The 72089-nt window shown below is 41.3% G+C and overlaps 2 protein-coding genes across 2 annotated transcripts; one reads left to right on the forward strand and one right to left on the reverse strand.

The window, feature by feature from the left end:
* The first annotated feature begins 5172 nt into the window (after nt 1-5172).
* On the forward strand, nt 5173-43060 carry cds1 (CDP-diacylglycerol synthase (phosphatidate cytidylyltransferase) 1). Its single transcript, XM_085785875.1, has 13 exons — nt 5173-5548; nt 21646-21803; nt 28907-29003; nt 29120-29217; nt 31074-31213; nt 34100-34158; nt 35426-35508; nt 36319-36406; nt 36742-36810; nt 38325-38477; nt 39320-39439; nt 40236-40339; nt 42396-43060. Exons 1-13 carry the CDS (start codon nt 5474-5476, stop codon nt 42550-42552), a joined length of 1401 nt encoding a protein of 466 aa, XP_085642001.1. The 5' UTR covers nt 5173-5473; the 3' UTR covers nt 42553-43060.
* Nucleotides 43061-47099: 4039 nt separating this feature from the next.
* Nucleotides 47100-56641, reverse strand: tmem175 (transmembrane protein 175). The gene is made up of 10 exons (XM_085785877.1): nt 56219-56641; nt 53779-53817; nt 53556-53653; nt 53416-53467; nt 52438-52473; nt 51987-52070; nt 50787-50951; nt 50617-50695; nt 50392-50527; nt 47100-49159 (listed from the first exon to the last, which is right to left on the reverse strand). Exons 1-10 carry the CDS (start codon nt 56471-56473, stop codon nt 48487-48489), a joined length of 1617 nt encoding a protein of 538 aa, XP_085642003.1. The 5' UTR covers nt 56474-56641; the 3' UTR covers nt 47100-48486.
* Between the last annotated feature and the right edge of the window lie 15448 nt (nt 56642-72089).

The following is a 72089-nucleotide window of genomic DNA, read 5'->3' on the forward strand; positions in this document are numbered from 1 at the left end:
TCAGAAGCTGTGGAGACGGTTCTGATCTGGTTCTGACCCGGTGTGTTGTCCTGACAGGTGTGTTCTGTTCTAACATTTTGAGGACCGTTCCAGTGCATTTCCTATGTGACAAAAAAATCTGAAAAAGCTTAGTATTCGAAAAAAAAGTATAAAGAGTATTAAAAAAAATAACTTCCAGAAGAAGCTGCACAATTTGATGTTTTAATTGTTGAAGTATAGCAGAAAGTTTACAGGACTAGTCGGACTGCAAAAAATGCCGGAAGATGTGAGAATTACTAGAAAGAGCATTTCCATAAGGAAAATGCGTGTGAATGCTGAAAGCCATAGCTGAAGCCATGCTGAATTAGCAGAAGAAATTGACAAAGAGAGGAAATGTAGGAATGAGGGTCAGCGTGCTGTGGAAGCTGTGGAGGTTCTACAGTTGGAGTAACCGTAGTAACGCTGTCCAAGAAACACGCAGCAGCCGAGTCTCCGGTTACTTCTCAGCCTCTGTGATATTTAAAGGGCAGTGACCTCCTGGATACTTCAGACTGACACTTGGCACTTCAATGTGTTTTTACATTATTTCATTATTCCAAGCATGTCTATGGATATTCTCATTCATCCAGGTTCATCGTTCTTTTCTGGGCAAATTGAATCGTAGGCAACTGGACTTGTATTTGTCTGGGAAGACGTTTCGCCTCTTATCCAAGGGGCTTCATCAGTTCATACACAAACAAGTCTCACTAGTCCGCACTAGCCAGACAAAGACAGTGGAGTAAGACCCAGGTATTTAACCTCTGTGGGAGTGGTGGTCACCACCAGAGTACCTGTGACCATAGACAGCTGAGACTGCTCAGGACAGATGGTTTGAAAGAGGAGTAAAAGAAGCCAGATGTAAAAGTGGAGAAACCATCCCTGAACAGAGGAGGAGGTCTGAGACACGCGGCCCTTTCATCTGTACCCAGGAGAATAAACAACTCAACCTCTAACGACTCTCAACGATCGTCGTTCACCAAGGTTTCTCCTGACTGTCGTTCCCCACTGTCACTTGGGACCCCAACAACGGTCAAGTGAAACCAGGACCTTTGTAAACACACCCACAGGTACTCTGGTGAACACTCCCACAGAGGTTAAATACCTGGGTCTTACTCAAGGGGGGAGTTGTGGGTCCTACAAGTGAAGACCACTTCTGCGTTCAAAAAACTGCAATCCCCTCGGCTTCCTCTGGGGGCTGGCTCCAGAAGGGAGCAACTCCAGTTGAGCCCCATGTTAAAAAAACATATTTACAGCCTGGTACATTTTATTTTTTTGGTCTCTACCGATAGTTTCCACCTCCATGAACACTGTGGGGTGAATTTTTTTGTACCACAACCGTTTTAGTGTTGTTTACGCTTCAAATTCGTGCATAAATTACGTTGAGTGACACGTTCACAGAGAGTTTACCGGACGTTAATTGGTTGCTCCGAGTTCAGTGGGCGGGTTCTCGGCCAGCAAACCGCCGCACCTCTCCAAATATGGCAAGTAGACTCCACCTAAAATCCAAGATGGCGCAGTTCAAATCCCCAAAGTAGAGGCACAAAACAGACTCCCTCAAACCAATGGGTGACTAGGTCCATTCTTTTTACAGTCTATTAAAGCAGAAGTAAGCGATCTGGTCGTTTTGGCTAACTTCCTGTCAGCCGATGGAGTTAGCAGTCCCCGCCCTCGTCCCTACGTCACCACATTCACGCGCATCCCTTGGCTGCACACACAGAGAGGACCGCCCCTTTATGCCGTTCTCTCTCCTCATTGGATAAAGGTTGTAGGATACAAGGAAAGTTTTCTCCTCGGCTTACAGCAGAGCAGAGTGACTGACAGACCCGTGTTTCAGACCAAACACTCTATGTAAGTGATTGCTGTCGGAAGATATAACTATTTAAGACTTATATTAACACAAATATTCTGCTTACTTCTGCTTTAATTCTAGTGAGACTTGTTGCGCACAAACTGATAAAGCCCCTTGGATAAGAGGCGAAACGTCTTCCCAAACAAATACAAGTCCAGTTGCCTACGATTCAATTTGCCCAGAAAAGATTATTCCAAGCAGAATTCAGAGCCTAGAATAAATAATTCAAGTCCAACTAAACTGTATTTGTCAAATCATCGCTTTCAATATACCAATATGATCAATTTAACATTAAAATGATTGTTTGTTTCTACATCCAGGTGTCGTTCTGTCTTAACAGTCGATTCCTCAGGATGAAACCACACAGGGGAGCAGTAACCGTTGAGGAAAAGATCAATACCCCCCAGGGTTGTGTTATTGATCACAAACATCACACAGAGTTTGAATGGAGAGAGGAGAGAAGTTGCTGCTCATTCATAACCACATTTCCAGGTGAAGTTGTTCTAAATTCAGATTTATAATGTTAAATATTCAAATGTTGTATTGCAGGTTGATGCTTCAGGAAGTTGCAACTTAAATTTTGTTATACTTCTCTCCGACGCTCAGTGTAATGACAACAAAGCTACTGCAATAACTATTACATTTATTATTAGTTTATTATGTTGATGTTATTTTAATTCATATAATGTAATGTTGGTTGTATATAAAAAGTAATTAGCCTAGTAGTATTGATTTGTTAGCTTTAGCAAGCAAATAAAACAATGTAAAAGAAGTATTGAGTGTTAACAATGACCATTCTTAACCCATTGTTATTGAGTTATTGTTATCTGATACGTAACTTTAAATTTGTCAAGATAAAATACAACTTTTTTTATAAACTCATGTTAATTTAGTGTTTAATGAATCAAAAACAAGCAGACTGTCAGAGTAAAGTCTGTTTCATCAAAGAATCAGATAGGTTCCATTGGTTTGGACAGATAAAAACACTGAAGTCTGTGATGTGGTCCTTGAATGCAACACTGTTTACAACATTAAAGACAACAACAACAACAAAAAAACATTTAATATACTTAAAATGTAATTAAAATACACACCTGGATGTGTATCTGTGTGTGTGACGTCTTGTCTTTCCATCTTTGTGAGGACGAGCAGCGTGAACTTTGCACCTTAAAAAGACGTGGACATGTTAGTTTATCTGATCTTCGTTGTATTAAACAGCTGTTTCAATGTTTGAACTGTAATTTTAAAGTTTATTTTAGATTTAGATCAATAGCTGTGTGTGTGTGTGTGTGTGTCTGTCTGTCTGTGTGTGTGTGTGTGTGTGTGTGTGTGTGTGTGTGTGTGTGTGTGTGTGTGTGTGTGTGTCTGCAGTTCAGGGTGCGGCTGGGGGACAGGAATTACATGTGATGTTGGTCAGGGTCCCCACAAGTACAGCAGTGTGTGTGTGTTTGTGTGTGTGTGTGTGTGTGTGTGTGTGTGTTTGTGTGTGTGTTTGTGTGTGTGTGTGTGTGTGTGTGTGTGTGTGTGTGTGTGTGTGTGTGTGTGTGTGTTTGTGTTTGTGTGTGTGTGTGTGTGTGTGTGTGTGTGTGTTTGTGTTTGTGTGTGTGTGTGTGTGTGTCTAAGTTGGGACATTATTACCGGTGGTTGCACCGCAGCAGCATGAGGCAGAGCCGGTCAACCAAGTATGAGGTGACTGGAGAGAGAGAGAGAGTGTGTGTGTGTGTGTGTGTCTCCACCGCAGCAGCAGCAGCTTCTGCCTCTGATGTGTGTAAAGTTTGACAAAGAAACATAGACCAGGACCGGAAGTCATGTGGTTTGTCTTTCAAAATAAACCTTTCATTCAAAAAAATAATGTAAAGATGAAGACACTGACTGGTCGTAGTATTTGGGTGAATGAAATTTATGAATGAAAGTTTGTCCTTTAAGCCATGAGGGACCTGGATGCTTTTCAGTAAAGTTGTGTAACACGTAAACTTCTGTTTGCTCCATCTGGTGGGAAGTTTAACTCTACTTCCTGTGCACAAATCTGATGTTAGGTAAAGGCTATTTTCATTTTTACTCTGATGTTTTCACATCTGATTTTTGAATATATCTTAATATTCTACCATACCATATAAATAATAAACCAACCATGCAGCGAATGCCAAGGTGCCAGAAAACCACAAAAAGTGCTTGTCTTAAAATACTGAAACTTGCATTATCCAAATGTCCAGATATATATTATTATATTTTTTTTTTACAATTGAAGTAAAATTGAAAAGCAGACATTTCTCCCCAAATACAGCAAGTAACACAAACAATTATATAACTTCAGCTGTCAAATGATGAAGGATGTGGGTATTAGACCTATACAAACAAATTACAAACTTACACTGTATGTTTGTATGCATGGAGATGTACATGTGGATGTTTATGTGGACATGTAGGAATGTGCATGTGAATGCAATGCCTGCGTATATGGGTAGGTTACTTATGTATGTGTTTGTGTATGTAGGCTATATGTATGTGTGTACATATTCTGTATTAGGTGTATATGTAAATTATATTCATGTTTTTGTAAAATTAGACAGGTTTAGGTAGTTATTCATTATTTAAGGAGAGGGGGTGGGAGTCTATAAGTTTTACTCCTTTTCAAATATGAATAAATGAATGTTTTATTTTCGTGTCATGCCACCACTGTGGCCCATCCCATATGAGATTACAAGACACAATAACAAATACAAAAACAAAGACTAGACAGTCCTTCCTGTTGGTGTTACCTGCCACACAGGTGCGACAAAATAAACAACTTAAGATCACTTTCAGTACTCAACTATATATCGCTCTTCGTTTCATTGCCCAGGCCTTTTCAAGAAATAAAGAAAATGCAAAAATATTCAAATGAAAAAGAAGTTTTAGCTTCTCAGCATTGTCTAACCACACAAATTCGTTATTTGGATCTACTTTACTAAACAATTTTTGTCTTATAGAATCATAGAAAGGACAGTAGAACACAAAATGTATGACAAAACAACAACAAAATGTAATATGATATAATATAATATATTTTGTTTTGTCTTATTGTCGTTTTTAATAATAGGCTGAAATAAACATTTCAATCAATCAATCAATTTATTATTGTTTTTTTTTTATTATGTAGGCCTATGTTATTTATAATAGACATAATAAATCAAAGTAAATTTGGAAAAGGCAGAGGAACAATGTTTACTAAATGCTCAAGGCTTTTACTGTGGAGGTTGCTAGCGGAAGCAGTGGGCCGGTGTGGCGGTGGGAGGAGGGAGCAGAGACGGTCAGTTCAGTCAGTCACTGCGGTGATAAACAAACGCACGCAGGCACGCAGGCAGCGGAGCCGCTAGTACCGAGAGGAGCTCCGCGGCAGCAGCGGCGGACTGACAGCACCGGCTTCCCCCGGGGAAGTCCACCACCTCCTCCACGGCCCCGAGAGATTTGTTTTTATCTTTGTGTCAAACACCCAGAAGGATTGTATTCGTCCTCTCTCCCCCCTCTCTCCCTCCCCCCTCGGTCGGCGGCGGCGGCGGCGGCTTATGTGACACATTATTAACGTTGCGGCGGCGGCGACGGCGGCGGCGAAACGACGAGCGAAACATGACGGAGCTGAGGAAGCGAGGCGGCGGCGGAGGAGGAGGAGACCCCGACAGCACCGAGAACATCAGCGACAAGGTGAGAGAGAAGGAGGGAGGGGGGAGGTGGGGAAAGGGGGGTAACACACAGACAGACAGACAGACCTCGCCCTCTGTGTGAACAAGTTGTGCAGGTTGTTGTGTGTATGTGTATGTGTGAGAGTCGCCGCGGCAGCTACAGCTACAGCTCAGCTATGTTCGCGTCGCTCGCATGTAGCCTATGCTGCGTTCAAGACAACTCGGAAGTCGGGGGGAAAAAAACGAGCTCCGAGTTGTAAAAAAAAAAAAAAAATGAATTGAACAGCGTCGAACTGGGAAATTACAGGTCGGAAACTCGGGGTATCATAGCTATCAGAGCTCCCGACTTTCCGACTTGGCGTCACGACAAAAACATCAAAACATGGCATTTTAAACGTCTTAAACGGTTAGAATTGAGACATTTTAAGTTCTTTGTTGAGGTTTTAATGCATGATTTTTGTGTATTATTGCAGTAGCCGATATGAAATACGTTTATATTTAGCTGTGATTGTTGTATGGTGTGAAATTGTGGTCCTTGTATGTGCACTCATCTGCGGCGTCTCCTCTCCTCCAAAATAAACACAATTTACTGCTGCATTTATTTTTCGTATTCAGCTATGAGCTGTCACAATATGCCAAACTTCCTTCAGGTATCCATGTTTTTTTTTTTTCTTCTTATCTTCCGAGTTCCTGCAGCGTGAACGCAATGATGTCGGGGGTTGGGAATTACGGACCTTTGAGTTGTATTGAACGCAGCATTTTAGATTACATTGGGCCGCGTCGCCAAGGCGATTGATACCACCTTCGCCGCCGCTAAGCATTCTGGGATACCTGAGCGCGCGACCGAATGGAATCCCGATGAGAGCGACGCGGCGTTCGATTCGGCGATGTCGTCGTCCTCGTGTAGAGTTCGGCTTCGGCTTCGGCTTCGGTTTGTTTAGCCGCTGTTTATCCCGCAACAACGACAACCGCCGCAGTAAAAGCAGCAGCAACGGACACAGTCACCGACACCGAGTTGTTCTTTGTTTTTGTGTTATTGTTGTAGATGTGACGTTCACGGCCTCCTCCTGCTCCTCCTCCTCCTCCTCCTCCTCCGTAGCCGACGGTGTCACTGCGTTTTCATGCTGTCATCATGAAACACCACCACCACCACAGTGTGTGTGTGTGTGTCTGTGTGTGTCTCTCTCTGTGTGTGTCCAGCCTCGAAGTTGGATTTGTGTAATTGAATTAGAATAAATAAACATGGTGAAAGGAAAGGAGGCGCGGGAGGCCTCGTGGCTACTGGTGCAAAACATGGAGAGATGGATGGAGAGATGGGAGGAAAAAGAAGTTAGTTAACTAGCTACTGTAGCTTAATTAGCCTCATTAGATTCTGTTTTATGATCATTTTTGCCATTGATCTGCACCAGTCTTCTTATCAACATGATCCCCAAACACTGACCAGAGGAGGACAAACACAAAGACACCTGCATGTTACTAATAGAATTGAAGAAAAATAGGCTACATGAAATCATTTTGTTTTGGTTGAGATTTCCTCAACAAGGAGATTCAGTCCTGCACAAAGCTGTAGCCTACTGAAACTGTCATTTATTATTATTATTATTTACTGCTGCTAAAACAAACAAACAAAAAAGCAGCAAAGCAATAACACTGATGCAAGAAAAAATGTGTTTTTATAGAACAAAAACATGTCTTCAAATTGGCTTTAAATGGATTCACTGTAGCCTACATGTTGAACCTGGTCTTGGTGTCTGTAATGATTGATTAGTTACTGAGGCCAATAATTGTCTAAAAAGCTGGAAACATTGGCTTTGCCCAGTTTATGTCATTTATCAGTAAAAATGTAATATCTTTGGGTAAACAAAGACATGTGGACATGTGTGTCCTTTGGCTTTAGAGTTTGGACAATCTGTGAACTCAATGATACATCTATTAATCAATGAAATCACAGTGTGTACACCAAGACAGGAAACTGTCAAGACTGGAGGTGACGGCCTTTCACAATAAGAGTATTTGATGTGTAACTTCAGACTCTGATAAGACATGATGATAGTCTCTCTTGTTTTACAGTTTATTGATATTTAATTGAAGAAGTAATTGGACTAATTATATACTCCAGGTACTTGTGTTGCATTTCAGTTCCCTCGGAAATCAGAATTTGGTCCCAGTTTGACCACGTTTCAGTTACGAGGCGGTAACAAGCAACGTAACAACACATCTACAGGTAGAAAAATACACAATACTGTCGGTACCAACAGTTTAATGTCACAAATACAAAACTAAGTGTCTAATAAACAGAGTAACGTTCAGCTTTTTGCTCACTGTTGATGCACGGAGCGGCCATCTTGTATTCTGTTGTGTGTGTGAAGAACAGTGTTGTTGACGTTTATGGAGCAGCAAGAGTCCAAAGATAAATGATAGGAGCCTCAACCTGAACACACCACGCTGCAGCTCCACCTGCTCCCACACCGGCCGCCGTCCAACCAAGTCGCTCGCTCGCCAGGTCTTTTGCATCATAATGATAATAATAATAATAGTGTGTGTGTGTGTGTGTGTGTGTGTGTGTGAAACGGTGCCAAGGAGCTCAGACAGCGGCCCAGAAACGCTGCAGATGGCCACTATAGTGCCAGTGCATCATATATAGTAGTAGCCTACGTGTGCTACTGTACTGTGTCTGCTTCACACAAGGGCACCTCGCTGGGAAAGTGTGTCATCGCTGTGTCTGTCATTTCCATACGACCTTGATGAAAACCAGTGAAGGAGAGTTTATGAGCTCAGTGCGTTCGCTTGTCATCGTTTTGATAATTAAAGAAGAGGTGATGCTACAAACACAAGCCGGTTGTGAATATGTGAATGTCTTAGTGGGTTACTTTGGGACTTGTTGTTGTCACTCTGCAGCCTTAATGATGGACTTTATCATCATTAATCATGGTTTGTCATCCGCTGCAGCTCGTTGTGTCATCATCATCATCACTCCCCCTCCAGCTGTGCGTCAGCGTGGATGCAGCTGTGAAGTCTTTGTTTCTTTCTGTGATGATGCATTCTGTGGTGTGTCTTTTAGTGCAAACTGCTCAGTCCTCAGACGTCGCTGCTGCTGCTGCTTTTAATACCAAAATACATCATACAACATTTCCATGTGGTTAGTAGTGTGTTTTGCATCTGTTGTGTTTGAGGACTGAGAAGTAAAACGATGTTAAATCCAGACAAATGCACTTAAAGAACTTGATTTCGCTCAGACAATAGAAAGAAGGTCTTTGATGACAACCAATCAGAGGCAGCTTCTTTATTGTGACCTTTAAATTTGGACACACTTTGACTCAAGGAAGGAATGAATGAATGAATGAACGATCAAAGGTCAAGGTCACAGCGACCTCACTAAACATGTGTTTGGCCTCACACAAGATCTTCTGGACATGACAGACAGAAATTATTTGTTGTAATGTTTTGATTGGTGAATTGATTCATACCAGTATTGGTTAGTTTAGCTATGTCGTCATTGGTTGGTTCGCAGCTTCATCCTGATTGGTTGGGTTGTGGCTTAATGATGAGTTTGAAGTCACGGTCGCTCCGTAGTTTACTAAATCGTTTCCTAATTGATTAGATTTTGTTGGTCAAAGGTCAAAGGTCAAGGTCACAGTGATTAGTACATTTTCATCCATAACTCATGATTTCAAACTGCAGTTCTGACAAAAAAATGAATTACAAGTTCTTTAAAAAAATGTTTTATCCTCATTTACCTCATCTTTTTTCATTTTCTCTTTTTTCTAACAATGGCATTAAGGGTATTTAATGAAGTGGGACAAGTAATCGATCTATTTATGATTTGTGGAAAAGGGCTGCACAGCTTCTTCTTACTCCTTTTCAATGATTATGCTTAAATTGCTTTTGTTTTACACGTTTGAAATAAATATGAATACATATATAGGCTATATATCACGCTAGTGGTTGATGTTTTATGTCAACAGGAAACTGATCTTAGTGACAGATGCAAACAACAGTAGAAGCAGTAATTGTAGTTTGTGTTGTACCTCCATGTGTCAGTTGTCATGTTGTAGCTACATCACGGTGGAGCTGAATGAAGGAGGTCTCTCCAGTTTAATTCCCTCTGGAGCTGCTGGCGCTAAAAACAGCTTCACTTGTGCAACTCGGACACATCAATCACATGTTGTACACGTCTATACGTGCTCGTTGCCTGGCTGGATGTGTGTGTGTTTACAGCTCAGTCCTTTTGGCCCACACACACACACACACACAGAAACACACACATACACACACACAATCGGCCACTTCAATGTCCCAACATGTTTGTCCTCATGTCCGTCACAGTCCATTTTTGGCGAGCCTCGAGGAAAACCCTCCTCCGTCATCTGAGAAGCATGACTTGACAAATTCAGGCAGGGGGGAGTGGTGCTAGCTCTCCCCATGTTTACACTCACAGGAGTCAGAATAAGCTGTGTTTTTATAGGAAGAATCAAAATGAAAAGAAATGATCCGACAGATGAAAAGTGAATCAATAAACAGGCAAAGATTTGATGGTTGTCAGGTGTTGAGACGCTGCTGTTCTGTGGCTTTGTAATGTTTCATTCATGTTGTGCTGTTTAAAGTCTCCTCTTATCTGCAGGAGAGACGGCGCTTCATAAATACAGTTCATATCCTCCCTTCTGGATTGGGTTTGTTTGTTTTTGTAATATATTAGAAGGATTATTTAGGTCAGTATCAATGTATGCGAGTTAAAAACCTTTCAAGATGCACTGTGTTTTTTTTACCTGTGACAAGACAAACATTCAAAATGGATCCCTCAGATTTGCTTATAAAAGAAAACCAAGAAGACCAAGATTTATTCTTTTTGGTTTGGTTTTTCTGGCTCCATTCATGTTGTATAAATACCTCAACATTTCAGACTCGGGCAGGAATGTGCTGTTGTTGTTCATTTTGGAGTGAAAATAGTCGAGTCATCTGAGGATCCAGAGACAGATAGAGGTTAGATCATGGACAATATAACTCATCACAGTGGTTCCTCTACCCCGAACAGCCAATTAACAAATAATTATATGTACATAACAGCATCAAAATCACATGACCGGGAATCAAAGTATCAAAGGGATGAAGCTCGTGTTTTGATTTTTACAGGCTTGTTTTGACTCCTGCTGCCAAAATTGCTTATAAGACCCCGACAACCAAGACGATGATGACGATGATGGTTATCAAACCTCAGCTTGGTTTCTTAGTGACCGGTGCGTCCAATATGTGACGTCTGTTTACCAGCCCTGATTGGGCTTGAAGTTTAGCTCCAGTGACACTGCAGCGAAATGATTTTCTCTACTATAATTCATATCAGGAGGAAGAAGCTGCAGGCCAGATCCACCCCGAAAAGAGACGGAGAGAAAGAAAACCAGCGTTGGGAAACACAGTGTTGTAACTCTGGCTGTGTCCTCCCGTTGTGTTTAAAGACCTGCTGACTGTCACAGAGAGAAAATTCAACTCATTGGTCAGTTTATTGTTTATAAAAACACTGGTTTCCTGGCTTCGTTGGCCAGATTGGGTGTTTTTTTTGTTTTGTTTTGTTGGTTTAACAAGAAGCAGGTTCACAGAGCTGAGCTGACAGTTGGAGAGAGGAATGAGTCAGCCCTGTGGGTTTAATTTTGGAGGCTGGTCACATAGTTGTGTCACACACCCTGCAGCAACACACAAACACACACTCCTGTCCTGTTAATCATGTTAGTTTATATTACGTCATAAAATGTTTAAAAAAAAAGGAAAAGAAAAGGCAGCTACCAGTCAATTTTTTATCCAGAAACAGGAAATCTTATTGAAGTTATTCCTTGGAAAACAACCAGAATCATTAATTAATAATCTGGAATCGTGCCATTGTTTTTACTTTCAGCCTGAAGTTGGTGTTTTGTGGGCTAGCTAGCACATAGTCATACGTACAGGGCTGTTGTATAGGGGAGAAAGGTGAAGATAATTCTAGGGGCCCAGCGACCAGTATAGCCCACAAAAAACCCAGTAGTCTAATCTTTGTATGACTGAATTATTCTGCATTAGACCCTGACTAATACTAATAGTAATGCTGCATTAGCATCAAAACTAAATAAAAGGCTAAATAAAAAATGATAATACGTATGTAGTCTAATAAAAAAAGTGGAAAGGGGGGCAGGGGCCCACTTTAGTATTCTTTCAGGGGGCCCAGAATTCCTAGCAATGGCCCTGCATACGTAAACACATTAATTGGTATTAGCTTGTTGCTTAAACCCTGTGTCTCAATGCTGATACTTCTGTTAGTACACTTTCATGTAGAATACTACTTACTTCCATAGTGTGCGAATGTCGACAGGATCGTGTTGTCTCAAATCAAGTGCGATCGCTGTGCACTTACCACAAATCGCAACATTTGCTCATTGAAGTTACTGCTATCTACTGATGAACCATAGCTGCTACATTTAGCGTGTTATGGCGCATGTTTGTTGTTTATGCACATTACACTGTCTTAAACTGTAGGATTTTAGATGTGTGGTCGAAGGCTTTACAAGTTGTTGCCTAAATATTCTCAAAAATGCAGCAGCTAGCGTTAGCTCAGTGGATATCGTTAAGCCTGCGATAGTCCACACGGACACCACACCATATCGACAGACGGCTAAATTTACCTAATAATAGCTTCTGTCCGACACATTAGTACAATATGGTGTAGTCCATAACCGCGGTTACAGGCAATGCTAGTCCCTCCTGTACCGCTATGTAGCCAAATTGGCGATGAGAAGTGTCTAGCGTTCCACATTCAACTTTTTGACCGTTATGAGTTCACCATCTGGGTAATAGTACACCACATTTCGCCATAATGTTCTTCAGTCAAACATACTTACACACTCAAAATAGTGAGTGTAAGTACGAAGGGAATTCGACACACAGCTTAATTCACACATGTTGCTAACTAGTTAGCTAACTAGCCTGCTAACCTGTGGTGTCGGGGTTTTCAGTCATCTCGACCTCCTGAGCTTGTAGATTTTAAAGGGGAACTAAATCACCGGGTCGGAGGCTCTGATCTTACAAGGTTGGTTTTCAGCCAAGAGACGTGAGGTGGAAGCTCCATTCTCCCTGGAACTAGTTACAAGTCATTGATTAAACCAGCACTAGCTAGGACTCTGGAGCTGTTGAAGGTGAATATGTAGCAGAGTTGAGGTGAAAATCCTGCATAGTTACTTTTTAAATCTCCTGTCAGTTTGGGTGTTTGTCTTGATCACAGCTGTGACTCCCGCCCCACTCTCTACATTTTTAGATTTTAAATTTTTCAGTTCCACTTTCTATTTGTGATTGACACAGAGTGACATTTAACCTGCAAATCAGAGCAGTTTATTGTATTAAACACCACACAGAGTCGAGCTGTATTTGTTTTTTTTCTCCCTCCTTCCCCCTGAGCCCTATGGGCACTTTGCCTTGTTTGTGAAGTTTACACATTAAAACCTTTGTGCCATCTCCAAGGCCAATGTTTACTTTCATTAATTAGCAAACCCAGCAGTGCGTCGCTGCTCGCTTCACACTGCTGCTCTCCACTCACGGTACAAATACTGTCGCTGGGACAGTTAGCGGCCGCTCCAGTCTCCACAGGACAGTTGACCTTGGTGGGCCGTCTGCTGGCCGGGCGGACGCCTCGTAACCGAGCCTCCATCACAGCAGCAGCAGCAGCAGCAGCAGCAGCAGCAGCAGCAGCAGCAGCAGCAGCAGCGCTGGTGGTGGTGGTGGTGGTGGTGGTAGCAGCAGGAGGTTTAACGCTCTGATGGTCACAGCTTCACTCTGCACAGGCCTGGTCTGAAATGACTGTGGACAGCAGAGGAGTTTGTGCTACTGTTTTATATTCAGACGTGATCCCTCGACCTTTAAGAGGTGGAAATTTACTTACTTTTAAAGGTCCAGTGCGTAATAATTGTCAAGGTTTATTGGCAAAATCTGAATATACTACCCAAAATAAAGTTTGGTTGGTTTTTGTAGCCTTATAATTCTTCTTTTATAGCCTACATATAGCAAGGGTCTTGCTTTAGAGAGTGTCGTCGCCATCTTGCACCGCCATGTTTGTAGGCCTACGGCAGCCCAAACGGAAAATCCAGCCAGTCAGAGAGCGCATTCAAGGCAGAAGGAAAGAAGAAGGAGGAGGAAACAGCAAACATATTGTAAAATGGTTTAGATCCGCACCTCATTGCTCCATGCTTCTGAAATATTTGCCGATGGGAGGGGTGAGTGCAAGCGAGTGAGTAAACGCGCTGTCAACTAGAATCTGAACGCCCCATTTTACACACTGGACCTTTAAGACTCATGATGAGAAACTATCAGTTTTTGTTTTTGTTTGGTTGCAGAATAATGACGAAGGTTTATTTCAACAACCTGCCTGGATCTGACACACCTGCTGCCTTTTTGTTTCTTTCCTTTAGCTATTGCTATGGTAGCATTTTATTGCAATAAAATATCATTGTGTTAGCATGATGCTAATTTGCTAAATTTGCCAAAATAAAAGGCATTTTAGCAACAAGGTTAAATTGTCACTCGGCTAATATAAATGTGCTACGTCCAACTGGCCTAAGCTGTTGCCAAGCTAATGTGCTAATATTAGCATTCAGGTCAAACCATAGCAGAGTTACAGCACAACTCGGGCTCACGCAGTTGAATGACCTGTGTGTGTGTGTGTGTAGTGCTACAACAGAAACACACCATCCTAGTATATAAAGGGGTTTTTGTGTAGCAGGATGATGCAGTGACTCTCTCTCTCTCTCTCTGGTGCTAGACACCAGACCGCTGCAGGTGTCGGGCTCGTACACAGCAAAAATAACATGGCTGCTGCTGCTGCTGCTGCTGCTGCTGCTGCAGCACACGTTTGGTGCAGCTGGAGCTCCAGTGCTACTTCAGGTCAATGTTTGTTGCTGATTAGCCTAATTCCTTACAGCATGAGTGAACCCATGTGGGCTTGAGCTTATTCATTGATCTGATCCCCTCCTCCCCCCGATAAACCATAGGCTGTTGCTGCTGTCTGCTGGTCTGGGCCTCCCAGGTGTGGAGGAGACCTTTGCTGCTTGTATTATGCTGTTTTTCAACCATTTCACATGGATCTAAGTTGTCCAACCATATTATATTTGTAGTGTATTGTCCCCAAATCAATCTGCACCTCTAAATCTCAGCAATCTAAAAGTGTCTCTCCTGAGAACGAGCCGTTTCTTTGTCTGCACCTTGAAATGCAAATAAGATGTGTAAACCACGTCCACTCCACAGCCGTCACGGGGAGAAGGTGTGGTTTTCACTACAGGTACATGATGTGCCAATGTTGACATTGGGGATGGGTTGGGCATTGATTTCTGAATAATCAAATACTAGATGCTCAGTTAAGGCAAGGCCATTTTATTTGTATAGCCCGTTTTTACAAACAGTTTGTCTCAAGGGGCTTTACATGGCATCACAACAACATCCTCTGTCCTTAGACCCTCACATCGACTGAGGAAAAACTCCATGGAAACCCTTTAACAGGGAAAAATAGGAGAAACCTCAGGGTGAGCAACAGAGGAGGAGGACAGACGTGCAATAGATGTTGTTACAGACTAGAAAACAGTTTATAACACAGAATATGGGAAACATGGAAATGTTAACAACAGCTGAAGAAGGAAGCTTCAAAAAAAAAAAAAAAAGTTTCATCATAGAAAGGCCACAGGAACATAGCACCGCTACAAAACCAGTAGCCTATTAAGTGGATTTTGCATAATATGGGCCCTATAAAGGGAAGAAGCGAGCCTCCATTCTCACTCGTAACAAGTCATGTAGTTAACTATCACAACTATTACAAGTATTCCGGAGCTTTTTAATTAAAGCAGATATCAGTGGCACGGCCGTTTCGGCTAATGCTGTGTTCAAGGCAGGCTTTTGAAACCGTAAGTTACAGCTTCAAGTCACAACTACGACTTGGTAGCGTTCCAGGTAACCCGTAGCTCGTGTTTTTACCGTCCTGTTGTCTGTGAAAGTTCCCTATAACGGCCACTCGTAACTTCCGACCCGTGAACTCGTACCAGATCGAACTGGTATGACTTCACAGGAAGGAAAAACACAAAGTACGAGTTTCCTTGAACGCACCATGAGTTAGCAGCCCCCGCCCTTGGCAGGCATCAATTGGTCCTCGTGCTACGTCACCACATTCACGCGCATCCCTTGGCTGCACACACAGCCCTTCATGCCGTTCTCTCCCCTCATTGGATAACACTTGTATCCCACAAGGAAAATTTTCTCCTCGGGTTACAGCAGAGCAGAGTGACGGAGAGACTCGTGTTTAGGCTGAAATACTTCATGTAAGTGATTGCTGACGGAAAATAGGACTATTTAGGACTTATATTAACAAAAACATTCCACTGATATCTGCTTTAAGAAAAAAATGTAGCATTAGCCACGAGAGAAATCCTGCTTAGTTCCTCTTTAGCAGCTTCTCACTGAGCCCGTCCACACGGACACAGGTTGCAGTCGTGCCCTGAAAGGCCGTGAAAGAAGTCACCTCACCTCCATAAAAGGAAGCATTGAGGCTGTCGGTGCTGCAGACGGTGCTGTCACTGAGCCTGTACTGTCAGTCACACTCTATGGGATCACCATGCACATCCCTAATCAAACACACACACACACACACACACGCTGCAGACACGCCAGAGCAGGAAACAGCTTTCTATCTACAGTATCTGTAGGCGCGGTGGCATGACTCGTTAGTCCACTTACACTAAAACAGCCTGTGTTTTATTATCTTCGTGAACAAGAATATGCTCCATATGCATGAAACAGGTGTTGAAATCTTATATTTTTATCACACATGCTTGAAATCCTTGTTAGTTTGTTAATTTTCCTATATTATACAGGATAGATTTCATATAATATCATAGGTATCATATAATACCTTTTTTTTATTACAACAATACAGTTTAGCATCAGTCTATCATTTGAAAAGAAAGAAAAAAATGTGATATTGGTCTTAGTTGAGCTTAACAACCTGACTGTACTAATAAACAATCACACTGAGCTGATCTCCTCTGTCAGAACAAAGGTGTGCATTTATTTATATTGAGTGGTAAAATAAATATAAAGAAAGAAAAGAAAGTTTGTGAAACTGAAGTGAAGGTTGAACTTTCTGTGTATTGAGGCATTTTAAAAGCAGGGCTGCAACTACTGATCATTTACATTATTGATTAATCTGACAATAATTTTATGAACGATCACATTTATCAATCGTGCCGCCATGAAAATGTCATAAACTATTGAAATAATAATCCTCATCACAGTTTCCCAGAGCTCAGGCTGACGATGTCCAATCAGAAACCTCAGTGTTTATTCACAAATGAGAAAATGGAGCCGTTAGCATTTTTTCTTCTTTTGCTCAACAAATAATTATGGAAATTAGTTTTTCTATTGATCGATGAAGTGATTGATCAGCTCATAGTTTCTGCACATATGGACAAAATAAAAGAACTAAGTGTTTGATAATACAAGAGGGAGCACGACGGTGCTGCAGGTACAAGTGACATGAACATGGACTTAGTGCAGACGACGTGGCTTGAGCTGCTCGCCACCCCCCGTACACACACACACACACACACACACACACACACCCCTCCTCCTCCTCCTGGCTCTGCAGTGGAGGCATTAATACCAGGGGGGAGGACAAAGACGACAGTGGAGGTGAGCTGAGCTGCAAGGACGGCGGTCGTCCTGCTGCTGCTGCTGCTTTAAATGGGACATATTACAAAATATCACTTTTTAAAGGCTCATTAACATATATTTAGGTGTTTGTTTTGCCATCCGGCCCCAAAATGCGAGAATTGACAAAAAAAAAACTGTAACTTTTAGGCTCCCTAGGTTGAAATCCATGTAGTTTTACGAGCTGTTCCCTTAGTTGTCTTCCAGTGATGTAACTAGGATTCGAATTTGCAAACCAACCCTACCTGTACAGATAGAGGGAGTGGGGCAAGCAGTGGTTCATTTGCATTTAAAGGGACAGGCACTGAAACCAGCTGTTCTGAACAGGGCTGTTTTGAGAGGATGAAAAGAGCTGTTTAATGTTTGATACTTGGGGTATTTTGACCAAAGCAAGTCACAGACATGTCTTTAAGACACCTGGGAACTGTTTTAATTTGTGGAAAAGGGGCAGAATATATCTCCTTTAATGTCTCTGAGTGTGAAGAGGACAAGCTAAAAAAACAAAAACAAACATGGTGGAGGAGTAGAAAGTGAATGTGTCAGTGTTTTCTTCTCAGAGAGCTGCTGGGATTAGTTTTGACTCCATAGTACAACTTGGCCTGATATCACTCAGATTTGCAGCCGCATTGTTTTGACTGTGATTACGCAGCGGTTAGCATGCTGCGCTAAGTAAACAAAAGATTAACACTGTTTGACAGTTGAATTAAGAAGCTTTGAGTGCATTCAACCCAGATTACTCACCGGAACAACGCTTTGTTTGTTTGTTTGTGTGTGAAACGTTAATTCACTGGTGAGCGCTTGTGTGTGTGTGTTGCCATTTTTGCAACTTTGCTAACTCTAACTAGATACTTTAATCATCCTTGTCAGGGAATGACGTAGTTACAGCAGCAGCAACTTCAGATCAGATATTCATCACACCGTAGAAAGGAAAAGTAGAAAAAGCACATTTCTCTATATACACAGCAGAAAATAAAAACAGAAAACCACATATAACTATGGACAAGTTTCTAAAAAAAACATGAAATTATTGACAGTGAGTTTCGTTAGCTGCTGTGTTGCTACCGGTGTTAGCTCGTTTCAACGTCTCATCCAGTCTAATCAATGATCGTCTTTATTTAAATAAACAGTCAGTGGAAGTTAAATGTCATGCAAAATGTCCACACGACGTCACGTCATCCTGGGTTTAATATATAGCTCAGCACCAACATGACTGTCTGATAGTATTGTGCAGTTGTGTGAATAGCGTCAATATTGTCACAACGTGGCCCAGGTCTCCTGAATGTTCACTTTTATTTTATCTTCTCAACACACAAAAAAACACACACAGTGAAACTCACTCTGGGCACGTCGAGTTGAATGAAAGGTTTCTGTAAATTATCACACACACACACACACTGAGGAAAATCCAGCCGAACTTATTATATTTAAAGATTTAAAGGTACATCTCTTTTTTTTTGGACTGCAACTGACAACTACATTATCAATTTATCTCTTGATTGTTTTCTTATTTAATTGAGTGAGAAATTGTATCAAACTTTGTTTTTTGTTTGTTTATTTGTTTTATTAAGTATTTTTTGGGGGCTTCTACGCCTTTAATGGACAGGACAGTTGGAGAGAGACAGGAAAATGGGGAGACAGAGAGAGGGGGAATGACATGTAGCAAAGGGCCGCTTGGTGGAATCGAACCAGGGCCGCTGCAGTGAGGACTTAAAGCCTCTGTGCTTTTACAATAAAGTAGAAGATAGTTTAAATTTTGGTGGTTTAAGCTCATTTTTGCAGCCAGATTCAAATGTGACAGCAGCAAATCTATCAATTATCAATTTTATATTAATTTTCTATTGATAAATAACTGATAAAGTAGTCATGGCTGCTTTTAATAAATGATACAAATCTCTGTGTTTATCTGCATAGACAGAGTTTAATTGTTGGTTTCTGAGATATGATATAATTAGACTGAAAACTCTTGAAGTATCTGAAAAATAAAAGTCCTGGTGTTTCAAAGTTTGAATAATTTAATTGTCATGACCACAACGAGACATACAAAACGAGAAAAATAAAGTGCTACAGTACAATAATAAATATTTCTATGGACTAGTTCTATAAATTATAGTAAACACTGGCAATAATAATAATAGTCTAGCTATAGTTTTAGCTATAAAGTCTGTGTGTTTGTCTTGGTTGTGTTTGTTGAGTTTTTCTCTTCCGGTGTCAGAGTGCGGGATCGAACTCTGCACTCGTCCTCTGTTTCATCCTTTCCTCATTAAAACCTGAGTAGAAATCTACACTCACACTCTTCTCTCCTCTTCTGTCCTGAACTCCAGCAGCTCCTCCTCCTCCTCCTCCTCCTCCCCCCTCGGCCTGAACCCGCTCCCTCTGCTAATTATAAGACCTGGCCAAGATCACAGACCTTATTTCAAAATGAAAAGCTCTCTGATTTAACCCTGACGCCCCCCATCCCCTCTCCTTCTCCCCCTCTCTCTCCATCTCACCGTATTTAGCCACATTTCAGTAAAAGTGACCATGAAAGGAAGAAAAACTACTTTTTTCTTTAGCCGGAGCGGCGGCGAGGCTGTCAAGTGCAACGGGGAAACTTAATCTCCCACAATGAGCGTTTGAGCTCAGGAGGAATTTTCTCTCCTGGATTTAAAAATAGAGTCGTTGAGGGAGAGAAAAGAAAAGCTTGGACCATCGGTGGCCCGGTGTCGACCGGAGAACAAAACGTTGCTGCTGCGCCGCTCGCTAGATATATAGGATGTCACTTAACTGACTTATTAATGGTGTCAGAGTGAGTGAGCTCGTGTCCACGCTGCTAAAGCTGCTAAAGCTGCTAAAGCTGCTAAATCTGAGAAACAAAGAACTCCTCAGTTTGGGGTTTTCCCTCCTCGCTGGTCCAGACGATGGTTTTCACTGATACGGCTGCAGGAGAGGAGCAAAACTAATGCAAACTGGTTATATTCTGCATCAATTAGCTGATTATTAAATTGTATATATGCATAAACAAAAACATCTTTTAAGTTGGTGTGAATTAGTTATTAGTTAGTTATAATTTAGTTTGGTCCTTCATTGTTTCCGTATTGTATATTTTGACTCGTTAGATTCATTGTTTTTGTTCACATCTGAGTTTCATAGAAAACTTTAAGTGGCTTGTGAGATAATGCATCAAAAAAGAAGAGAAAAAACAAAAAATGGATGTTAGAAATTGGTAAATATATATATTTCTCTTTGAATATTATTGTTCCTGAGCAGCTAATTTGTGTTTTCTCCACATTTTTGTCTCAACTTTTCATTATTTGCTGAGTTGTAACTTGCTGTACGTTTCTTCAGTGTTTTCATTCAGCTTTGTTTAAAAAATAGAAGTGTTTTTTTTTTATTAAAAGGCATTTGCACTGGAACTAAATGACTGAAATGACTTGGTACCTGACCAGGTCTGTGTAAAGTGACCAAGTGGTTGTGTATCAGATTTCACTGTTGTTTCTTGGAAGAGCAGAGAAGTGTGTGTTGTGTGTGTGTGTGTGTGTGTGTGTGTGTGTGTGTGTTGAGTGTCTTTAAATCCAGATTAAAGATTGATTAACAGGGATAAAGACGTTGTGTTAACCTGCCGACACCGTGCAGCTCGGCCTGCAGCCGTGGAAACGTTCAGACTTTCTCCTTTTTAGAGGATTGTTACCTTCATACAAGTGGTTATTCAGATATAATATAAGAAGTGGTTTCTTTCACTTTCGCATTAACTTTTATCATCATCATTTAACCAGTTTTATTGTGGGTTAAGAGCTGAATCTTTATTATGTGTAGAAGCAGAGACAGATAAGATTTTATTGTTATTGTAGTTGTACGACAAAACGTTGTGGTCGCTCTCTGAAGAGAAGAGCAGAGATTCAGAGGAAATAAGATCAAACTAAAGAAAATAAAGTGCCAACAGGTGAAGTACAGTAGAGTAGAGTACAGTAGGTTGTAGTCCAGACAGAGGAGCCAGCCGGTCGGTTTGTGTGTCGTCCAGCAGGTTTGATGTGGGCCAAAGGTCCCGGGTGGTTTCAGATTCCCGGAGCCGTGGCCGCTCTAAAAGAGGAAATCAGTTGCACACAAACACAAACACGCCCACGTGCGTCTCCACGTTGCCTCGCAGAGTAGACCTACTTGACTCCCAGCCAGCTCTTCCTCTGTCTAATGCCTCGGCCTCCGTTTACACTCGGCTCTATTTGACCAGCTCAACATTTACTCGTGGTTTGCATCGTCTGCAGCTGCAGCTCAGCGTCCGTCCGTCCTCACGTCTTTGTCTCCGCAGGACGACGATGACGCCTTCATATTTTCCCTCTCTGTTATCACCTTGTGCACACTGACTGGCCTGTTGTGTTTCAGGTGAACACTCGCTATCTTAAGTCACTATTTGAATATCTGTGTGTGTTTTTGTGTGTGTGTCAGGAGGCGGACGGTGACGACAGACTGGGCCTGCAGGTCGACACCGAGGCAGAAGGAGACGGAGACTCCAAAGCAGACACTCCAGATGTTCCTCTCTCCACAGCCGACACAGACAACACTCCACAATGCCTGAACAAAGCTCTGGAGGGCCTGCCACCCAGGTACGCCCCACACACACACACATCCTTGTAAATCTATCTTTGTGAGGACATGTCATTGACATAATGTATTCCCTAGCCCCTTACCCTAACCTTAACCATCCAAAACAAATGCCTAAACTTAACCGTTACTCTAAACCTAATTTAAACCTAATTATAACCTAACGTCTTAACCCTCAAAAAGCCCTTTGAAAAAGTGAGGACTGGCCAAAATGTCCTCACTTCCCAAAAATGTCCTCAGTCTGTTGGTTAAAAACTCGTTCCGGTCCTCACAACGTAGCATGTACAAGAACACACACACAAACACACACACACACACACACTCATGCAGCAGAGGTCGACAGCTGGTTGTTTGTTCCTGGAGTGCGTCCTGGTGGAGTTTGTTGTCGTTTATACATTTCACAGGGATTACTGACTCGACTGCAACAGAACAAATGGGAAGGATCAAGGATCTCATTTATGTATAAACACATTTAAAAATAGCAAACAGCTGTGCAACATCTGGAAAACAAACACACACACAAACATCAGACGATTCAAAAGAGTGAAACCAGAATGATGACTGAATAAAAGGATTGACCCCATGAAATGAAAAATGTGTTTTCCAGCTTTAATCCTGCATCCACGCGTTAAATGTTCATTTATCTCTTTATCTCTTTAAAACCACTTTCACATCACAGAATGATTATTATTTAAGTATTTTTACATCAAAATCGATGTATTTTCTCTTCCTGTAAAACAAATTCAGACGTTAACGACTCATCCTGCACTCGTCCTAATGTTGCATCCAGTTAAAAATCAGTTTCTCAGGTCTAGTGCTAGCTATAGTTTGAGAGTTTGGGCCGACGCTGTGTCATGCAGCCTGTTTGCTACGGTCTCATACAGGGGGTCTCCATCCTTTTTTCCTCTGAGAGCTACTTTTTACAAAATGAAAATGGCAGAGAGCTTCTCGTGTTTCGTACCATTGATTCTTTACGTTCGTAAAACAAAACTGTGTTTAAATTCCCACTCTTGATGAAAATAATCTGTTTTTAGCCTTTATCATACTGATAACTGAAATTATTACTTTCAGGTATTGCCCCTCCTCTATTAAATATGAAAGGAGGCTGAAAATCACAGAACATGTCTGTTCTGATGATACAAGTCATCGGTCCTGAAATGTTTGTTTCTCTTCTATAAAACAAACTGGGGGCAGAGAGAAACAGTTGGGGAGGAACAGCTGGACTGGTAATTGACGGGATTTGACGCAACACTGACAAACACTGAGAAGCAGGTCCATGGAGCTGATTGGTCGAGTCTTATCACATGACACGCAGTGCGCTTACTGCCTCCCAAAAAGTTGAGATTTTAACTGCCACGGACGTGCATGTAAAATCAAATGCAGCGCACTGTCTGCAAAAATCATTCCTTGTTTGACTAAAAGTGATTACCTCACTTTTTTTTTTTTTTTTAAGTATATTTTTTAGGCTTTTTTGCCTTTTATTTGATAGCACATAGTAGAGATAGACAGGAAGGGGGAGGCAGAGAGAGGGGGAACGACATGCAGGAAAGGTCTGCCCGACGCGGGATTCAAACCGGGGACGCCTGCGTTGAGGACTGCAGCCTCTACATGGGGCGGCCGCTTTAACCACTGCGCCACGCACCGCCCCTTACCTTACATTTTTTGTATAAAAATCCAACCTAAGCAACATTTAAAAAGCTGCACTTCCTGGCAGCTGAGAATAGGACTGTCAGGTTTTTGTCCCTCCTCTGTTTAAAAAGGAGGCTGTTGTGCCGGTGATCAGCTGTTGCTATGTGACAGATTTAGGCTTTTTCAACCACTAAATAATTTTTTTTTCAGAGGCAACTTATAATTAGCGGGATGATGATCAATAAACCCCGACAAGATGGACAGAATATACTCTATAGAGAGTTTATACTAAATAAACTCTGTGGCAAAGGAATTGCAGTTCAAAATTTTCCATCGGCCACTGGCAGGTGTGTGTTGTTGTTTTACAGACCAAACTCGTTTTTTTTCCAGCCATTGGCACTTTGCGGGTGTTAATTTTACAGCCTGTTCGACACTTTTGGCTGCTGTACAAGGTATCAATCAGTATCTGTGACAAGCCCCTTCCTACTGGAAACATGTGATCACGCGGAGCTGAATGGGATTCATTCAGAGAGACGTTTCCTTAACACACATCTGAACTGTGTGTGTGTGTGGAGATGTGAATGTGTAAACGTGCACCTCCGTCCTCGGGGCTCAAACTCTTGAATCTAAAATGTTGTTGTGTGTGTGTTGAGGTGACAAACGGTGCTGACGTCATTGTTTACGCGTGGCGAGCAGCTTCAGCAGGAATATTTGCTGTGAGGAGCAGTTTCTCCCTCCATGTTGCATGAAGAGCCCCCTCACAGTGTGACTGATCATCCTCCGCCTGAGCATGTGGGCTAATTGGGCCAGAAATAGATGAAACCAAGACGGAGAGGAGGAGCAGATGGAAGTGACTTTGAAAGAGAGTTTATTGTTCCGAGGTCGGCGATAGGTAAACAGACTGAGGGATGAAAACTTTATTGATTGATCCCTTGGTGAAATCCCATCAGGACATTTTGGTTCCAGTAGCAGCACCTGAGTGTATTAAAAAGAGAAAAGGGGAAGAAGAATACGCCCAAACAAACATTAAAGGGACAACTTCTCCTGTTATCTATTCATGAAAATCGATTATTTGGTTCAAAAGTCTGTTTTTCATTAACCAGTAATCCCCCCATCAACAAACTGAAGTGTTCCTTTCAGCTCTGAATTATCCGTTCATATCATTCATATCTACATGGAGCGGGTAAGCTCGGTGCTGCTGCCATGTGGTGTCGCCATGTTTTTTACGTTCAGTGGCGTCTGTGAAAAGTCGCCGCGGTAACGCAGTGAGGAGGAATGGAGCGTTAACACTGATGCTGCATTCACCTGCAGTCGGGCAGACGGCCGTCGGTAACAAACCAGACGTCATTTTAGTCACAGAAGTTGAGAGAAAGACGATAAAACGTGGGACAGGTAAACAATACGACATCGCCATGACACCATATTGTCACGTGCTTGTTTATGCCGTTACGTGCAGCGGCTGTCGTCCGTCTGCCGTCTGCCCAATTTCACGTGAATGCAGCATGAAAAATACCATTGAGTTGCTTGCGATATATACAACCGCAATGCTAGATGGGAGTAATTCCTACACAATGTCCCTTTAACACAAAAGTGCAAAATGTCAAATATCAAGATCAATATGGTCTAGCAGAAGTGTGCAAATAACAGATAAATATCAATGTGATCAGACTGTGTCAGCAGGAACAGAACAGCCAACACTTATACGGACGGTTGGTGCATTAAGTCTCATTACAGGAGTTCAGTGGTGCAGGGCAGCAGGTCTGACTCTGAGCGGATCCAGTGGCTCTGATTCTGCTGCAGGAGGCAGAACGCCGGGGCCACTTGTTCTTCTAGAGACGGGTCGATGCAGATCAATACGGAGTTGTTCTGAGTGATCAGCTTTTATCCTGACAGGACTGGAGCTCAGGAGGAGGAACTGCGCAAGTCGATGAACTGGATGCTTCAGGTTTTGGAGGACTGAGGTGTTAAGACAGGATCATACTAAAACAAATTCAGGACATTTGACCCGATTATGAACGTTGGGAACGACGGACGGACGTGTAGTGTAACATAACTGATGAACAGCGATTTTGCATCTAGGACGCTCTACAATTTGCTTCGAGACGCCCCAACAGAAAGTCTAGCATGTTCGAATTGCCTAGTCTGACATCTCCTACAGCGTCGACCAATAGGATGACAGAGCTCTGACATGTTGTTTGCACACAGTGAAGCTTACTTTACGTTAGCTCGGTTCATGTACGCATTGCAAATGAATGGTTTTGAGGTGAACACATTCGTTAACGTACCTCACGTACTATGTGAAGGACAGACAGTCAGACTCCTCTTAACCAGCTGCAGATTGATTTGGGGACAATACACTATGAATACAATGTGGTTGGACAACTTAGAACCATGTGAAATGGTTGAAAAACAGCATAATATGGGACCTTTAATCTGACATGGAGACCATTGTTAAAGACAAAAATTTGTGTAGGCCTTAGACCGACCTCATTAAGGTGCATAATGTTGTTCACTGTGATATATGGTCTCACTGTGACCACAGGAATCAGGGTCTAAATTTAGTTCTGCCTCAACAACTTAATTGATCTACTCCACCAAATAAAGGTCCCTGGTTGAGGTTTAGTACTTTGCAAACCTTCAGGACTTAAGAGGTTGTGGTCTGCAGAGTTGAACACTTCTGATTGGTTGAGAACTTTCACTCCCCCCCCATGTTAAAAAGCTGCAAGTCAGCGTTGTTTTATGTATTTATTTTGTCACTCACTGCGATTCAAGATGGAGAGCGTTGCAGGCTTTGCTCAGCGTTTATGCAGAAGACGACAGAAGTCAGAACATAATGGACTTTAGGCGGCGGTGGAAACAGAAAATAATGAGCCACAGGAAAGTTTTAGTTCCTCAAGAAAAGTTGGAGGAAATGCATTTTGTGTCTGTTCCTGAAATTTAACCTCTAACAGTTTCAACTACAGTGCTGCCATGAATATTTACACCTTTAACCCTTTACCTACTGAGGCTAAAAATGGGCATTTGGACATTTTGTTATTACGGCTATAAAACGGCCAGGATGGTCTGACTGCTTTGCCCCCTTTTCCCAGGAGTACTTAAACTTGAATTTGTAATATCTGGTAAATGATTATTGCACATGGTATGGAAGTACTGTAATAGCAGTTTAAATCAATAAAATCTGATATGAACTTAATCTTTTGGGGTTTAGTGAGGAAAACTACTGTAACTGCACATGAAGTTTTGATTTGACACATGAAATGGGAACCAACCTGTACTAGGGGTGGGCGACATGGGCCAGTTTCCTGATAACAACAATAATCTGACGATATCCTTTAAAATATGACAAAAAATGCCGGAAAACTACTTGACACAGCATTTCAGAGCAACATCTCTTGTTTATTTTCCATAAACCTATAAGCATTCAAGAGACTACAGACTAAACATCCAGGTTCTTTGCTCTGACGTAAATCGTGCAGGCTCTGAAATACATAATGATACAACAACATTAAAATACAGGAATACAGAAGAGTCACATAATAAGAAAACAGAATATGTAAAAAAATAAATAAATAAATAAATAAAGGTGTCGACACACCCACAAGTCGGTGAACTGTTAACTGTTACACCTGTCTCAGAACTTGACAATCAGGTGAATGTGTTGACAGCCTGTTTTTCAAGATGTTTCTTTACTCATGCGAGTGAAACTTTTCACTGTTGTCAAAGATTAGATGATTGTTTTGCTGTAACAATGAAGAATGAAGCTCGTCAGGTGTCCGAGCTTCAAAGTGAAGTTTTTCCAACAAGAGGCCGTGACTGAAACCTGTCCAAACCCTCGGCGCAGGTTGGTCGTGTCCCAGTGTGAGTCTGCAGCACACGAAGGAGGCCGTGTGTGTGTATGTGTATATGTGTGTATATGTGTATATGTGTTTGTGTGTGTGTGTGTGTGATGTACAGGAGGGTGTGACCAATGAGTGACGGCCAGGTCGCAGGGCTTAAAGGCTCACGAGGAGGGAAAGGCTAATCCCCGCAGGCTGCAACGGCATTGGAGCTGGTGTGCTGCAGAGAGAGGGAGGAGGGAGGGAGGGAAGGAGGGAAGAAAGGAAAGACATAAGAAGAAGAAGAGAAACAGATGGAGGGATGGGGACGGTGCATTAGAGGTGTAGGGGGGAGGAGGAGGAGGAGGGGATGGCAGCAGATGAATGCAACAAGCCGGAGAGAAAAATGAGCCAGGAAGATAAGGATGAATGAAGTGAGTTGAAGGTGAAGTGAAGAGGGAGGGAGGGTGGAAGTTTTAATGGCAGAAAGTGAGTGACTGATTGGACAGAGAGAGAGACAAAGAGAAAGAAAAGAGAGAGAGAGAGAGAGCGAACACACAGTGCAGCAGCTTTTTTCATGATGCAGCTGTTTTCCTGCAGCCTCTCAGCTCCTGTGCAGCTTTCAGCTCGCTCCTCTCTTTTGTCTCGTGCAGCAGCAGCAGCAGCAGGTTTGTCCCACAGCAACATGACTGCAGGATGGTGGCGTTGTGTTTTTTTTTTCTTTTTTTGAATAAACACCCCGGGGTGGGGGGGCCGGACACACAAGGCCTCATCGTTACATATTTGTTGTAACACAGCTTTGTTGACACCAGGCCGCAGCATCCCAATACAACACAGAGACAAGATGCAGGTTTCAGCTGAGCCTCATTCAACACAGTGAGGTCGACTCTTTGTTTAACTAACTCAGGAATAGATTAAAGTAGAAACCCTGTGGCTAAACACAAGAAATGTCAATATTAAGTTTACATCAAAGTTTCCAGGAACAAAAACACAATAAAATCAAAATCTAGAACAACAATGAAAAAACAAAACGAAATAAAAAACCATTAAGAATAAATAAAACCTGAACAATTATTAAAATATAAAAAAATAAAATATGAACTGATCATGTAAAACAGGAACATCTGGAAGTCAAGTGTGATGTCATTACATATTTAAGGTTGTTCCACATTGCTCGCATGTTTCTGAAGAAGTGTGAGCTTCTCTGTTGTCTTTGTGTAGGCTCCTCCCCCTAAAGGGGGCGGGGCCTACAGTCAAACACAACATTGAGCCTTATTAAAATGTACAGGTGAGTTATATAAACAAGGAGTTGAGCTGTAGAGACCAAACCTGTTTTTTTTTTCTAACAGCAAATATCTGGACATTTCCTGAATGTGTTGTTCAAGGTTTCCAGAGGATGAATCCTGTTCTGCCTCCACAGCTCCTCCTAATAAACCTCTAAAAAGACCTCAAGGCTTCTTCTTCTCTTTTCTCACTCCAACCCGTCAGCTGATGTGTGAAGTCAAAGACTCTGCTCATCCTGACCCACTGATACAATTTCACGGCTCTAATGTTGAATTTGCAGCCCCTGCTCTATAACTGGAAATCCGTTTTCTTTGAAAGTTGATGAATGAACTATATGGATGAATGAATGAAACGTTTATGTGATTTTGTCTCTGCAGATGGAAGAACTACTGGATACGAGGAGTTCTGTCTCTGGCCATGATTTCAGGCTTCTTCCTCATCATCTACATGGGACCTGTCACTCTTATATTGGTGGTGAGTGGTGGCGATGAAACCGCAGCTACTGTAATGTACCTGCAGCTCACCTGTTTATTGGTATTGTGTTGTTTCTGTTTCTCATCGTCTTCCTGTTGTCGTCCGATGTACTGTAGGTCATGACTGTCCAAATCAAGTGTTTCCAAGAGATCATCACCATCGGCTACAGAGTTTACCATTCCTACGAGCTGCCCTGGTTCAGGACTCTGAGCTGGTGAGGAGGAAGAATTTATTTATTTATTCTAACAAATGTTAAAGTCCCCCTAAACCAAAAATGCCCTTTTTGAAATTATTAACATGTAAATTTAGTGTGGGCTCTGCTACAAGACATTTCAGGAGCAAAACTGCTAATCCACGCGATAACTAAGCATTTTAGATTTGAAAATGCAGTTTCAAAACCAGGGTCTGAAAAAACTGGATTAAATTTTTCAAATTGGAGTCAGTTTTCATGCGTCATGAAACTAGCAACCAATCCCGTTGAATTTGTTTTGCATCTCATCTTCATAGAATCTGGATTTTTCAATGAGGGAGAAATAGTAGACCTGATAGATTTGGGAGCTTTTTTAAACAACTTTTTTGTGGGAAAGCAAATATTCATCAAAAAATAGTCATAGCAGAGCATTTTTACGAATTTTAAAATGCCTCTTTAGGGGGACTTTAATAAAAAAAAAAAGAAGCGCCGCGGGATTTTAATTTTCAGCGTAACGACGTAGCTTCTCTAGTGTGAAGTCATGTGACCTCGGAGAGACAGTAAACACACAGACGGTTGAGGAGGAAGAAGAATCGGACCAGTGTCTGCTTCACCACCACTAAGCCCCTCTGGTCAGAGATGCTTTAAGAGCTGCTGTGGTTGTGGAGTTTCCCAGCGGTCCTTGAACGCATCCCTGGGATCCTCGGCCCAGCCATGAGCCAATGAAAGGACGTATTGACTAGTTTTGGTCGTGACTGTAGTAAAACTGATGAAACGGATGAAAACAATCAACAGAACAAGACGTTTTAACTGGACACACTTTTACACTGAGCTCAAATTCAAACATATAAAACTTGAATTCTTTGATCGATCTCAGTTAAAACATCCCAGAAACAGAAACTTTACCAGTACAGAAGAGAAGCTGAGTGCATCTCTATGATTTAATGGTGTGTAAGCAGATTGAATCAGTGTGTGTGTGTGTGTGTGTGTTTCTCGTCTAACGTCGTTATTTGTCCATCAGTGAAACGCCGACTCAGCTCGGCTTCGTCTGCAGGTAGTTTGTTTCTCAATAGGAAACGCCCGCCTGTTCCCACGGAGACGCAGTCGGCCTCTATTTCTGCTGCTGTGCTTCTGTTAACAAGTCACCTTTGCATACACACAAACACACACACATACACACCTACACACACACACGGACGCCCACAGGATGTGACAGCAGCACAGGAGCAAAGATCACTGCCATGCTGGCAGTAAATGGAGGCTAATTGAAACTTGCCCCATTCACAAGGCCACACGTCCTATCTGCCCCATGCACACACACACATGCACACACAGCAGGTTAATGTACAGCGTCTACGAAACACATTTAAACCCAGTGACACACAAGTATTTTCAGACAACCAGTAGATTGCAGAGTTTTTAATACTGATTTATAATAGAGGAGGCAAAATGAGCTTCAGCCTGCACCTTTGTCTAAATGTCTATTGTACGCTTTGTTTTAGAGCCGCAACAATTAACAATTAATTGAACAATAATGGATTATTAAATTAATTGAAATAGTTTTTTTTTTTTTAAGTTCTCTGATTTTAGCTTCTTAAATGTGAATATTTCTGGTTCCTTTTTTCCTTTATGACAATAAACTGAGTTTCTCTTTGGTTTGTCGTCTTGTGGTTTGAGAAACACTAATTGACATTTTTCAACATTTTTTAACATTGTATTGACCAAACAACTACTTGATTAATCGTTTACTTAATCGATAATGAAAATAATTGTTAGTTGCAGCCCTGTAGTTACTTCACAACAGAAACGGCTCCACACCCTCCACTCTACCTGTCAACATAAACTTATACCCCCCCCCCTCCTCTGTTTCTCTGCCTCAGGTACTTCCTGATTTGCGTCAACTACTTCTTCTATGGTGAAACGGTGGCCGACTACTTTGGCGCTCTGGTGCAGAGGGAGGAACCGCTGCAGTTCCTGGCTCGTTACCACCGCTTCATCTCCTTCGCTCTGTACCTCGCAGGTGACTCTCACACACACACACAAGACAATACTGAGTCCTGTATCTACACACACACACACACACAGACACATGCTCTTTGCCCCCTCTGCTGCTCCCACTCACGTTTTTCCTTGAAAGCGATGGATCAGATTTCATCAGAGTCGAGTTACAAACAACACGGAGCAACACAAACCAACTCTCCTCTGTCTCCATAGAGTGATTTACAGACACACACACACACACACACACACACACACATACACATTCCTGAAGCTTCAGTTTGTCGACAGGTCGGTCGGTCGAGTCGTAAAACACTTAACGGCTGCTTTTATCTGCACAGGCAGGAAACTAATGATTCACAAGGAAGGAGAGTTACTAGTGCAGCTTATTGTCTGAGTCTTGGGATCACCCCACTGCTTTATTATTAAACATGATAATAATAATAATAATAATAAACTTTATTTGTGTTGCACAAGACGCAGCTCAAAGTGTTTTGACTAATCTTTGTTGTCCTTCTGGGTCAAATTGGCCCAGTCTGTTCCCTTCCTCCATCCTTCCTTCCTTCCTTCCTTCCTTCCTTCCTTCCTTCCTTCCTTCCTTCCTTCCTTCCTTCCTTCCTTCCTTCCTTCTTTCCACAGTCCTTTTTTCCTTCCTTCTTTCCTTCCTTCCCTTCGTCCTTACTTCTTCTTCCTTCCTCTTTTGATCCAACTGACCTGATCTGTTCCCTATCCCTCCATCTTTCTTTCCTTCCCTTTTCCCTTCCTTCTTTCCCTTCTTCCTTCCTTGAACAAATCTATTCCCTCCCTCCTCTTTCCTTCCTTTTTCCCTTCCTTCTTTCCACAATTCTTTTTCCCTCTCTGCCTTCCTTCCTTCCTTCCTTCCCTTAGTCCTTCCTTCCTCCCTTCTTTCCTTCCTTCCTTCCCTTCGTCCTTACTTCTTCCTTCCTTTTTGACCCAATTGACACAGTCTGTTCCCTCCCTCCTTCTAAAGTTGCTTCCTTTTTCCCTTCCTTCTTTCCTCCCATCTTTCCCTTTGTCCTTCCTTCCTTCCTTGACCCAGGAGGACAACAGGAGGGTTAAAGGTAGAATCTGGAGTTTTGTTTGTTGCAGTTTGTAAACAAAACATTGAAACTGGGCCCCTCCTCTCGGGCTAAGCTGTGTAGCCTCCTGCTCCCAGACAGCAGCGGTTGTCATGACAACAAAGGAAAGGAAATACAGTCCGAGTGAAGCGCTGGAGCCGTGGGCCAGATAGCCGACCGTCACCAACACCGGGAGCCTCCTGTGTTGTGTTGTTATGCCGTTGTGGTGAGCTGGGAAGACGGTGTTAGCGGCGGATGCTAACCGCTACCGCTAGCCGAAGTTAGCATCGAGCTAGCTCACCACAACGGCCCTAATACTTGTTACCAGTCGAGGCTTTAGTTGTCGGTGACGGTCGGGGATCGTTCCACGGCTCCAGCGCTTCACTCAGACTGTATTTCTTTTTCTTTGCGGTCCTGACTGCTGCTGCTGAGAGAGAGACGTGCTAGCACTCGTTAGCATCAGAGACAGATAGCTAGCGGCTAGCAGCTCTGAGCCCTCCTACTCACGTGCTGCACGTAGCTTCACCTGAGCTCCGTCATTGGCTGGAGAGAAAACATCGACTCTCTCGCTCTCCACCCAGAAACGTCCACGTGCACAACAAAACACAGCAAAAGACCAAAATACTCAAAATAGGTACACTTAAAAAAAACCAAACTGAACTATCCCTTTAAACCAACAGCTGGGCTTCTGAAATGTATTCATAAGGGATAACGAGGGATTTCAGTAATGAGTGTGTCTGTGTGTGATCACACCTCTGTGATGACGGGATCTCAGCAGCAGCAGCAGTTAGCTCTGGTTTCTCTGTAACGTGGAGGTTTCCCTCTGAGATGAATGGAGCGACTGTCTGTCCTCCGCTCGCTGACACAGTCGTCTTTCACCCGACCCACGTCAGCTGTGGTTTGAACTGAAGAGAGAGAAAAAATTCAATGACCCCCCCTCCTCCCTCAGGGCTCCCACTCCCCCTCCTCCCCCTCCTCCTCCCCCCAGGTTCACGTGGACAAACCTGACACAGGAGTCGGCGCTAAATCACAAGCCTCAGTTCAAATCAGTGTAAAATCTGCACAGTCACACAAAGATTCATTCAGTCACCAGCATGTCACACACACACGCACACACACACACACACACTCCCCCCTCCCCTCCCTATATAGATACGTATATATATATATATGATGTATATGTTGTATATGATATGTTCCTGTTATAGGGATGTCACGATTACTTGTTTTCACAATTAATCGCGGTATTAAATGCTAAAATTAATTAATCGTAAAGATTTCCAAATTTCGTCACTTTCCAAAAAAAGATTATGTTGGATACACAGAGGCAGATGTGCACCAAAGTGAAGTTAAATGTAAGAAATACTGGTCCATTTACCTAACGTAACATACGATTGGTAGGAATTTAAATGTTAGCGAGTCATTTGTGCTAAAAAACAACCAATGATAAACTTAAACATTTGGTATAGATGACAATTAATGACTTGAATATTTAAAACACTTTCCCTGTAGGATTAATAATCAGTTAATGGTTATATATTAATAGTAGAGACTTAAAATATTTAGTGTAAATAATTAGTAATGTATGTATTAGTAATGTATATTATATTTTGACTGTATTTGATTTTACACAGTCATATGATGTAAATTAATTAATGCATAATAATCATGATAATCGTAATACTGTGATTATTTCTCTGACAATAATCGTACAAAGAAAAGCTATAATCGTGACATCCCTTTCCTGTTATCATGATGCATATGTTCAACAATCTCTACTCTGTGATGTCGGAGTTGAAGCTGACAGCATGTTATCTACTCTTTCACAGGTTTCTGCATGTTTGTGCTGAGTTTAGTGAAGAAACATTACCGCCTGCAGTTTTATATGGTGTGTATCAGCCAAGTAACCCCCCCCTCTTTATCCCCCCCTCCTCCTCTTCATCCTCCTCTTCCTCCTCATCCTCCTCCTCCTCCTCCTCCTCCTCCTCCACTACACCACTAACCCTCCTCCTGTCCTGCTTCGTCTCTCTGAGGAGATTTCGGAAACTCATCTTCTGCAGAAGTCAGTGCGTCGACAGGAAATAAACTTCTTTTTCTTATAATTAAAAAAAAAAATACAAGAATTAATGAGGTTCCTGAATTAGAGAGAAATCTTTTTTAGTTCAGACTGATGGATAAATACGTAAATGATCCTGAGAGGACTGTCCCTCATGTCCATCAATCAATTTTATTTATTTATAGAGCAGATTTTAAAATAACAATCATTGAGAAAAATATTTTAAGCACAAAAAAATGTAAGTGCATTCATCTTTAAACATTAAAGGTCCAGTGTGTAATAATTTTATTTATTTAAAGGTTTATTGGCAAAATCTGAACATACTACCCATGAAAATATTTGTATATAAGTGTCTAATCACTATAAAATAAACTCTGTTTGGTTTTCGTAGCCTTATAATTAGTTCTTTAATTCTTTTCCTCCCCATTTTACACACTGGACCTTTAAAGTTTTTTCTTATGCGCCAGTTTTATAGAAGTTTATACATACAGCGTCTCTGCCGAGGCGTTCAGGGACTCGACACCTTTCTGTTGCACCGTGTCACCGTCAGATGAGCTGCTCACATTACGACGCTCAGTTTGACCCAGTTTGACTTCTGCAGCTCCACCTCATGCATCTCCTCCTCCTCCTCCTCCTGCTTTTTCCTCTGCACCTGAATGCACCACACATTTCATCAGCCCACATTATTCTGCATTCAAGTTTTTATTATTATTATTTGTCGATTGTTTCCTTGTTTTGCAGACACAGAGTCCTGAACTCTGATTTCACAAAGCTGCTGCTGCTGTTTTTTTGTTGTTTTTTTGCTGCTTTGAATGTGACTCTCTCTCTCTCACACACACACACACACACACACACACACCTGTTGTGTATTAATTTGTGTGGTCTTTGCCATCACCTCCCTCTGCAGTGTGTATGCGTTTCATGTCCTCCTCCTCCGCCTCCTCCTCCTCCCCCTCTTCTCTTCTCATCTCGTCTCTCTGTTCGTCCGATCTTCTTTATTTCTGACACTCGACCGTCGAGCGGGCGCGGCCACATTCCAGTGCACTGACGCTGTTTTCTCTTTTTGTGTGTGTGTTGTGTTGTGTGTTTGTCATTCCAGTTCGCCTGGACCCATGTGACCCTGTTGATCGTGGTGACGCAGTCCCACCTTGTCATCCAGAACCTGTTTGAAGGAATGATCTGGTGAGAACGACAGACAGACCAGAGGAACCAGCTCCGACACTTCACTTCATTCCACACACACAAAGAAAATCATGAAATAAAACACCTGATGCATGATGTTGATGCACTTTAAAGGGACATTGTGTAACTTCTCCTGTTATGTATTCAGGAAAATCGATTATTTGGTTCAAAAGTATGTTTTTCATTAATCAGTAATCCCCCCCATCAACAAACTGAAGTGTTCCTTTCAGCTCTGAATTAGCCGTTCATATCATTCATATCTACATGGAGCGGGTAAGCTCGGTAGGAAACCACGGAAACTCAGCGGAGACGCCGGAGCTGTCGGCTCAGGTCGAGGTGGCGTCTGTGAAAAGTCACCGCGGTAACGCAGTGAGGAGGAATGGAGCGTTACACTGATGCTGCATTCACCTGCAGTCGGGCAGACGGCCGTTGCTAACAAACCAGAGGTCATTTTAGTCACAGAAGTCGAGAGAAAGACGGTAAAACGTGGGTCAGGTAAACAATACGACATCGCCATGACAACATATTGTCACGTGTATTGTTTTCCCTCGTGCTGACGGACAACTTGTTTACATAGAGGCTTGTTTACGCCGTTACGTGCAGCGGCTGTCGTCCGTCTGCCGTCTGCCCAATTTCACGTGAATGCAGCATGAAAAATACGATTGAGTTGCTTGTTGCGATATACAACCGCAACGCTAGATGGGAGTAATTCCTACACAATGTACCTTTAAATATCATCAGTTTTAGTTTTTAGTTAGGTTTGTGGTTCCTGTCGTTTCCTAAAACTCTGAGGAACTTCCTGTTTTCCAGGTTCATCGTCCCGATCTCCATCGTCATCTGCAACGACATCATGGCCTACCTGTTCGGCTTCTTCTTGGGCAGGACTCCACTGATCAAGGTCAATCAAACACACACTCACACTAGATTTGTGTGTATGTTGTTGTTTCTGTTTAGTTTTTTATTCGATGTGAAGATTATAATCAAGCTGCCACTTCTTCCAATGCTCGTATGGATCAGAAGCTGCTGCAGGAAGCAAAGTGTTGAAGAAACAAATGGATCATAAATCTGATCGTCTGTGTGATTTGTTTCTGCGTGTTTACTCTGGGATGTGAGCACAGCTGGAAGAGAAAACGTTCATATTGTTAAATCACATGTAGGTGATGTGGAGGTCAGTGAACGAACGCCTCATGAACGATGTCCTCTCTCTCCGTCTCTCTCTCTCTGTCTCTGCAGCTCTCACCCAAGAAAACCTGGGAGGGCTTCATCGGAGGTTTCTTCGCCACCGTGGTGTTCGGCTTCCTCGTGAGTTCATCACAGTGACGTCACACACTGACATTTAGGGTTGGAAAACTCAAAGCTGGAAACTTTTCATGGGAATTCATTAATGAGAATACATGGGAATAAACTGGAAATGTACAAAATTAAAGGTTGGGCGCCTTTAACAGGGAAGTTAAATATAATGTCAATGTCAATTTATTTATATAGCACATTTCATATGGCAAGCATAAACTCAATGTGCAAATATAGTTTGAGAAATTATTGTGTAGCATAATCTTTACTTACATCTAAATGTATTATTATATTTTACTTGGCATTCATGTTTTTGTTGTTCAATACAAGTTTTAAAGTTCTACTGTTTTTTTTAATTGTTTTATTTTGCGTGGATGTCATAATGTTTATATATGATACACTTAATTTAAATTTCTTCCAATTTCCAGTTAATTCCCATAAATTCCCTAGCCTGACTAACACCAGACCTCATCTCAATGTAGATTGAGATTCGGTCTAGGAACCGCCCGTTAATTTTTTCGTATTTGAGGCGTGGTATAGCCAATCGTATCAATCATACCCAATGACCTATGTAGAGTGACAGAAATCCGATGAGGAAAAAAACGCTAAACGTTGCTCTTTTTTGAAAATAAACTTGCGGTCTAAACTACTTAAAACACTTTCTAACGCTGCATCGAAAGGTAAAGCGTCTGCCGCCATGTTGGATCGACAGGCTATCAACAAAGTCGCTTCGGTGTGTCGTCATCGTCTTGCTGCTCCCTCCCCCGTTCTGTGATTGGCTGCCTCATTGAGCCAATCACCCGTCGATCATATCTATTACATCCGGTTTGCCTGTTCACCTGCTGGCTTTAATCATTGTTCTTTTTTTAGTTTTTTAGTATGTTTTTATTTGAACTTGTATTACAAGTATTTAAAACTATTTATTGCACTCTCTGCACTTTCTTTCTTTTTTTCTCTTTTCTTTCTTGAATATGTGTGCCATTGTTACTACTGTAGTGTATGTATTGTGTATGTATGTATGTATTACAAGTACAAAGCAGCTGTTTCAACGCCACTTGCCCAAGACAAATTTCCCTTCCGGGACAAATAAAGTTAATTTGATTTGATTTTGAAAAATTGGGTCCATGGTTTCCAGGCTGACTTGCAGAGCAAATAAATTTGCGCGCAAGGCATCATGGGTAAACCCAGGCTAATAATTCCCATGTAAAGTTTCCAGTTTGGATTATTGCCAAAATTCCCGAGCTCAGTTTTTTTTTCTTTTTACAGGCAGGAAACTGTGTTTCATGTTTAACGAGTTTGTGTTTATCTGTAAAGAGGCGGCGCAGATTAGAAACAAGCTATTTCAAATATGTAGGAGTTGTTCAACTGGTTTCCCATCATGCATTGCTGTTCAGGGTTCAGGGTTTACTTATTTATTTATTTGTTTATTTCGGGCGTGTCAGTTACTGTCACTGATGTGTTTAATTCTTCCTCTCTGACCTGTGTGTGTCTCTGTGTGTGTGTGTGTGTGTGTGTTTGCTCCCCAGCTCGCCTACCTGCTGTCTCAGTTCCAGTACTTTGTTTGTCCCGTGGGCTTCAACAGCGAGACCAACGGCTTCACGGTGGAGTGCGAGCCGTCCGACATCTTTGTGATGCAGGAGTACACGCTGCCCGCGGTGGTGCAGAACACACTCAGATGGGTACGAGGCGACGGCTGCGTCTCCATGGTTACACCCTAACCCTAACCCTAAACCTTCAATCATGAGGAAAACTTTCACGGTTGAACTTGAAACAAAGAGCAAATAACAGTTAAACTTTATTTGTAGAGCACTGTGCATACAAAAAAAAAAACAGCCTGAAGTGTTTTACATGATGAGATAATAAACAAGAGAGGACATTTACACACATACACATATACACACACACACATTCACACTTTTTAAGTTAAATTAAAACATTGAGGAATTAAAAACACTCAACAATTTGCACTTGCACACACTATGGAGTGGATAAAACTAAGATCAAGTAAGTAAATGTCATATAATATAATAGAAATTAATAAATACAATAAAAAAGATAATGAAAAGGAATGAAATGGTAATATTGCATAACATAAAAGATCTATTAAAACAATAGAATATATTAAAAAGTTAAGAGCCAAACTAAAAAAGCTCAGTCTTTTAACATTTAGATGAAAGAAAAACAAACACATGGACTTGGTGTGTGAGCTGAGCCGTCGGGTCGTACGGTGGCCCTGAGGGCTCAACAGCTGCTTAACTTCAGCTTTAGAAAAAACACATGCAAATAACACGGAAACACAAACATCTTCATCACCATGACAACACACGTGCTGCAGATGCTCACCACACAGTGATGAGAACAACAACAACACCACGACCAGACCAGAGGAAACAAAACGAAGCATGTGGATGTTTGATGTTCTTCTTCATCAGCTGTTATTGATCTGATTAATAGACATGATCTTCTCTCTCTTTCTTTTCTCTCTCTCTCCCTCCCTGTCTCTCTCTCTTCTCTCTTTCAGAAAACGGTGAACCTCTACCCCTTCCAGATCCACAGCGTCTTCCTCTCGTCCTTCGGTTCTCTCATCGGGCCGTTCGGCGGCTTCTTCGCCAGCGGCTTCAAGCGAGCCTTCAAAATAAAAGTAAAGTTTCCTCCCACATGTTTGACTTATTCCTTTTGTCTTTGTGAAAACCATCTCCTTCCACTTGTTTTTAACCACTAGTTATTATTTGGCTTCTTAAAGATGCTACATTTTTACCTTAATTTAACAGCTTCAGACCAGACTTGCATAGTTCAACTTTAAAGGGATAGTTCAACATTTTGGCAAATTGGCCCATTGTCATAATCCCTATAGCAGTAGGTTTGTTACCTTTAATTGTCGGTGCAAGCTATTTTTAGAACGGTGGAGCAGAGCCGTGAGCTGCTCAGAGCTACGCTATGGAGGCTCATGGGATTTCTTGGTTTCCCTCATCAACCTCATCAAATACACAATCCAACAACTCCAAAACACTCCGGTGGACAAGTTGTGAGCTGCACATTCACCACGCTATGAGATAATAACAGAACGTTACCAGACAGAGTTGTTTTAGAGGGAAATGCAGAGACTGCTTGATGAAAAACTGTCCCTGAAGGCAACGCGCATTAGTGGTTTTTCATGGCCAATTTGCCAAAATGTTGAACTATCCCTTTAACTATAGCTGTGAGGTCACAGAGACAGAAGCTCCTCTGAGCTCTGGAGCCGAGATTTGACCTGAGGTGACGGGAAGCTCAGCGTCGCTCGGCTCGCTGCCCTGACGCAGCAGCTGCAGCATCACTGTTGCCATGGAGCTGCCTCGGAAAACTTGCACCCATGATGCACCTGTTCGTCCCGCCATGCTCAGCAGATAACACAATCCCTGCTCTCTCTCTCTTTCTCTCTCTCTGTCTCTCTGCTGCAGGACTTTGCCAACACCATCCCCGGCCACGGCGGCATCATGGATCGCTTCGACTGCCAGTACCTGATGGCCACGTTCACACACGTCTACATCGCCAGCTTCGTCAGGTGAGAGATGGATCATAAAACAGACAAACTAAACTATCTGTAGGAAAAAGGATGTTGTTATTGTCAGAGCTGCTCACTTCCTCCGTCACCGGACTAAACAGGAATCTGGGGGAAGTAGATGTACAGTAGATTTAATCACTGATCAATCGTTTCAAGCAGAAATATTCAGAACTTCGGACCAAACAAAAGACAATATATGGAAACAGTGAGGTTTTATAGATGTATTGATTCATTAATTAAAGATGAATTGATAATGGAAATAATTGGTAGTCATCCATTCATTTGTCCTAAAGGAATGGGAGCTTAAGATAAAACATCATAAAGATGCTGATTTACAATCAAAAAAAGGAAAAAGACAGAAATTTAAAAGATAAAAATATTTCTAGATGATTTACAATTGAAAATTCACCTTTAAAAATAGAAAAAATAGTGATTAGAGTGAGTTTAATGAGTCTGCTGCTTTGATGAGTTTTGATATAATGTGAATTTTGAAAAGTTTTCACTTGTAAAACAGACGAAAATATTAAGATAAAAGAAAGTCCTCATTAATCCTCACACAAACATGATGTACAGGATGAACATGAGTTAAAGAGAAATGACTTCAGGGCGACAGACTTCACATTCTCGCTAATTAAGCTTATTATATTAATTACCCTCCGTCTCCCCTTCAATGACAAAACCTCATGAGAGCTGAACTTTAAAGTTTAGAGTTTGATTTAACTTTTCCTCAGTCGTGCAGCTGCTGCAGCTCACACAAGTAAAAAACTGAATTATTTCAAGATTTCGAAAGAAAAAACTTTATTGTTGTTCTTTTTTTTCTGCTCTTTTCTTTAATTTCCAGTTCCTCCAAGAGATAAATAACAAATCTATTGATCTGTGTGTTCACCTGTGGTCGGCCATCTTTTTTTTCTTTTGCTCCAAGTCTTTTTTATTGATATTTATACATAGAGAGATGGTATACAAAGTACATAAATTCAGAAGCATAGATGATCAGAAATAATACAATAATACAAATATAAACATCAATATATCAATAAAAAGAGCTGCTCTTTAAAGGTATAATGTGTAGGAATTCCCCCCATCTAGCGGTGCGGTTGCATATCTGAACGTATTCTTGATGTTGCATTCACGTGAAATCGGGCAGACGTCAGACAGACAACAGACGCTGCATGTAACAGGATAAACAAGCCTCTATGTAAACAAGTGGTCTGCCAGCACGAGGCAAAACAATACAGGCGTGACAATATGTTGTCATGGTGATGTGGTATTGTTTACCTGACCCACGTTTTACCGTCTTTTCTCGTGGAGTAAAATGACATCTGGTTGGTTTGCCGACGGCCGTCTGCCTGACTGCACCTGAATGCAACACCAGTGCCTCCGTCCTTCCTCACACTTCACAGTGGTGACAGTTTTAACGTGGTTACCTACGGTCACGCTGCCACCGAACGTAAAAAATGGCGATGCAACATGGCCGCCTCGGTTCGGTGCGTCGCCCACTTATGTATTTCTAACGACTTGTAACAACTCATTCTAAGGTACGAAAAGCCAAATAAGATGCACATTGCAGCAGGCTAGGATAACCAACGCTTGTTAACCGATTAATAACCATTAACTGATAAGATTATTTATTTATTTATTTATTTGAAAGGGACAATACACATTAATGAACATCAGTATGTGAATACAAATGTAAATGTGTCGGAGTTAGCAAACCTGCTAATTTACATCCGCAGTCCCTTGGCAGGTGAGAAAAAAAACAGACAGAGGAATAAGAGAGAAATAAATATGAAATAAAATACACAAAGAGTTAAACAGTAATTCACATCATATACATATTCGCCCACTTACGTATTTGTAACGACTTGTAACAACTCATTCTAAGGTACGAGAAAGCTTTCATTTGTATGCGGGTGTGATTCCACTTCAGTGAAATACGTATTTATGAAAGACATATTTGATTTTTGCTAATAAAAAGCCAAATAAGTTACATACTGGGGCTTTAACACCATCAGACTCCAGATCAGTTTTTATTTTAAATTCTCCTGTCGTTCTGCAGGGGGCCCAACCCCAGCAAAGTGCTGCAGCAGCTGTTGATGCTGCAGCCGGAGCAGCAGCTCAGCATCTTCCACACTCTGCACTCCCACCTGAGAGAGAGAGGCATGCTCCCCCCGCCCCCCAACGCCGCCGCCGCCGCCGCCGCTCAGGCTGAATGAGACCACGCCGGCTCCACGGGCTGACGACCGCACAGAGAGACAGAGACACAGAGAGACAGAGAGACAAAGTGTGTGTGATGGTCTGGGGAGTTGATGTTGATGTGTAAGCATGTACACACACACACGCACTCACACACAGACACACACACACACTTGAAGTCTGCCTGTGTGTGTGTGTGTGATCCCTGGCGGGCGTCTCTCAGAGCGTCGTCATCCTGCAGCCGCTGCCGCCTCTTCATCATCATCATCATCCGACTTCCAACCAGCTCAGACTCACAACGTAGAACCGGAGGCGACACGTGGAGAAACCAAGAGACAAAACACACACACACACAAACACACACACTCTAAAAAAAAGAAAAGAAAAGAAATTCAACTAAAAAAAAAAACACAACAACGGTTTGTTTGTTTGTCGTGCGGCGGCTTCGCTGCTTTTCCACATGGACCTGCACACGGACGGACAAGTGGACGAGCAGACGAGCGGACGGCCCCGTCCACGTCCTGCAGAGACACAACGGACTCTGAAGCGCAGGACGGACGGACGGACGGACGGACGGACGGACGGCGGTTTCCTCCCCGTGGACGGCAGAACATTGCACTGACGGATCTAAGAAGCTTTTACCAGCAGAAACTGGGCCCACAGTTTGTTAATTTTTGTTTTTTTGTCTGTTATTTTTTTTGTTCATGGGCGCGTGGACCTGAGCGACAGCGGACGGACTGTTGACACTCGTCTTTCTGTCGGGTTTGGGTCGTGTTTGGTGTTTCTCGGGGAGTAAGGAAGCGACGACGCAACAGAACAGAACAGAACCCACTGTAGACACTGTTTTATAGACTCTCTCTGGCTCCGTTTCATCGATCTTAAACCTCACAGCAAAACTAAAAACATGTAGCATGTTGGCGAGTCCGGTTCCCCCCGGCCGGCGGCTTCTCTGAACTAAAGCCATGTTTCTTCTCCTCGTAGCTCTTCGTAGGGTTTTTTCTGTCCGACTCTTTACAGTAACTCACTCGCACAACGTTGAGTCAGTCGTGTTTGACTGTAGGCATGTTAACGCAGACACTAGAGCATCAGCTGTGCACTCAACACACAACTTAATGTATTGTACATAGATATAGTGAAAGTATTTAGCTGAACAAATACCTAATATATATAATATATATATAGTATATATATATAAACGACTCATGTGACCTGCTGGGGAAAAAAGAACACTTTTAAAACTATGAGGAATAATATGCAAAACAAAACAAAAAAAAGGAGATGTTAACTCATTTGTAGCCTTTAGCATGAACAAATTAGATTTTTACCAGGTTAGGGATGTACAGTACCGTAGATCAGATCTGAGGTTGCTGCTTGTTATTTTAGAGGGTGAACTTTTACTAGAGAATGTAAGAAGACTTTAAAGGAAGAGGTCGACTTCTGGGAAACGTGATTATTTGTTTGTTTTGTTCTTTTAGAGGAGACGATTTGATGACCAGGCCTCGGTCTCATCAATTAAGCACATACGATGTGATGAGCTTCAGTGCTACAGACTTCGTTAGCATACAAGCTTATTACATCAACTACTGTGAAATACAGTAAATCTATCACTCTGCCTCCCCGTCAGTGACTTCCACTGAAGTTTAATTGAACTTTTCCTGCATAATCACGTGGAAAAAGTAGCTTGCAAGTAAAAAGAAGAAAAAAAAACATCTGAAAAGAAACAAATGTTCACGTTTCCCAAAATGTATGAACTGTTCCTTTAATAGAAATAATAATTATAATGAAAAAAGAGACTGTGCTTCCTTTATCGATTAAACCAATGATTTTAGTTGCACTGTAGCGGTGGAGGTGAAGGTGTTTGGGTTTTTTTAGTCTCTTATGCATTAAATCACTGTTGTACGATTTTAACCCTCCTGTCGACCCAATCTGTTCCCTTCCTCCATCCTTCCTTCTTTCCTTCCTTTCTCCCTTCCTTCTTTCCTCAATCCTTTTTCCCTTCCTTCCTTCCTTCCCTCCGTCCTTACTTCTTCTTCTTTCCTCTTTTGATCCAATTGACCTGATCTGTTCCTTATTCTTCCATCTTTCTTTCCTTTTCCCTTCTTCCTTCTTTCCTTCTTCTTCCTTGAACAAATCTGTTTCTCCCCTCCATCTTTCCACAATCCTTTTTCCCTCCCTTCCTTCCTTACTTTCTTCCTTCTTCTTTTTTCCTCTTTTGACCCAATCTGTTCCCTCCCTCCTTCTATCTTTCCTTCCCTTTTCCCTTCCTTCTCTCCTCCTATCTTTCCCTTTGTCCTTCCTTCCTTCCTTCCTTGACAACAGGAGGGTTAAGTTTTGAATGTAGTTTGCAGACGAAGATGTTATGGATGATGACATAAGATCTGAGTACGTGTGAAGCCCGTATACTGAAAAACGCGTGTGTGTGTTTGTGTGTGTATACAGTAGGAGCTATACTGTATTATTCACACACACACACACACATCAGTATATTTAAATCTGAGCCTCTGGGCCGAGGTTTTATATTATTAGCAATATTTTCATCTTTATGCAAGTGAAAGTCTGGATTGGTTTGTTGAAGTCTGAATCCAGAGGTGACTGTTTACCAAAGCACTGTCTGATTAACACTGATTTCTCCCTCTGAGACCGAGGAAGCTCCGACGTGACGTCAGACTGGGGGCGCTACCGTTATTTACATCCGTGGTCCGTGCAATGAATTTTATTTTGTTCTCTCCACTTCCTCCAGTTGTTGGACGAAGAGGATGTTTTTAATTTATTTAAGTCCAGTTTGCTCAGTTTCTTCCTCATAGAAGTGCATTTTAGCGTTTTTTTTTTTAGTGTTTATCCTCCCGTCAGTGGGAGTGAATGGGAACGCTGGGCGGAATTTTTTTTTGGGGACCAGCTGTATTGTTCTGTGTTAAGCTAAAACTAAACACACACACACACACACACACACACACACACACACACACACACACACATACACACGACTGCTTCACAGGCCTTTCTGTGTCCGACAAGCATGAAAACATCTGGACGAAGCAGCCTGACCAAAAGAAGGAGACAAAAATCAACACAAACAAACAAACGGTCAAATTACTGAAGCTGAGGTACGGAGTCTGGAGCGTGCCACTGGAATAATAATAATAAACACTGTAACTAGTAATTCAATCAAATTAAAATATTGAAACGGTTATATATATAACATATACTGTATAAGGTTATAAAATTATCATCATCCACCATACATTTGAATCATTTTTGATGGTTTAATTTATTGATTTGTCTGTAAAATGTCAAAATTGAGTTAAAAAAGCAGAGGAATTACACTCTGCACAGATTTAAACAGCATGTTTTTGGTGCATAAAATGACAAATGGATAAATAAATGATAAAATAGTTGCAGTGTCCACATTCAACCTACCAATTCTAACCAATCAGTTTTCCTTAAATGCATCAATTATTATTATGATTAAGAGGTGAAATACTCCACTGACAGGCTCGAGACTCCGCAGTGATGCAGTCGTAGTTCAGTTCAGATTAGAATAATTTATATTTTTATTTGAGGTGTGAAGGTGAAACACAGATATCGAGGTAGGAAATAAAAAATAAAAAACGGTAGATTGAGAGACGCTCAAACGTCGGGTAACAGCGCACTGCTGATGTTTGGTCGCTCGTCTTTTTAAATTGATCATTTTGTGTATATTTTGTTTTGATTTGCTTTTGAGCAGAAATGTTTTCTAATGATAATCTTTAGCTTTTGGAGTGGATAATATTTAAAATGATACTGAGAGAGGAAGTATATGCTGTTAATATATGGGCAATACAAAGTCGTGTATAAACCACATTGATATCTTGTTAGGGGATATACAAGCTGTTTACTGTATGGAGGTGAATAAAGTTTTTTTTTTCTTTAATTTGTGTGTCATGTGCTTTGTGATGATCAAGATAATGTTGATGAAATTAAGAATTAGTTTCACACTCAAACAGCTTCAGATTTATTCACAAAATGACTCTGTGAAGGAGCAGATGAGGTTTGGACTCAAGTAGCCATTACAAATAAACAAACAGACAGACATCTGAGCATCGACAATAGAAATCAGTCTCCAAACATCATGTTGGAACAAGATTTGAGTAGAGGAGGATGAATTGTGCTGCTTAAGAAGTTTGGAAATATTGGTAAAATGATCAAAATATATTTTTAGATTGGGTGAAACTGTTGTACATAGTGTCAGAATGAAAAACAAAACAAATTCAGACATTTATCCCTCCATAAAATCATGAAAATAATCAATTAAAAAGAAAAACAAAAAAGGCAGTAAAAATTAAAAGACTTTACAGACTCTTTGTTGTTTTGTGATGTATCAATACAACAGACACAACTCCAACGCCTGCCAAAGGTTTCCACTAAAGTGCATTTAAAGGTTTGAGTCAGTAACATCAGTACTACAGGACCATTCATTCAACAGAAACAACAGCACCCTCTTCTGGAAATGTTGTTCACAGACCTCAACACAAACAGCAACAGACCTGCTTTTATGTTTTAAATAATATATAGATAAATAGATGACATGACATGACTTGAAATCTGAAAGCATTACATTTTCCTACAGTTCATGGGGACATTGAACTCCACAGTCATTAATAGAATACACATTTGTTGAAAAGATGAGATAAATTACAAACAGAATATCTTAAATTAGTGCAATTTGTAATTTTATGGCGCAACCAGTTCAGTACAATGTTGTAAAGTGCCCAAAAAACTGCAAACTTAAACTCCACACTTGTTTACTGACATTTATATTGGACTGGAGAAAAATAAATCAACTTCCCTTGTCGTCGTGCCCTTGAGCAAATACTTCAGCCATCAGCCATCATGTGTGAATCTCTGCAGCTGAATGTGTCTGAACATGACCCATGAAAACAGAGCTTTAAAAATAAAAAAAATCATAATTAATTCAGGTAAATGCCACTGAGATAAAAATCTAACAAACTGAGCATACGTGAAAAAACAACTCATGATCAGATGATCCATAAAATATAATAAATTACAGAGAAAACACAAAAGAAGCTTTAAAACATATAAAATGCCAAAAATTAAAACATTGCCATATATCCAGTGATTGCATTCTGTTAAAGAAAGGTTTAAAATCTTCATGTAGGCTATCTGAAGCATTAAATCCAATCACATTCTTTCCAATTCTGAACCTAAGTACCTTGCCTGTGGCCGAATCATGTGATCGGGTTTGGTGCCTAACCCGATCCCAGCGATCCCAATAAACGGTTCTGTATGTAAACGGGTGCTCGTGGATGTCAGGTGTTTCCTGTAGAGAAGCACCATCAACCTTCCTGTCATTGGGTGCAATGAGTTATAAAGGCTGAGTTGGACGGACTGTAGTTGGCACAGAAACTTTAGCTAACTTTACTTTAGCTTTAGATATGAAGCCGTCCTTGAAAGCAAGACAAGGGCCATTCGCAAATTTTTGACCTACAGTATTTGCCATTTTCAATTGATTATTGGATTGACGAAACCAAAGCAAGGAGGAAGTACGAGTACGAAGAGCTGTAAGAAGGTTTTTGATTACTTGCTAATCACATCTAGCGTTAGTGTATTCTGCAAATTATGGTTTACAAGAGGAGAAGAGAGGCTTTGGCTGCCAGTGTCCTTCACTACTCTGGTCCATTATTAAGTGTTCTCTTAAAAACCTTCACCGTCCTTCACCTTCAACATGTCTGGTCTCATCTTACCCAATGTGCACTGGTTCTCTCTTAAGGTTTAACCCACTTTAAATGCTGAAAAGAAGAAGAAGAACCTGCTTTCCTTTTTGTTCCCGGTTCAAACTCCCAGCTAATCTAAAGCGCTAACTCTTTCAGAGACCGCGTATTTCAGCAGAAGCCTCACAGCTCTGTCAGATGTCATCTTCAGTTTCTCTTTCTTGGCTGCTTCCCCTTCGTGGCTAGCTAGGTCACTAAAGCGTTGAATGGCTCTCTGGCCTCGTCATCTTCCTCCTCTACGACCGTCCGCGGGTCGGGCCGGTCGGGACAGAAAAGGTGCCGAAGCAGCGCTAGCCCGGCTCGCACCAGCAGCCTCAGCACAAGAAAAGCAAACGGCACCGTGATCTCCATCAGGTGGAAGATCGAGGCGCTGAATTTACTCAGGATGCACGTTAGGAAAAACGTCCCTAAAGCTACGCAGGGGTACAGAGCTAGCTTAGCGAGCATGAACACGTGCTCACGCCCGCCGTACCGCACGTACGGGTGCAGGGTTTCCCGCTCGTTGTACAGAGCGACCACCCAAATGGTGAGCTGGAATATACCGGCGAAGAAAATGATGACGCAGCTGATCTGGATGGCTTCCAGCTCGTTGCGGGAGTTGCGCGGGAATTCGTGCGTCAGCTGGTAGGCTAACGGTAAACCTCCGACGAACGCCAGCGAGAAGGTGTTGAGCAGGCCCATGAAGCGCGTCGTCTTGGTGACGTGGAGGAAGAGCGAGTGGTGGACGAACCAGAGGAGGCCGACGGTGGCGAAGGAACCGAAGTAGGCGAGATACTCGGGGCCGTAGGACTGAAGAGCGGCGACCAGGCTGCCGCCGAACTGCTCCTTCACCACGGTCGGGTCTGGGACGTTGTCCTCACTGGAAGGAAGGAACCAGGATAAAGATGTAACGTATTCAGGTTTAACTGGTGCATAAAGACATTACATCCAGTCGAAGCTGAGAGGTTATTCTGTTATTGCATTATCTTGAAAATCAGACTGCACAATTTACTAGAATGCTATCGAGATGGTAATATGACCCTAAGGGCTATAAGAGTCTCTGAGTGGTAGGATAAGAGTGTTGTGTTGCTATCAGGACACGCTCGACAACAAGTCATATTCTCAAGACATAAATGGACGTTGTGGTTTGGTCCAAGACCAAACAAATTCACATCATCAATTAAGAGAATGCCAATAATATATATTAGTACCGTAATGGTTCAAAAATGTTTTTAAACTGTCTTTTTCAAGCCTTTCAATTTCTTCATACTGATCTTCAACCATTCAAATAATTTCCAACCATTTCATACTCTTCATATATTGTTTCATCTGTTCAAGATTGCTTCAGCAGTTTCTTCACTTAATTCAGCATAGTTTTAACAATTTATTCAGCTCATTCAGCTTCCAGCTTTCAGCATTCACCCGTATTTCCTTCAGGAAATGTATTCTCTAGTAGTTATTCCAAAAGTTGCTAACAAAACATATGGTGAGGCCTCATTTTATCATTACGGCCCATGTATATAGAACAGACTACCTGAAGACTTGAGGAGAGCATAGAATCTGGACATTTTTAAAAGCAAACTGAAGACCAGCTTTTTAGCCTGGCTTTTAACTGAATCTTATCATTTTTATCGTTATAAAACATTTAATTTAATTTATTTTATTTTTTATGTATTTATTTATTATTATCTTTTTTATTCTATTTTAATTCATTCATTCTTATTCTATTTTATCCTATTACACCTATCTATTTTACTACATTTTATCTGGTGTTTTCCCTATTGCAAATGATTGAGTGTAAGATAGCGTTTCCTTGATGTCTCCAATGTTCATCCAATGTTCTAAAATGATTGTGTGAATGCGTATATGTTTATGTTAATGTATGTGTGTCTCCCACTATGTGTCCTCTATGTTCCTTGTTTTTATCATGTGAAGCACTTTGAGCTGCTGTGGGCATGAAAAGTGCTATACAAATAAAGCCAGATTGATTGATTGATTGATTGATTTTGGATTTTCTCTGCTTCCCTAGATACAACATATATCATGTATAAGACTAATTATTGAGTCATGATGCCTTGCTATGTAAAATACTAATAGGAAAGGAAACCGAACCATATGTCGAGGATGAGAAGCGTCGCTACGATGGCGTAAACTCCGTCGCTGAAAGCCTCCACTCGCTCTTTACTGAGCGGCTCGTTGGGCAGATACGTGTAGAACAATATGGAGTCTGGACTCTCGGGGACTTGACCTGAAACATAACAGGGAGGTTTGTTTTTGTTTAGTTTTTTTTAAATAATTCTGCTTCTATCAATCGATATCAGGTGAACCTCTACGTACCGATGGCTTTGTTGCGACACCACTTCAGACACTGGGAGATGTAGGGCAGGAAGATCACAATGGCCAACAGCACGTAAGACTGAGAGACAAAAAAGAGAAAGAACCAATAATCAATAAAAAATTAACATTATACAAGACTTAAAAAAAGAAAAGAAAGAAACATCACGTACCAGCTCAAAGAAGATGAAGGAGAAGATGCTGGCGAATAAGCACATGAGGGGAACTCTCATGATGACTTTGAGGATGTGGTGTTTGTAGTAGGCTTGATTCTCCGAGATCTGGATCTGTTCGTTGAGCAGGAACGGTCGACTGAAGGCGTACAGCACGATCACAGACTGAACCAAACCAGACATACACAGGTTATAATGTCTGATTTAACACGGAAACATCTTTCGAAATAGCACCTTTAAAAAAAAACACAAGTTTACAAAGTGCTTGACGAAAACAGGAACCACAAAACACAAATCAATCAAACAGGTGCCATAAAACCATAAGAGACGACCAGGCCAAGTAACACAGTAACAACAAACTGAGAGTGAGACCAGGAGGAGACAAATTAAAATGTAAGATGTAGTTAATTAGATAAAAATAAACAAAAGGGGGTTAAAGGGATAATTCAACATTTTGGCAAATTGGCCAATTGCCATAATCCCTATAGTCATAGCAGTAGGTTCGGTGCAAGCTGTTTTTAGAACGGCTGAGCAGAGCCGTGAGCTGCTCAGAGCTACGCTACGGAGGCTCATGGGGATTTCTTGGTTTTCCTCATCAAACTCATCAAATACACAATCCAACAACTCCAAAACGCTCTGGTGGACAAGTTGTGACCTGCACATTCACCACGCTATGAGATAATAACACAACGTTACCAGACAGAGTTGTTTTAGAGGAAAATTCATGCAAAACAGCTGATGCGCGTTGCCTTCAGGGACAACTCTGGTAACGTTCTGTTATTATCTCATAGCGTGGTGAATGTGCAGGTCACAACTTGTCCACCAGAGCATTGTGGAGTTGTTGGATTGTGTATTTGATGAGTTTGATGAGGAAAACCAAGAAATCCATGAGCCTCCATAGCGTAGCTCTGGTCAGCTCGCCGCTCTGCTCCGCCGTTCTAAAAATAGCTTGCACTGACAATTAAAGGTAATGGACCTACTGCTAAAACTATAGGAATTATGGCAATGGGCCAATTTGCCAAAATGTTGAACAAACCATTTAAACATGATAAGAGGGGATGAAAAGACAAAAAGACAAAAAAGGAAAGGTGGAACAAGTGACTGAATAAAACCGTGATATAAAAGAAGACAGGAGCGAAGGGGAAATAAAACAATATGGAGGATTCATTATAGTTGTGGATATAAAGAAAAATGTTTCACCTGAATGACTCCGATCACCATCACACAACCACAGAACAGTAAGATCCCCAAGATCTTCTCAGGGAACGTCGCCATCAAAGAAAACTATAACAGCAAACGTTATATTAATATTATCTATCAACTATATGATCACATGTTTATACTACAGTTAGCACATAACAGTTTGCATGTTTATGTTTATGTATATGGGCCAATCACAATCGTACCCGAGAAGCTTAGACACAAATAGATACAATTTGAGAAAATAAACAAATACTGACATTTAAACCGCGTAGTAAACACAGATTGTCTAGACAGATCTCATTTGGGTTGGCGCTTTAACTACAGGAGTCTGTGTTTTCAGCACAAAAAGATGACTCTTTGATGAGCTAATGTTTTGTCACAAGCTGTGTAGACATTTTTATTTTTGTACAAACGCTGATTCATCGTCCACAGACATCGTCTTACTCACCGTGTACGGGAGGAAAGTGATCAGCATCATGCAGGCCTGAAACAGCACAACGTCACATTAGAGAGGAGGAGGAGGAAGTTCACCAAGCTTCAAAATAAAGTGCTAAAAGTAAAAACACTCATTACAAGTCCTGAAAACAGCAGTTCACCTACAAACCCATGTCATTTATACTGTAACTATTGTGAGTTTTTTCAAGTAAAGACAGAAACATGGATGTTTTAGTCTCAGGTTAATAATATATTATGTAATTAAGCATATTAGCCTTTGTAAATCAGTAAAAATTTGATTTAAAGCCAATAAATGTAAGAAAAACCAGTCAAATCTAAAATATTTAACAATCTGCAGCCAAGAAATGTGTGTATTTATCAACTAGAAACCAAAAATAATAAATGTGTGATATTAGACCAGCTGAAAAATTCTGGTCATAACTTACAGTCACTGTGCACTTTATTTTCTACACACAGTTACACACATCGCACATCTTTTACTTTACACTAAAATCAACACTGCCAACTCTGTTGTATATACTTTTGTACACTACATTTTATTTGCTATTGCTATTTTGCTATCTTATTATGTATAGTTTGTCCTTTATATTTTGCTATTCTTTATATTCTTTATATTTTGCTAGTCACTGTGTGTCTGTGTAATACTGCTGCTACACTGCAATTTCCCAGCTTGGGATCAATAAAGTCTATCTATCTATCTATCTATCTATCTATCTATCTATCTATCTATCTATCTATCTATCTATCTATCTATCTATCTATCTATCTATCTATCTATACATGTACATATGTATATATGATAACCGAGTGGCTATAAATGCAATATAACAACATGACAATAACAAAACATTAATGTTTGTCATGAGCTCACTGATCTGTGTCACATTAAAATAAACATCTGAGACACTAAATATAGACGTTATCTAAAAATAAAATACACTAAACTCTCAGTGACATCAGAGACACTTACGAGGTTGAGCAGAGCGAGGCAGTCGTCGATCCGCACGATGACTTGAAATAACCTGTAAAACACACACACACACACAATGAATACAACACCTGGAAACATCTGCTGTGATGATGATAATAATAATACGGACAGTGACTGACCTGATATGAGCCGCCCAGGCCACCGTCACTATCAGGAAGGTCATGAGGTAAACGGCGATTTTAGTCGTGAGCAGAAGCTGAACGCTCTCCCTCAACTCCTGCAACACACACACACACACACACACACACACACACACACACACACACAAACACACACTTTCACTGAATCCGGCTGGATAAAACAGAAATTCAACATATATGAAGCAGTGAAGTGAGACGTCACCTCGTTGTCTTCCATCTTCGTGTGGGCAACAGGTAAAATCTGTGAAAGAATGAAACCGTGTCAGTAACAGGAGTTGATGTACATGATTAAATTGATAGGTATGAGTCATCGTTTCAAAAGCTGTGATTGGTTGGATAAAAAAATATATACTTTTGGTGATAATGGGCAAAGGATGGACCCTCAAATCGATAAACTTAACCATAGAATCTAATCTTATGAAGACTAATTGTAAATAATATTTCACATAAAAGAAAATATCTGTTAAATCAATAGTAAGCTGTACTTTAAAATCATCCTACAAAATGTATGAAAACTTAGGCCCCCTTGCACATTATTCCCATAGTGATAGTTATATTTATTTGCTTATATTAAATGATGTATTGCACTTAAACTAAGTAGCACAGTATTTAACCGATGTCTAGGTTAAACTTGTAGCGTATATTCTATTGTTTTTGACATTGTAGGAAACATTTTATCACATAGCTACTTCCCCTTTGTTTCCTATTTATCCCTTCCACATTTCTCCTTTGGAGCATCCTGGCAGAAGAATTTCCTTCTATCTATCTATCTATCTATCTATCTATCTATCTATCTATCTATCTATCTATCTATCTATCTATCTATCTATCTATCTATCTATCTATCTATCTTCCCTTTTCCCTCCCTTCCTTCCTTCTCTCCTTCCTTCCTTCTTAGGCTACTTCTTCCTTCCTTTTTGACCCAATCTGTTCCCTCCCTCCTTCTATCTTTCCTTCCTTTTTCCCTTCCTTCTTTCCTCCCATCTTTCTTTCCCTCCTTCCCTTCGTCCTTCCTTCTCTTTGTCCTTACTTCTTCCTTCTTTTTTGACCCAATCTGTTCCCTCCCTCCTTCTATCTTTCCTTCCTTCTTTCCTCCCATCTTTCCCTGTCTTTCCTTCCTTCTTTCCTTCCTTCTTTCCCTTCGTCCTTACTTCTTCCTTCCTTTTTGACCCAATCTGTTCCCTCCCTCCTTCTATCTTTCCTTCCTTCTTTCCTCCCATCTTTCCCTTCGTCCTTCCTTCCTTCCTTCTTTCCCTTCGTCCTTACTTCTTCCTTCCTTTTTGACCCAATCTGTTCCCTCCCTTCTTCTATCTTTCCTCCCATCTTTCCCTTTGTCCTTCCTTCCTTCTTTCCTTCCTTCTTTCCCTTCGTCCTTACTTCTTCCTTCTTTTTTGACCCAATCTGTTCCCTCCCTCCTTCTATCTTTCCTTCCTTCTTTCCTCCTATCTTTCCATTTGTCCTTCCTTCCTTCGTTCCCTTCGTCCTTCCTTCCTTCCCTTCGTCCTTACTTCTTCCTTCCTTTTTGACCCAATCTGTTCCCTCCCTCCTTCTATCTTTCCTCCCATCTTTCCCTTTGTCTTTCCTTCCTTCCCTCCTTCCCTTCGTCCTTCCTTCTCTTTGTCCTTACTTCTTCCTTCTTTTTTGACCCAATCTGTTCCCTCCCTCCTTCTATCTTTCCTTCCTTCTTTCCTCCCATCTTTCCCTTAGTCTTCCTTCCTTCTTTCCTTCCTTCCTTCCTTCCTTCCCTTCGTCCTTACTTCTTCATTCCTTTTTGACCCAATCTGTTCCGTCCCTCCTTCTATCTTTCCTTCCTTTTTCCCTTCCTTCTTTCCTCCCATCTTTCCCTTTGTCCTTCCTTCCTTCCTTCCTTCCTTCCTTCCTTCCTTGGCAACTTCTTCCTTCCTTTTTGACCCAATCTGTTCCCTCCCTCCTTCTATCTTTTCTTCCTTTTTCCCTTCCTTCTTTCCTCCCATCTTTCCCTTTGTCCTTCCTTCCTTCCCTTAGTCCTTACTTCTTCCTTCTTTTTTGACCCAATCTGTTCCCTCCCTCCTTCTATCTTTCCTTCCTTCTTTCCTCCCATCTTTCCCTTAGTCTTCCTTCCTTCCTTCCCTTCGTCCTTCCTTCCTTCCTTCCTTCCCTTCGTCCTTACTTCTTCCTTCCTTTTTCACCCAATCTGTTCCCTCCCTCCTTCTATCTTTCCTTCCTTTTTCCCTTCCTTCTTTCCTCCCATCTTTCCTTCCTTCCTTCCCTTCATCCTTACTTCTTCCTTCCTTTTTGACCCAATCTGTTCCCTCCTTCCTTCTTTCCTCCCATCTTTCCCTTAGTCTTCCTTCCCTTCGTCCTTCCTTCCTTCCTTCCTTCCTTCCTTCCTTCCTGACCCAATCTATTCCTTCTCTCCTTCCTTTTTCCCTTCCTTCTTTCCTCCCATCTTTCCCCTTGTCCTTCCTTCCTTCTTTCCCTTGATCCTTCCTTCCTTCCTTCCTTGACCCAGGAGGACAACAGGAGGGTTTTAAAGGAATATGATGGATAATTGCAGCTTGCCCCCCTCCTTCTCCTCCTCCTCCTCCTCATCCCCCTGTCCCTGCATGCTGCTGGGACTCAGTCACTCAGTCAGTCGGTCTGTCTGTCTATGTGAGTCTCACCATGACGGTGGCGATGATGGAGATGAGGGCGTCGCTGTAGGCCAGCAGTCTGTGTGAGGACTGGGTGCTGCTGGGGGGGCCACCACCACCCTCCCCCCCACCACCACCACCCTCCCCCTCCCGGTCGGACGGACTCACGCTCCCCAGGAAGGAGGAGGAGGACGCGGCTGCAGCTGCGTGGATCCTCGGCCCCTTCTTCTCCATCTCCTCCTCGACGTGGTGCTCGATGATGTCGCTGTCGTCCTTCTCCCCCATGGCGGAGGTGATGGTGGTGGGGGTCCTGGGGGGTCCAGGGGGAGGTGGGGGGGCACAGCGGGGCAGCAGACTCACCGTACGGACCCCGCCGTGGACGGAGAGGAGAGAGATGTTTGCAAACAGACGAGGAACAGCTGACTGACTGGAGGCGGGGAAGAAACAGGAAGCGGCTGCACTTCCTGTTCCCGCAAAGATCGTCTACAGCGGCGAGAGCGAGAGCAGCCACTCCGTGTTTATAAACCAGAACACCTGATGAATTTTATCATCATTTAGCTACGCAAAATTCTTTATTCACAAACAAAAATACGCTAATTCTGTACCTAAATTCGCTCCTTTTTAACTCTCTGTTTAAATCTCTCTATTTGATCAACAACAACAAAAAAAGCAATACATTACGTCAGTGAACTCTTTTAAAAATAGACTCGATCAATGTTGGTCAAACAAGGACTTTTTATATAATTACAGGGCAAGGGTATGAATTATTATGTTTTGTGTTTGTTTTTTTCTCTTTCTTGTTTTTCTCTTGTAGTTTTCTTGAGATTTTTGGGGATTATTCTGTTATATGTATTTTAGTGATTATGTATGAGTTGGTATATTTGTGTTTAATTTTTGTATGTTGTTATTTATTTGAGTCTGATGTAAAGGATTTATATCCTGTATCAGATATTTTTCATTAAATTTCATTAAATTAAATTTAATTAAATAAAAAAAAAATACTGGATAAGTATTTCCCCGAAACCTCTGACTAACCCTTTATTAATGTCTATTTTTTTTCTTTTTTTAAATAATTATTTTATTTTATGTGGGCTATCTTATCGTATTTTTCATCCTTGCTGTACCCATCTCTGACTTATTTGTATTTACTTATTCTTCTTACTACAAGTATTATTATTTTATTATTTTCAAGCTAGGCTATATTTTATAAATGACTGTATTATTGTACTGTCCCTCCTACTCTTTGATGTGCTGTTACACAGGAACGTATACCTTGTTGGTTTTGTAAAATTTGTTCAATAAAAAAAAAAAAAAAAAAAAAGGTGTTTATAAACCACATCCAGTGTCCCTGAAATATTTTGTTGCCATGATGAGCAGAAACTGGAATGGTTGTTTCAATGTTTGTTAAATGCATCTTCAGTCAGCTCCTTTGAAGCTTGGTATTGTTTTTCTTTTTTTTCTCTTCTCTTTTCTTTTTGCATAATTAAACATTATTCTATGGCTCCTGAGGATCTGTTACGTTTTGACTGTAGGTATTCAAGTTTGTTTATTTCTTTGATGTGTTGAAGACGTAGGCTACTCTGGTCCTCCTGGTTTGTGTGACTTTTCTTGGTGTCTTATGCATGACACAATAAAATGTAAAATTCATTCATTCATTCCAACCAACCATACAACGCATTCTAACCAACCTTTAAGGCCTGATATGTAATTAATTAACCTATCATTGATGATTGTTTTCACATGGAGCACCAGAACAGTTAACAACAAGTGTCAATGTAGCCATTAACACCACAATGAGTTGTGGAAATGTATTGGAGTTTTCTTTAATGGGTGTGTACGTATGGGTGTGTATTGGAATCAGCCCCTAGCGGCGATCAGTGGTGGTGCTGCACGTAAAGTCACTTCTGCTTTGGCTTCACTTTTCAGAACTGGAAATTATGTCCATCTTTTTTCCATTTTCCATTTCCTATTTTCTAAATAGGCTATATATATTTCATACTGTATAATTGACAGCTTCGGAGATCAAATAAATAGGAATCAGTGTAGGAAAAACTCGGTTGGAAATGACCAGGGGCCACCTGCCGTTGTGGACCGCCCACATCCGGGTACCAGGGCGGAAAACGCGCCAAACGTATTTGAAATGCGGAAGTAAAAAAATAAATAAAACAAAAATCGCGGCGGTCAGCCCAGCCCTCCCTTAGAAATTTATCTTCTGTCAATATACTCGGATATTTGATTAGCTTAATTGACTTTATCAACCGAGTTGATCCAGAAAATATTTTTTTTGTTGGTGTTGGTGCTTCATGTGGAGAGAACGACTTCTACTGGTCACAAGGTAAAAACAAACATACAAGCACAAACTTTTGTGAGGCACTAACAGTAGGCCTATCAAACAATGACTGTAGTTTATATTCAGACTACATTTATATTAATTGCTATAAAACTAGAACTAATAAAAGGGTTTTCCATGGAGTTTTTCCTCAGTCGATGTGAGGGTCTAAGGACAGAGGATGTTGTTACGATGCCATGTGAAGCCCTTTGAGACAAACTGTTTGTAAAAACGGGCTATACAAATAAAATTGCCTTGCCTTGCCTTGCCTAATTAAAGTGTGTTTTCTGTGTATCAGACATGTTGGAGCAATAGCCTACATTTGTTTGAAATTGAACAAATTGAAGAACATGGCAATTAAAAATAATTTTAGAGGAACACTTTTTTTCCCCTTTATGTCACCTGTTTGTGCTTGTAGACATTTTAAGCGCATTTCTTTCAATATTTCATATTATAAAGAACTGTAATATCATGTGTTATTGTTATCACAGGGATACCAGAAGCCACCTGAGGCCAGTACCACAGAACCAGCAAGAAAATGGTAAGTCATTATGACCACACTGTATTACCATGTTCAGGGTTATAGGGTCAACAGAATCAGAACTTGTAAAGTGATGTTCACTAATAATTTGTACAAGTACAAGTACATGATGAAATCAAATTTGTAAATTGTGGATGTGTAGAAGAGATTTGTATTCATAATTTAAAATATGAACAGATTGTATCACTGTTGTAACACAAACATATAGAGACAACGAGCTGAGAGAAAAATATTTTTCAGTCTTGATTATTATTTTACAGAACAATATAAATCAGTGTAAGTAAAATATTTTAAAAAATATCATGGTGTTATGAAAAATGTAAAGGGTGATGTCTCCTAAATTGTATTTTAATTTTGGACATTTCTCCTTAAATATGCTGCATGAAAGCAAGAAAAAAAACAAGGTGGTTGTGTGATCAGGAGGATTTCACCTCCACCTCCTCATGTTGAACCATGAACAATCCTGTGAGGAGCAACAAAGAAAAATGTGGGTAGTAGAGCAAAGTGAAGCGATGCCTTTATCTGGCCCCTAGGGGACAGTAGCGCTGTGTGAACCGAACCTGTGTTTGCTCAACAAACCAGAACATTCATCTATTTATGATGTGTACTGTTACATTGTGAGTTTCTACAGCTGACGGGAAGTGTTTTGCTTTTATTAATTAATCATCTTGTGTTTTGTTCTTTTCTTTTCCCTTTCTTTCTTTCTTTCTTTCTTTCTTTCTTTCTTTCTTTCTTTCTTTCTTTCTTTGAGTAAGAACACAAGTGAAAGACTCTTATGACATTATCAGTGATGCATCAGTGTGTGAGCTGCATTAGTGCTGCAGGTGAAGCTTCATGTATAATTTGGTGGTTCAGTGATGTGTTTTCTAAACTATCACGAGATGATCTATATTAATAATAAGTTGATTAACATAGATTAAATATACGAAACCTTTCTGTATTAGATTCAGCTTCTTTTTTTTTTTTTTACCATTACCTTTCAGCAGATGTGGTGCATTTTCCAGGGAAATATCACTGTCTCACTCTCACCAAGAGAAAGTAAAATATTCTAACAGTGAGGGATTTGAGTCTTTGGCAGCGGTTCCTCTTCACACCTGTGATCAGGTTGTTCCTCTCGTGTCCCCGTCTCTGTGCCGACACCGTTCAGCAGCTGTGAGATCGAGGCCAAAGCCCGGGGGCCAGGAGTCGGGAGCCTTCAGTCCGCCCGGTGTCTGAGGTCTTATCCAGCTCAGGCTGCACCGAGCCAGCGCCTCAGGCTGCACCTCTGGCTGTGGCTCTTTGATGACGTCTCTCCGCTTTATACTCCGTCCTGAGCCGGGCTCATGCAGGTGGATGTCAGATCCCTCCACTGACGGCTCCACTTGGTTCATCAGGAAGCTGCTTTAAAGGCCAGTGAAGTGAGATTCCTGCAGCAAACAGTTAATGCTGCTGCAGCTGCCGGGGGCTGATCACTGGGCTCAGGCTTAGCAAGTCATACCTGGAAAAACTCCTTCTGCATAAAACACCTGGAGTTAAGATTTCCCTTAAAGTCTGAGTTCAAGTATTCTTAAACTAAGCCCTCAGGTCTCCTCCTTATAGGTTTCTCCTGTTATCCTGAAGGAAATACTCACTCAGAAACCTTAGAGACCAAAGGAAGGGAGAAAAAACAAAAAGTAGGGTTGATGAATCAAACATTTCTCAAGAAGAGTTTCCTGCAACCAGAGAACTATTTAATGATGAGGGATTGATTTGGTTTTTAATCAAATGTTTTGTTGAACCAAAGAAAGTTTTACACACTGTAACTGCTGTACTCATTTAAGATTCAAAGATTCTCATATGTTGCATTCACAGGTATAAAACAGGTGATTATGAAGGTGAAAGGACTGTATTTGAGAATTGAACACTATCAAAGATACACTATTGAAAAAAAAATCAACTGATAAAGAATTAATACCGCAGTTTATGATCTGTTAGTTAAGTACAAAATACAATAATTAAACACGTTTTAGATGAGATTATTGATCCAGACTTTAACATATATAATTGTGTTAGTATCAATGTAGGGAGAATGCTTTATAAAATATGAGTTAAGTCTACTAATGCTCCTGTGTAGCACCCAAAATAAACATTACGCAGAAAACTTTGATCATATAACAACACTGCATGTGGGGTAAATGAGGTTGAACTCTCTTGAATAAACTCTTTAACCTGAGGAGCTTCAGCTCAGCTCATAACGTCTATGACGCCTCCGGTTTTGCCCTTGAGTGGAGAGTTTATATTTTACGCCTTTTTTTTTTTTTCCACATTTGTCCTTGCAGCCTTTTCATTCCAGCTTTTATCTTGTCCCTGGTTAGTCACATTTACAATCAAGCAAACCAATCAAGGCAGCACAGAGGGATGTGATAGAGGGAGCCAGTGGCTGACATAAAAGCCCCTTTTAGTCTCTCCAAAAGACATATTTAATGAGTGGGATGGCATTCAGAGCGTGCGAATGTAGCCTAGCAACTAAAAGAGCTGGCAGTAACCCCACACTGAGGTGTTTGTAAAGCAAATCAAAGGACGGGCGAGTCCAGTCAGCAGTGCACAGGAAAACCCACATATGGACCTTTCAACAGGAGCCATTTACAGCATCTTCAATGTAAATGAGTGTAATGAGGGTTTGATCCCAAAATATCTGTGTGCTCTTCAAAGGAAATACAGAGAATATATTGAAGAACTGGAACTGGAAATAGGACATTAGATTCAGTTTTCATATTTTTTAGGATTTAATCTCGTCCCTTTTTTAAGATGTATCTGTTTTTATATTGTGATCTATCAACCTACAGTATAACCTTTACACCTTAATAATCCCTATAGTCATAGCAGTAGGTTCGTTACCTTTAATTGTCGGTGCAAGCTGTTCTGAGACCGACCAGGGAGCTGCTCAGATTTTATTTGATGAGTTTTGAGGGAAAGCCCGGAAATACCATGAGCCTCCGTAGCGTAGCTCTGAGCAGCTCACATCTCTGCCCAGCCAATCTCAAAATAGCTTGCACCAAGAATTAAAGGTAACGAACCTACTAGGGATTATGGCAATGGGTGAATTTGCCAAAATGTTGAAATATCCCTTTAACTAACCATATGTATATGTATTGATCAAACCCTATGGCATTGTTTTTCACTTTTTTTAAAAAACTTTCGACGTGGTTAAAGTCAGGTTTACCTCAGACTGTTCAATTGTAATGGGTTTTGAAAGTGCAAGCAGGAAAGATTTGACCTGCATTTTACAAATGTCAGGGTTTCTCTTTTGAAATCATGATTGTATTTGGTACAGGTTATAAAAAATAGCATTTTAGTCAGAATTGAAGTAGTTTTATTGTGTTCATTTCCTTCAAAGAATCAATCTATCACAAAATATTCTTTGTTAAACTGACCTGGCTTAGAAAAACCTGTATGCATTTACCTCACTTTTGTTTTACAGTGTCTTACAATTGAGTTGCAGTTGAGCGAGGCGTTCAAACCAGCGATCAGATCCTCTACTGATCCTGTAGCAGCAGAAGTTTGTACACAACACAGCAACAGCGTTAACACATGTTGAGTAAATTCATGTGTTTATGTTGGAAAATGACTATTGGCATGAATGAGAGAGATGATCCGTGGTTGTGTGCTGAGCCTCTCGTCACATATTGTAAGATGTTGTGTGAGATGATCAATGGTGCGAAACATCCCATAAGCAAACATGGAGAGAGAGGAGGAATAAAAGCAGAGTTTCGTGGCTCAGACCACACGACGCATCGATTCTGTGTTCACGCTGCTCTCGCCATTGATTGCGGCGGTTTGTCCTCAAAATGCTCTTTCACGGCAAAAGGAGCTTAGCTGTGCTGAGAGGCTGCGCGGCGTGTTTACCTCCAGTTTTACATGGCAGCTGGCTCCAGGCAAAGTAATCCCCCCGACTCATTCAACATATAGCAGCAGTGGCAGACGGAAAGAACAATGTGGTTTTTTAAGAGCTGCAGATTAAACTCTTCATTTTTGTTGTCGTTTTGTTATTTTTTCGAGAGGAGACACAAAGGACGTGTGATGTTCCAGATGTGTCAGGGTTTTTTTCCCCGCAGCTGGTCCAGATGTGTGGCACCACAATATGTTGGGGAGGGGGAGTATAAAATTGAATTAAGCTGCAGTCAGACTGGAGGAAGGAGTTAAGCCATGAAATCCACAATCTGCACCGTGTTATGTAATTGTCTGCTCCGCTGGTGGAGGTCAGTTTCATGCCACTGTTTAATCATCGCAAACACTGACGTTGGATAAACGGCCAAGACAAAAGGTTTCGCTTCATGTGTGTCACTGTCAGTTTCACAAAGTTTGCATCGACATATCACTCACTGGCCACTTTATTAGGTACCGCACCTACTTACTAGTACGAGATTGGACCCTTTTGCATTCAGAACTGCCTTAAGTCTTTGTGGAGTGGATTCAACAAGGTGCAGGAAATGTTTCTCAAAGGTTTTTTCTTCCATATTGATTTGACAGTGTCACATATACATGGCGTGAATCTCATGTTTCACTGAATCTCAAAAGTTTGAGCTCTATTGGGTTGAGATCTGGTGACTGCAGAGACAGTTCGAACGCACCGTCATCTTCAAGAAACCAGTTTGAGATGATTTTAGCTGTGTGACATGGTGTATATCAGACGTTAGTACACTGGTGGTCATGAGGGACGGACATGGTCAGTAACAGTGCTCAAGACGTGGCCTTTAATTGATGCTTCAATTTGATGCACTAAGGGGCCCAAAGTGTGGAGTTCTGTGATTGGTTTAGAGCAGGTGCCAGCTTGTCTTGTTTTGACAGACAAAGAACTGGTTCTCAGGAGGAAAACCCACTCCATGGTGGCACCAATTGCGTCCGGGGTTGGGGGCGAGGTCGTCATGTCCTACAAGACCAGCCAAAACTTTGTGACATCCAATGAGTCATGCAATGGAGATGAAGATAAGGAGCAGCAGAAATGTTTCCGACCAACAGTGTTTGTACTGTATGCCAATGTGGGTAAGCAAAGCCAGCATCAAAACCATGATGTGATCTGCTATTGTCGTTAACGTACTTGGTGCGAGTATTGCTAGGGATATTGAGACGTATGAAGTGGCTCTATCGTGGAAAACCAGCTCTAAAAAGGTTTACAAGTAAAACCATTACAAACCCGTTCTAGGACCAGCTCAGGACAAGGACTAGGTTAATCTCGGAGGAAATAGGATTAGAGAAAGGCTGGGAGTTTGAAGCCAGAAACTTGGTGCCATGGAGTGCCAGTGCAGGTAGACCTGTGATAGACCTTTTTTTCTGATGGTTGTAGGACGAAAAGGTTGGTGGTTTGATCCCTGGATCCTTGGTTCCTCTGGTCCACAGGTGTGAAAGTGTCTGTGGACAAGGAACTGAATCCCCAGTTGCTGTCAATGTGTAGGGGAAGCACTGTGTCTGAGTGGCTGTTCAGACTAGAAAAGCACTTAATAAATGCAAATATCGTGCACATCATCAACACAGACTGCTAAAAGAAACATAAAAAAAGAAATCATGGGATGAGGAAGGTAAACAAAACCTCTTGAAACATCAGGAACCAGCCATCTCCACCCCAGGACAGGCAGTATAGGAACCTCCTGTCCTCCTAGCCTACTGCCCTTTCTGGGGTTTTGACATCTCATCAAAAGCCATTACCCTGGAGAGACACCCAGGTGGAAGCCCATCTGTCGAAGAGCCATCTCTGTGATAACACATCACTCTCCGCCTCTCATTTCCTCCCCCTCCTCCTCATCACATCCTCCTGACCCCCTTTTTCCCCCTCTTTCCCTCTCCTCTGCCTCATGCCATCCCCATCTGAGTGCCGCTCACATCCCATTATTGAGACATTACTGAGTCTGGGATATTGTTGTTGTCAGACTGTGGACTCTACCCCTGCCCCTCCTCATGATGGCAAACCTTCCTCTTCCCCAGACATGAGCCCTGATACCTTAATCAGTTCTGACAGGAGAAGTGGCCGCCATCACAACCCCTGCTGTCTGGATTTGCAGCTCATCACCCTGACTTAATAAACCCTGTCAGATGTTACAGGCCTGCTGACGGTGCCACCTTCCTTCAAAGACCCCGTTATTATGACCACGGCTCGTTACAAATGCTGAAAAAAAACAGGGTTAACTCAGGACGGACTCACACTGATGTGGAAATATGTGAAAATGGCTTCGAGTAAAACTCCTTCTGTCCACACCAGTCTTCAGGATGAGAGGCTCTGAAAGTATGAACCAATATCAACAATCATCAGCCCATCCTGCCCCAGTTTGCGTTGACTTAAAGGGGAATTGCCGGTTTTTACAATTTGGACCTTATTTCTAGCATAAAATACGATAATTTACTCTCCCAGATAACTTTTGAGTCATTAGCTACAAGTTGTTCCGACGAAATTAGCTCGTTCATTTCACCAATATTTTGTTATGAAACGCTAGTGCTATTCCCCTCTGAGTCCGGGGTTAGCTGTGATCAACATCCGGAGTCTGTAGGTTGACCTACTAACCTCTGACCTGGGTGAGTAAATTATCATATTTTATGCTAGAAATAAGGTCCAGATTGTAAGAAACGACAATTCCCCTTTAAGTTTGGACACACCTCAGGCAGGTTGCCACTCTAAAACTGGCTCTGGAGAAATGTGTATTAAAGTTGATTGTGAACAGAAAGAAAATCCTACTTTGTCGCTTAGATCTTGGCTGGATGGATCACCATGGAAATGAAGGTCCTTTCGACACCTGGTGGTGAAGAACGGAGCTTGAGGATGCGAATGTCTCCATCGTTCCATGGTTTGAATGAAGCGAGAGAACGAAGACACCTTTTTAAAAGTTTGACCGCTTCCAAGTGATTGGCTAAAGGCCAGAGAGTCAGGTTGTGATTGGAAGAAGACAAGAATTCACTGGTTCAGTTTTGCTTGTTTCCGTAAGTTATGTTTGTGACTAAGATACTGACTGAACTTTGGCTGAGATTCATGTGTTATTTAATTAACAAATAATGAGATAAATGTGTGTGCTGTTTGTTTGCTAGTTTATATAATTAGTATGCCAGTGGTAGCCTGTCAGTCAAGAGTTGGGTCTGGGGTTACTTGTGTCAACACCACAAACAAGCCAATTAAATTGAAGTGAATATGTCTCATATTTTTGTAAATCTCTCCAAAGTTCAAATCGTCTAACTGTGGGAAATGGGAATAGAGGAGCTTGAGGCTGGTAGCCTGAGGCCGAGGGTGAACTGTAGAGCAGAGGAGGGAAGTTTGGAGACAAAATACAACCAGCAAATAATAAGATGTGGAGTCGCCGGGGTTATACAAGTCCTGGATGAACCCTGTGAACCTCCTTCTTGTTTCGCTAGATGTTGCTTAGCAAAAGAAACTGTCTCAGATACTCAGGAACTAAATGTTATGATGTTTATGAGTATTTTTTTTACTTTGATGAGACATGGCATTTTGTTGGTGCAGGATAATACCCTCCAAAGTCTGTATGTTTCATAACTCTAATGGACGATGTAGGGTAGAAGGACCTCAGCTGAGTGTATCTGTGCATCCACTCGAGTATTAATATATAACCATTAACTATTGTATGTGTAACAGCCTTTGATGTTGAAGCTGAAAAGAAGCTCTATAACATTTATTTCTCTTCTGTTATGCACACCTTTTATGGCTTTATATTAGAACTGTTTACATCATGCAACATATCAGAACTTGATGTTGTTGAATTTGCAAACTTTTCACAAAGGTTGCATGAATATAATACACAGCAAACAAAAGGATGCACCAGGCCTTCAAATTAGACAATAGGACATACAGCAGTAGTAGTGATCTACTGGCTTTTGGAGAGGCCTTTGGTGTGATGATGTGTTAGGTCTAGAAAGGCAGAGTTGACAAGTAAGCACTTTCATTGAATGAAAACAAAACAAAAGAAAGACAAGTGCCAAGTTGAAAGTAAAACAGTTTACAACTCTTCAGTCAGGAGCTTCACCAGATCACATCTCAGTCATACATCAGTGTTGTTAAAAACGACTACTGTGGAGAGTGTTTTGTGACGAGATGAGAGGTGACACGCCCTAATGGGAATCGTTATTAGGTCGTCATTAGCACCATCAGTGACTGAAGTGATGATGAACTGAGGTGTGAAACTAAAGCAACGTTTCACTTTGCTGGCACAGTTTCTTTCGGACACACAATCTTCAAGCAGTTCAGATGAGGTCGATCTCAGACACGAATGGCCTCAACAGTCTTTGTTTTTTTCATTTTTCTCCACCAACATCCATTGTTGGTTATTAACAGCCAGGAATATGAATCCTGTGTATCACCCTGCAGAAATTAACCACTACTTCAATCCAATGTTTGTCTATTTGCTGTGAAAACAACTTTTAGAATTGGTTTGAATGGGAAAAAAGTAGAGATTATGAGCTTTCTGGGCAACATTTTAATTTGATGGGCTCATGTGTAAAGAAGGTACAAACATGAACCAACATGATCAGCAAAGTATTGGGGGGGGGGGGGCGCTCATCCATCATTTTCCAATGATTTCTTGTTTTGTTTTGCTTTATTCCAAATTAGCATTACTACATGCTAGCTTCACCCTAGTTGGTCTGTCTTGTCATTTTCCGATACCGAGTCACTGGATGTACCCCAAATACTGCTCAGAGGGCGAATTATAATCTCCTGTACTGTCAATGCAAGGATGGCTGAAGCTCTCAACAAGAGTAATAAGTAAACAACTGTTAATGCTAATGTTTGCTATGTAGCAATAACAAAACTTACAGATAGTTCACTGTATCTCAAAACCAAAGATTTGTGAAAATGTTAGGGTAAACGTCTGTACTGTATATACTTTTTAAAATGATTATATTGCGAAAATGTTTATTCACTTAAAATAAACCGACATTTTTGGGATTTACAATAAGCTTGAATAAGTTCACCCAGAATCCCTTGAGTTCCTCAAAGCCTTTTCCGCCACATCCAACAAGGTCACTACGTGTTATAAACGGTCATCCACTGATGTGTCTGAACTGATGTTCAACTCTGTCAAATCGGAAAACTAAAGACATTTACGCTCAGTCACGGTCTAAGAAAATATTCTAAAAAATCACAGTTTTATGCAGAAATGACTAATACTAATGGATCGTTTCCTCTGATTTGACACCTCCGACTCGCGTCTGTCCAAATTGCTGCTCTGAGTCTCTGTCCAGACGTTAATCTCCTCATTTATGTTCTGGTCATGTGTTGATGCCCGACAGTGTCCTGACTCGTGTCACTTTGTCATACGAATTGTCAGAGCTGTCGAGGTGCAGTTTATAAATCCACATGAAGCATTAATCAGAGACTCTGGGCGTGAGGAAACAGAATGAAAGACTTTATCAGAGACGGAATAATGACCAGTTAATAAACCAGCAGAGGAGCTTTGACTTTCTCATCTATTCTGAATTAAAATAAAAACGCAACTGTTTTGTTGCTTCCACTTCTCATTTGCTGGAATAAAAGCTCTCAGACTTTTATTTTTTTTATTTTATAACACAAACACTGTCTCTTAAGTTGTTTTTAATACTTTGCAATCATCCATTCAAATGTGGTATATCAAGGAAGACTGTTGCACATGTGTGTCCTGAGCTCAACACAATAAAAGGTCATTTTAAAATAGTAGTTTTATTTTGAAAACCCTAGCCATTAGAAAAACAAATACCCAATACTGAAATCTGGATTTCTCATGATGACTCCAAAGCAAAACTCTCTCTATCACAGATTTAAATGGATAAGATTTGAGAGAATCGCCTTTTTATTGTGTACAAGAACAAAAGTGCAGCATTTATATTTTTATATTTGGCATTATTAATCTTGGGATGAAAGACAAAGAGCACATCTGTGAAAATGTCACAGTGTTTTAGACCGAGCTGTCCGTAACATGACATCAACACCTGCTCAGTGATAAAATTTGGGATTTAATAACTGCCTTTTAACGATTGATAGCACGTTTAAACGAGTAACTACATATAAAGACATCTGGACAGACAGAGAAGGAGCCCAGCTCGTCCCTCCTGCTGCTGCTGCTGCTGCAGCCGTCCAACCTTTATCTACAATCTGCCGAGTTTACAGTTCGCCCCGTGCAGCAGATATTATTGATGTGTCTATCTGTGAAGAGGCAGCAGATCGGCGGTGGAGGTCAATTCCATTACACCTGGCTTGTGTAGTGTCAACACTCCTCAGCCCGAGGCCGGCGCTCTGAGAGATTGTTCGCCGTGGAGATGAGAAAGGCTTGTTCTTTTGATCAGAGCTGCAGAGAGATCGAGCTCCTGCGTCCTTCAGCTTCACGGAAGAGCGACCGCGGCTCAGACATCAGGTCGGACTTCAGCGACTCCTCAGCTTGTAATGCGCTGTCCTGTCTTTGTCATTGCGGGTCGTCGTCGGCTGCTCGGCCATGTTTTTACACCGCAGCTCAAGACAAAGATCAAAGTCTCTGTTCCTCTGTAGCAGTGGTTTTGTGATGGTTTCAAGTTCTTCACTTTAAAAAAATATGACAAAGATACAACAAATATGTAACAAACAAAAAAACAAACAAACAAAATCTAAATACTGTATTTAACTGAGATTTGGGTTGACGCTTAAGGAACTATTCAGTGTAAAACAATCTTAGGGATGTCTGCATTGTTGGATGATTCAGCATTTTGTTGCACCAGAGGTTTATTGATGTCCTGAAGTATTGATCGGTAAGAAGATATTGTGTTTTTAAGGTCTAAAAAATATCTCAGTGTAGTTTTCCATCTCCTCTCTCGGCTTCTCTCTGGAGCTCTAGTAACAACAGGTCGGTGTCAGCCAATCAGAAGACAGGAGGCTCTGAGCCTCTCTTTTGAAAAATAGAGCAGATTTCAGAATAAAACACTCAGAGAAATCAAATTTTGCAAGTTGTTGTTGGATGGTGGGTCCAGGTGGTGAGGGGGCGGGGCTTTGTTGTGACATCACAAAGTGACAGGAAGTCCTGACGGCTGGTTTTAAGGCTCAGTTTCTGAATACAGGCTGTGTGCATTTCTCTGTGGATTGAGGCTTTGATACTTTCACAGTATTAATATAGAACCTAGAGCTGCTTTATAATCACACTACACATGGACATCTACCTTTATACTGTATGGAGCTTTAATATATGTAATGACTAATCAAATCTACTGTCTATGGAAAGATTCAGTTTTTCTTCCTCTTTATGCTCTTTTCCTCTGAGTTTTCTGTCGTTCGTTGGACAATTTCACTTTTTTCTATTCCTCCACCTATCTGTGGTTTGTGTACTTGTGTTTTCAAGCAAGATTCAATGACTGTAAACATGTACAGTCAATACTGCCTGTCATTGATTTTAGCACAATGTCACTTTGAATAATGAAGTGCTGATAAAATGTCTGATTACTATGGGATGAAAGAAGCACTTCCCCTATTTTTGAGCTCTTAGAGTTAAAAATGAGCAGCAACCAGAGATTTTTTTTTTCTTTTTAAATATCTTATCAAACCGTGTATGCATATGATATCAGATGATATCTGTCAGATCTGTCCCTCAAAGCGCTGCTTTGTTTAAAAATGTTCCTTTGATAAAGTCTGACACACAAATCTTTTGTCTTTCTCCTGCAGAGACAAAAAAAAAAGGCATAAATTTGGACGTGGCCTCGTCTGAGCCCACACATCTGGAGCCAGTCTGTGTCCCGGAGTTACCCAGAAGGCCCGCGGTGTGGGTCAGGAGGAAACAGAGGAGGTAATGAGGCTTTACTTCAAACCCTATTACCCAGGAGTCTTTGCTGCGACCCAGCTCAGCCGTGCTTGGCTTGGCGTACAGTTTGGTCAAACGGAGAATGAGAGATGAGACAACGCCCCCCAAACCCCTCCCTCCCTTCGTTCGCCAGTGAAAACAACTCCTCTGGGGGGATGGAAGCAACTAATTTGGCAAGAAAATTAACTTAATGAGATAAAAAAAATCCAGTTTCCAGAGGAGACTGTTTTATGATGTGTATAGGGCAGATTTAATGATTTAGTTCTCTGATGTGTGAGCAAATGAGAGAAGGATGGAGAACAAAATATCATGATGAGAGGCGACTGCAGCAAATTAAATCTTTGTGCTTTTATATAAGTAGGAAAAATATATATTTTAGCAGCTCATTCTTATTCTTAAACCAAAACAATACAGCAAAATGTTCATATTTCTGTATCAATGCAATACTTCACACTTATGTTGTGCGTGTAAACTCACACACACACTGATGGACATTTGCACACTAATGTTTCCTGATGTGAGGTGCCAGTACGCTGGCTTACTGGCTGTTTTTTATGTGATTGGTGCTAAAGCTTTGTGTGCCCTACATAGTGTGTGTGTTTATCCAGAGGTGGCCGCCCAGCGATGCTGCAGACACAGTTCTGTGTCACACTCAAACCTCCCGCTGACGACGGAGACTGAAAAACCTTGGGAAGTCGACAAAGAGAAATCCTCCTCCCCCAAAAAAATTTAATGTAAAAACAGCAGAAGTACAGACAGTTTTCTTACTGCACTGTGCAATGCTGACCACAGTACAATTCAGTTTAGATATTGTACAGTGAGAGATGTTGAATTTCCTGCAGCAGATTTAGAAATGGGTGGGTGGGCTGCTTCACCTGGTATAAGCTCTACACTCAGTAACGCTGCAATAAAGTATCCCAGTTAAAGAAATAAAACAAACCTTCTGTGAAAAATGTGCAGAAAACAAACATCAGTGTATTTATAAAGGTACTTTTGCATTTAAATATTCTGTTTCTGCAGCACCTTTATGATATTTTAAAAACCAGCCAACAGGAGATACATGTCTGATGAATGCAACAGAGTTTTGTTTTCTTTGCAGAACAAATATACATGAGAAATGAGACATACTGTACGTGCATTTGACAGGTGCAGGTCATAGTCCTGTAGCTGCTCTGGAACAAACTGACTGAAGTACAGGTGAAGAGTTCAAATCAAGTTTTTATTTATACTTTTTAAAATCATAAATTTATGTCACAGTGATGTAATCACATTTTCCAGAGAGGTAGA

Source organism: Trachurus japonicus, chromosome 9, assembly GCF_045865225.1.
Source record: "Trachurus japonicus isolate A0001 chromosome 9, Traja_1.0".
Lineage (NCBI taxonomy): Eukaryota > Metazoa > Chordata > Actinopteri > Carangiformes > Carangidae > Trachurus > Trachurus japonicus.

Coding starts and splice junctions, on each gene's coding strand:
- cds1 (XM_085785875.1), top strand. CDS start 5,474: ATGACGGAGCTGAGGAAGCGAGGCGGCGGCGGAGGAGGAGGAGACCCC. Junction 5,549..21,645: donor CCGAGAACATCAGCGACAAG/GTGAGAGAGAAG, acceptor TGTGTGTGTCAG/GAGGCGGACGGTGACGACAG. Junction 36,811..38,324: donor CCGTGGTGTTCGGCTTCCTC/GTGAGTTCATCA, acceptor TTTGCTCCCCAG/CTCGCCTACCTGCTGTCTCA.
- tmem175 (XM_085785877.1), bottom strand. CDS start 56,473: ATGGGGGAGAAGGACGACAGCGACATCATCGAGCACCACGTCGAGGAG. Junction 50,952..51,986: donor TGGTGATCGGAGTCATTCAG/GTGAAACATTTT, acceptor GGTTTGGTTCAG/TCTGTGATCGTGCTGTACGC. Junction 49,160..50,391: donor CTTCTCATCCTCGACATATG/GTTCGGTTTCCT, acceptor CCTTCCTTCCAG/TGAGGACAACGTCCCAGACC.